The sequence below is a fragment of the Acipenser ruthenus genome, chromosome 5 (assembly GCF_902713425.1).
Source record: "Acipenser ruthenus chromosome 5, fAciRut3.2 maternal haplotype, whole genome shotgun sequence".
NCBI classification, from domain to species: Eukaryota; Metazoa; Chordata; class Actinopteri; order Acipenseriformes; family Acipenseridae; genus Acipenser; species Acipenser ruthenus.
In genome coordinates, this window is record NC_081193.1 from 85,700,324 (window position 1) to 85,761,271 (window position 60,948).

Genomic DNA, 60,948 nt, shown 5'->3' on the forward strand with positions numbered 1-60,948 from the left:
AGGTAATTTTCATTTATCTGGTTGAGTGTTCAACCGCTCCGAACCAAAACATGAAATAAGATGGTGGAAAGAATAGCAAGTATAAGTATGTTTTTGAATAATAAAAAAGCATAGTTACTGCACTCAGCTTCACATATACTGCATGTTACATGTAGTGTAATTCTGGCAAACAGCACATTTTACCAGTAATGTTGTATTACAGTGTATGCCATCAATCAGATAGGGCCTTTAATGTATTATCAATGATCATTAAGCATAAAAGACCCAAAACAGAGTGCTGAAATCCACTTGAGCATAGTAGAAGGCTGAGGTGCAGTTCACATGTTATAAAATAGAGTGCTTCAACCATTAAACATAATTATTGCCTTTTGACATTGAAGGGTAGCCATCAAAATAATAACTCTTCACAGCCTAATAATCAACCTGTAGCAATTCCCATGCTACCTCATGTGGGTGTTAGTCTCACCCACCTGTCCCTTTTATTAGGGTCAGTAGCCTGGCCAGGTTAAAACTTAATTTCCCACAGTTCCTTGCAACCACCCTCTGTTCATCCTCCCTCCCCATTGGCTCATTCAAATATCTACTCCTCCAATCAGAGATCCTTAGAAGTCAGCACCTGTACTAAAGCAGGCTGATTAGGCCTGGAGGGCGACTCCCATTCTCTGAGGAATCCATCATAACCTGCAGCATTATAAATTTAAATCTAGGTGAATCCTTTAGCATCTCGTGATAATTCCAGTGCAGTCATTCTTTTTTGTATCTGGCACTTTGTCTAAACTCTTCTTTTTGTTTTCACTGTTACTTGTTTAAGTTTAGCTGTTTTTCAAGGTCTGTCTAGTGTTTGTTGTTTTGTGTGTTCAATCTCAATTATTTCTTGATCCTCTTGATTTTTTCCAAACAACTGTTCAACATTCAACCCAGCACTACTGGACAGTCTCATCATTTTCAACCTTCTACAATCACCATCATTACTGGACTCTCTGCTGGACTTCCTTATCTGTTGGTGAGATCATTCCTTTTCTGTTTGGATTTTTTCTACTTTAATTTGATACTTTGTTTCCTGTATTTTTTGGTTTTGTTCTGTTGTTACTTTCTATGGTTTTCAATTACATTGCTCTGCTGGACTTGTTAGGCCTAACTGTCATGCACCATCCATTGCCATCCAGAATGCTGTTATTATTGTTACCATCTGTGATCATTTCATTCACCTTTATCTTGCTCTGTCTGTCTGTGCATTGATTTTGTGTTTGTGTGCGTGGGTTTATTTGAGGCTCACAGGACACTACACCCATTTCTCCTTTGTGTTACTTTTTGGCCTTCTGTTTTCCATTTACCATCTTACCTGTACCATATTTATACTTGTCTCTTTTGTCCACCTTTTATTTTTGTTTATATTTCATTTGTTGACATTATTGTAAACAACAATAAACCGGTTGTTTGTGAAATTGACACCCCTGGCGTCCCTGCTTTTGCTGTCTGTCACTCGTGCTGACTTATTTAGTTATAGGAATAGGGCCGGTATTATCTCATTAAGGAGGATAGTGCAACTGCCTCTCAGTTGTGCAGAGTGACTGTTACAAACAGTCACTCTGCACAACTGTCCAGATTGAACTTTTGATGTTAAATTGCAGACTGTAAAGGGAGTTTCTGACAGCTTGTAATCTTAGGTAACTGTAAATAACTGTTTCATCTCAGGAACAAATTTTGTTTCTACAGATGTATCTGCCGTCACACAAAGTAAGGTGCAGAATACACGGTTCATGCAGTATTTCACAAACTACAGTAAGTCACATAAATACTTTAAAACAAGTGACACACAAGGATTGTGGGAAGCCTTTGACCTCTGGTCAAGGTCCATCCTCTGTTTTTGATTAATAGGGATAAGCTGGACACTTCATAATACAGGTACATTAAATACATGTGCTTAAACCAGGGGTACAAATTTGGTGCTATGACGCTAAATTCTAATGCCACTGTATCCCATATAGCACCAGCAACATTAAATTCTGGCGCTAGTAGACATGTTTAATTTGTGTCTTTGGTCTGTCTCCAGATGCAGTGGAATATGAAAGAGGCTTTTTCTGTGATGAAATCCATGAAGAATTTCAGATCATAGTCCAAAAGACTTTAGATCGTGCATGACTAACAGAAATCGAAATGCTGCTATGAGTCTTGCCATGGATGAGAGGCATGTGGCAGAATTTCCTTTTTACAAAATATAAAGCAGGTAAGCATGATTACAAATATGGCTGTGATTAAGTATGGAGTATATTTTGTTAAATATTTACTAACTAAAAGCAAAACGTGTAGAGTGAGGGGGGTGGGGGGTCTTGATTAGGGCAGGGTTTGATAATTTAGCTGCAGTAGGCTATCTGGTGCTAAACTTTCAAAACATTTTAACACAGATTTTCAAAACGATTTGCACCCGACTTGCACTGTAGTTGGCGTTTGCCAATACAGTACTTAATATATGTACTTAGCACACAATTCATTAACCACGTGCATTTGCCAAAGTTATTTTCATATTATTTTGTTGTATGAGTAAGTGTATGTATTAACGTATAATCCGATTTGGATTACATTTTGTGGTAACACTTTACATTATGTGTCTCTTATTACTTACTGTGTATTTACATAGTAGTTACTTGGTAAATACAGTGTAGTAATTACAATGTTATTATGCATAGTTATGATGTACTTAATGTGTAACCCATTTTGTATAATTACCAACTTTTTTCAATTCAAAGTTTCAAGGAAGCCTGATTCTTGTTAATAGGTCATACATTCACTTGAGCCACAGTACAGATTATATGACAATGTTCCCCATATAAAGCAACAGCTGTAGATACCAGAACACATGCTTCTAATTCCAAATATGGTAATTACTGTATGGTTAGGCTTTGGGTTTTTAAAGGTTAGGGTCCAGAGGTTTGAGTTGAGTTTAGGGATGTAAAATTGATTTCCCTGCCAACAGACTGACAGACAAGTTTGTTTGTTTTTTTTTCTCTTCTTGCCAATAAAAATGAAAAATGGGTGAGGTCTGAATATGCTGCTAACTTGAGCAGCTGCAAGTTCAAAATGTAAAGATTCTGCAAGACTTAGGTTGGGTCCCGCTTGCATCATTAGACATGGAAATGTATGTTCCACGGCATAACTACCAGGGATTTATTATTATGTCAGGACTATCTTAGCCTAATAAATTTAACACACCATAAGCTACATTAGCTTTCATTTCAGCCTCTTTACTATACCAAACAATGATACTATCTGTGGTTCAGCTATCATTACAATTCATTGGCCCAGTGACACTAACCTTAAGCATGTGTCCGGAGTGTACAGACGAATGACCCCACTGAATAATAGAAAATAATGATCTTTCCTGAACCATATAGCACTGCCTTAATGATTCTGCTCTGGCTGTGCTTCAGTAGCTCCTTATGCCTAATTAGGAGTGATTGTCATACCTTTCTACTGCAGCGTGCTGCACATGAATAACTGTGGAGGGGAATTATCTTCCCCAAGCAGGTACATTAGGTCGAAATACCAAAACGGCTACCCCTCTTCCTTCTGGTACCTTTTTGTTTACAAATTAACCTGTGTGTATATGTGTGTGTGTGTGTGTGTATGTGTGTATACTGTATATATATATATATATATATATACACACACACACACACACACACAATTAAAAATGTTACAACGCTTTTTATGAAATGCTTAAATTATATTTAGAAAATATTGACAAAAGTTAAAATAGTTATGGCATGTTTTAACACACACTGTTCTAATTGAATAACAATCGTTATGGTCTCTGATGTATATAGCACTCCTTCAAGCTCCGACACATCCCTAAGCATTTTACACAGCAAGCAAATGGAAGAATAACATATGGGTTGCAAGTCAACACTCATGGCAGCCATTATGTGCTCAGCATCAACCCCAGCAGCTGTCAATGGATGGAGTTTTTTTTGTTTTTTTTTCAGTGTCAGTTGTGATGGGATGGACCCCAACCATAATTCCTGATTAATTTTCTCATGAATATAAAACATCACATTCCATTCAACTGCTACACAGTAAACAGGTATATGTTTCTGCCCCGAGTCCATATTCACTGCATTTATACTCTTTGCAGAGGGGTGATTTTGTGTCATGGTTCATCCTTGCAAACCACAAAGTACATGTTATCTACATGTTATCAGATGCAGTTATGTAATCATGTTCTAAGCAATGTGCTTGCTGAACCTGAATCCTCGCACACCAGAATCCAGCATTTATAAGAAACTGAGTTGAAAAACATTTCAGCTACACCTTCATTCATGTTCTCAGTTCAGCTGCATTGTGGTTCTTTTTGATGACCTCGCTGGTTCGTTTTGATGATACCTCCTCTCTAATTATGATTTGCATCACAACTGGCACTGGAAAATAAAATACAAAACTTGCATCCCGTCACAGCTGTTTTACAGTAGGAATTCAAAAAAGCATTAAATTGCCAAGCAATGCAAAACTTGGTATTGAACACACCAAAGGGTGAAATTAATATATACCGAGCATCAAAAGAAACTTATCACTATTATGACACATTTATTTTCGAAAAATAATAAGGTATATAAATGATGGACATTGACAAAATGTTTTTTTTTTTTAATCACTCAATCATTCATCCTTGACCATGACACTCTTGAGTGACTATGACTGAAGCATATGCACTTAATCACCTAATTAGTAAGACAATTGATTGGACACTGGATATGGAATGATTTCGGCTGTTGAATTGCAAGCTTGAATAAAAGCAATAATGAAAATCACAGAAAAAAAAACAAAACAATATGCCACGTCCATCAAGAAAGCAGCGCCTTCGTGCAATCGGCATGCTGGACTAGGGCAGCGTGCTGTGGCTCGCCATCTTGGGTGCTCACAGCCAGCAATTTCAAACCTGACGAGACAGTATAACCAAACACACTGTCAATGATGGGCCACGAACTGGGAGACCAAGAGTCACAACACCTGCCCAAGATCGACAGATCATTTTGCAGCATCTTCGTGATGTCAATTGTCAATCAGCACAAGAAAAAGTCACTGCACCTGCTCTAAAAGGGGCGTCAGTGGATATGATGTGAAGGGGTGTCAGTGGATATGTGGTGCAGAGGGGTGTCAGTGGATATGCTGTGAAGGGGTGTCAGTGGATATGCTGTGAAGGGGTGTCGGTGGATATGCTGTGAAGGGGTGTCAGTGGATATGCTGTGAAGGGGTGTCAGTGGATATGCTGTGAAGGGGTGTCAGTGGATATGCGGTGCAGAGGGGTGTCAGTGGATATGCTGTGAAGGGGTGTCAGTGGATATGCGGTGCAGAGGGGTGTCAGTGGATATGATGTGAAGGGGTGTCAGTGGATATGCTGAGAAGGGGTGTCGGTGGATATGATGTGAAGGGGTGTCAGTGGATATGCGGTGCAGAGGAGTGTCAGTGGATATGCTGTGTGGAGGGCGTCAGTGGATATGATGTGAAGGGGTGTCAGTGGATATGCTGTGAAGGGGTGTCAGTGGATATGCTGTGTGGAGGGCGTCAGTGGATATGATGTGAAGGGGTGTCAGTGGATATGCTGTGAAGGGGTGTCAGTGGATATGCTGTGAAGGGGTGTCAGTGGATATGCTGAGAAGGGGTGTCGGTGGATATGCTGTGAAGGGGTGTCAGTGGATATGCTGTGAAGGGGTGTCAGTGGATATGCTGTGAAGGGGTGTCAGTGGATATGCTGTGAAGGGGTGTCAGTGGATATGCTGTGAAGGGGTGTCAGTGGATATGCTGTGAAGGGGTGTCGGTGGATATGATGTGAAGGGGTGTCAGTGGATATGCTGTGAAGGGGTGTCAGTGGATATGCTGTGAAGGGGTGTCAGTGGATATGCTGTGAAGGGGTGTCGGTGGATATGCTGTGAAGGGGTGTCAGTGGATATGCTGTGAAGGGGTGTCAGTGGATATGCTGTGAATGGGTGTCAGTGGATATGCTGTGAAGGGGTGTCAGTGGATATGCTGTGAAGGGGTGTCAGTGGATATGCTGTGAAGGGGTGTCATGCGGCCTGAAGAGAAAGGCAAGGTGAATGATAAGGTCATCCCACTTGTGTGAATCCAGAATTCCATTATTACCAGGGCAATAGAGGACATACTGTGAAGTGTTCATGATTGTGTGAATTGCCTATGTATATTAATGTATTTTCTTTTGACAGATAATAATACATGTAATGCAGCAGTAGCAGCTGGCTACCAATATGTGTACAATGTGCTTGCTACTGTTTTAGTGATGTAAGCATTTCTAAAATGCCTCCCAAGGTTTTTCAATACTTTTTTTATTATTTATTTATTTATTTATTGTTATTACTTTGTTTTTGTTCGTACAGAAATATATATCGAGATATCCTGGCTGACTTGAAAAGAACATTCATGCCACCATGTGGTGATACTGCAGAAAGAAACTGTGCATAGGATCATTTCAGGATCATTTAACAAAGACTTTTGTGATACTTTTATTTAAAAATGTAGGAAGCAATTTACTAGCAATTAAAAAAATCCATTGATTTCTACTATCATGGAATTCATCAGCTGTATTTATATTAAAATAAAAAACATGTTTTGACAATTACTTATTTCAAGTCTTTTTGAATTAATATAGTATATTAACATAGTATACATGTGTTATATGCTATAGGGGAAAACAAATAGTACCCTGTTTTCCATTAGTTATATTGAATGTATTTTCCAGTTTTTTAACCCCCCTTTTTAAATAAATGTATTTATTTATTTATTTTTAGGATTTCTAAGATTAACATTTAGTTTTTGCAGTTTGGTCCTTAGTTAATCTGACCCATGTGGCATTTGCAAAACTGGCTATTCAGAATATTAAATTTAAAACCATAGTTTTACAAATTAGCCAATGATTTAACAGCTCAGTACTGATGTTATTTCCAAACATTGATAATCATTATATTGTACTCTGCTTGCATTCAGAGCAAAGAGGTATTATTTTAAGCATTTTACACAAATGCAAATGCAGCTTGACAGTGAATGTGTAAGTAACCTTGGAGACATAACAACTACCAGCAACACATTTGAATATAGAAAATACTTTCTCTTAATACTTTTAACCCCTTAGGGTACACAAGGAATTGAGCGGTTGTTCAAACGGTTTCTTCTTAAAATACATTTGAGAGTGACTCAAGTAATGAGGAATCATTGCAAAAATAAGAAAGTTAGCATCATTTTTTTTGTGGGACACAGATGTCCCTTGTAACTAAAAGGGTTACGCTTCAGTCTAGTGTCTTAGAGCGCATACTGCTGACGCTGTTTATTGAATTTGATTTAATAATTTGACCATTAGTGTGATATATATAATAGTGAAAAAATAAAAAAAGTATTTCTATTATTAGGGGAATTGGTTGTTTATTGTATTGCTTGTATTGTAACGCTTGAAATGTTTTTGCTTACGATTGTAAGTCGCCCTGGATAAGGGCGTCTGCTAAGAAATAAATAATAATAATAATAATAATAATAATAATAATAATAATAATAATAATAATAATAATAATAATAATAATAATAATAACCATAATAGAGTATTCAGATTTTTTAACAGACAGCTGGCTTTCTCAAAAACAGTTCTGATCAAACATGTCAGTTCATCGCTGTCAATAGAAAGCCTAATGCTAGATTTCAGTGGTACTTCTGCTGCCTTTAGTGTTTCTATTACTGCAGAGCACTGATACAGTAAAGCAATCCATCTGTTTCATTGTGCCTGCATTTTTATCTTGGCTATTCTACATCTGCTTTAATGCCTTTGTATAACTAATGTTTCTTGCAGTGCAACAAAACTGCACTGAGCTGAGCTGAACATGTTGGATTCAATTTGTGGCACACATTCATAGGTATGCACAGAATCTACAGCAGAGGTAAGAATTATAGAAGCAACCGAAACAAACAACATCAAGCTTTGGATTCCCTATGTAAGTCACAATTCAAACAGTTTTCTAGGGCTCGCATTGCCCTGTATTTAATGCAGTAGATTCAGTTGATATTTGGTCTATCCTGTTTGCAGTCAAGGTGTCATCAGTTTTCACCACCCGAGTCCAGCGCATCCCAGTTACACCACCATGAATCATTGTAGCTGTGGTGCCTTGTTTGTCACACAACTCTGGCCTATCTTCAAACTGATTGCCGTCAAACAGTTTGAACTGCTCTATGAATAGCACTATGATCCATCTAGCTGTCCTTTTTGCTTTATTCCATTTGTCTCACAATGATTTATTCTGTTTAGGTTTGATTTCAGTTGCTTCTCGTCCATTTATATCCTTGGGGTAACCTGAATGATGAAGTTCATGGTCAGCCAAATCAAATATTGCTGTGCAAATCATTCTGAAAATCAGTGCTAAACTGTTGTGAACGTTTAGTACCAGAGGGCCTACTGGTGCTAAATTATCAAACCCTGCCCTAATCAGCCCCCCACCCTCGCTGTTTGAAACAGTTAAACTTCCCACACAACCTTCTCTGCTTTGTATGTGGATGAGTGTGGGTGGGTCAGGTGTGTAGTCCAGCAATGATAAACCATCATCATCTATGTTTTCTACATTTGCCTTACTACATTCTGTTATTCCAAGCATTCTAGTCTATGGTGTTAGATAGATAGATAGATAGATAGATAGATAGATAGATAGATAGATAGATAGATAGATAGACAGACAGATAGATAGACAGACAGATAGATAGATAGATATAGTGATTTGTTAAATGTCGTTATAACATATAGATAAAACAGCTGCTCTTGTCATATTCTGCACTTATTGCAGGCACATTTTAGGAGCCAGCAGAAGAGATCCAATTTTCTCCTGGTAGTCAATCCCTTGGGTAGCTGACAATAATCAGCACCCAGGGGACGAAATGAGATGGCTGGATACTGGAGAGGCCTCAGGAGCTCGATGCAGCATCAAAACTGTTTGTTTTGCTAGATTTTAGAAACAAGCCTGACTATAACTGAATTGGCTTGCTCTTCTAAAAGCTAGATCACATTACAGTACATACAATAGTAATATTATTGTGCGAGGCCAAAGCATGATTTGGCAGAACAATTAATCATCCAGTATAAATGAACCTTACTGCTTCAAAACTGACCAACCATGGGATTTACATTACAAGAGGCTGACTTGTTTTTTGTGAAACTGAAATTTTACTTATGAGTTTCTCTGATTTCACCCTTGCTGTGAAACAGAGAGAACTGTATAGATGGGTATGTTATGGAAATAGAAGCACAGTACTTTGAGTGTTGATCTAAATGTTATCAATTATTTATTTTCCAAATTAGCAATTGTTTTGGGGCCGGGGGGGGAGGGGTGAAACAGACTGAATGTTCCCTTAAGAGAACAGGCAGTTGCCTCTATAAGACTGTTTATCACAATCATAGACAGCATACCAGACAATTGGGACACATTACCTCTCACTGTGCTTTTAACACACTATGGTATATAAGAAAAAGCCTACATTTTATTGTTCTGCTGTGTCAATGTCAGGTACTGAAAGTTATGTGTCCCCTCCCTAATGCACAATTCTATGTTAATATTTCACAACATACAGCAGCACTAAAATACATGACTATATAAGGTATAGGATTGCAATATATTATTCCACATTTTGTTCATGCATTGTTCTGCTTATTACTCCACAATTGAAATTTCGATCCCTTGCTTTCTGGCCCGTCTTAGATACCTAAGTGTTGGTAAGGATTATATAACACTGTCAAAAATGACATAGTTACTACATTTTAATTGGTGTGTGGAATCCTTATGTTCCTGCATACAAGAAAGTGTCCATATGAAAAATAAAAAGCTATGTTGGGCAGTACAGTAAGAGGACAGGATTATTACAGATTGAGAAACAAATATTAATACATTACAGTACTGCATTATTGTTTTAGCGGTGCAGTTACTTGAAAATATAGGGTTTGGACAAAAATAATGGTAACAACTAAGGTATATAGCTCTGTAACAGGGGGAGACTTGTACTGACTTCTGATGTGTTCAAAGTGCTGCAGGAAGAGGGCAGCAGCCCGTCAATATTCGCCTGTCAGTCATGGCAGTGACACGGAGAGGTGGGAGAGTGGGTGTGTGGGCTTTCCCTCTCTCTGAGTGGCTGAAAGGCGGGTCTTGGGGGGGATTGCTGGCCCTATAAAATAACATTCTGCTGTTCCCTCAGGTCTGCCCTTTTGAAAAAAAAGACGTGCGGACGATCTGGTACAGATCCAGGACACAGCCGGGGAGGAAAACCCAAAAGAAAAGAGTCAAAAGAAAGAAAACAGGGTTAGCGGGGAAAACCGTGGGCAGGCCCCATAAGTATTTGTTTTAGCAGACTGATGGAGCAGCGATGGTAGGACGGAGACCCGGATCGTGCGGGTAGCGATCGGGGTGAAGCTGCCGAGTGCAGCACCTTTTGTTTGTTGTTTTTGATTACTGTGTTTTATTTTCCTTTTTCTTTTCTCCTTTTGCTTAGTCTTTTGTTTGAGCACCTGCGAGTGTGCCTGTACAAAGGAACGGTACCGCCTCTGGTATCTCTGTGGCTCTGCATATCATTGCTGATTGGCAGACCACAGACAACAGCACACTCTGCAGGCCTAAAAGTGGAACTGCCCCACCAATAATAAAACTGGGCACCTGTGCTGTGTTTTCAAGTTCACCTGTGTCTCACTTCTACAAGCTCATTTTCCCTTGTACTGGACTGATTAATTTGCTATGCCACTCACTTTTAATCATGAGGGGCAAGATTATGGTTGGCAGGTGCTTCCCTATCCAAGATATTCATGTTTTGGTGGAACAGTCTCAAAAGTTTATGACTGGGTGATTCTAGATTATAAACTTTACACACATTTCCCTAAACTTCACTGAAGGTTATGGCAGCCTTATCACCCTGTTGACAAAGGTATGGCAGGAGTTTCTGTTTGTTTTCTTCAACCGTATATAAATAAGTATTTGCTCATTAAACTCGCAATGCCTCTCAAATTAAAAAAAAAAATTACGGCAAAAGTTGCCTGTAAACCCGTCCGTCAGCACCAGCACATCTGATTTACAACCCATTCACAAACCTGCTCAGCACATCTGATCTACAACCCATTCACAAACCTGCTCAGCACATCTGATCTACAACCCATTCACAAACTTGCTCAGCGTCAGCTGGCCCGTTCTGCCAATTTAATTCTGTCTAATCTCGCCCAGTGACAAAACGACTCCTTATAATAATGTATTGTGACGGTGGGTCCCGAGGCGGGCTGGTGAGATGGGTGGGGCCGGCGTGCTGACTGCTTGTTAACAACCCGGAAGAGCGCACCCCGTGGGTCGGGGGTGTGGTCAGCATGCTGGAGTGAACGGGAGAACGCTTTTCCATCCAGCATGGTTACCCGCGGTCAGACTGGGGCCCCGCCCTCTTTCATCAAGAGTGTTCCGATCCCCAGACTGAGGCACCTGGGCTGGGGGACTTCCATACAGCTGTCATTCTGGAAGCTTCTAGCAGGGTGAGGTGTCCATTCTGGATTGGTTTGAACGTGCACCGCCTCCCTCCCAATCTCCTATAAAAGGAGCTGAGAGCTGGATCCCAGGGTCGGACTGAGAAAAGGAGAACAGAGTGAAGAGAGAAGGAGCTAAAGAGAGAAAGAGCTAAAGAGAAGAGAAAGCCGACTTGTAGAAGCATGAGCTGTGTGCTGACAGCAGCTTTGTTAAAGTGATTATTAAGGCTAAAACAAATAAAAAGTTTAGCCTTGAAACCTTGTCTTGCATCCTTCTTGACACCGCCACAATATTATTGTTCCCATTCTTTTTTCTGTGCACCTCCCAGCACAAAGCCATGAGAAAGACATACTGTATCATTGGTTAATGAAGGGCAGACACGCACGTGTTCACTGTCACTGTCACTGTGTGATTTTTTCCGTCTGATAGCACTGTGCCAACTCAAAAACTTTTAAAAAGAAAGAAGGAAGAGCTGTCTAAAGCAGCAGCAAAGTGTTCAAGGATTGACCTAATATTCAGGTAAGCAATGGGTGCACAACAATTCGGCCCCGACAATCAGGCATACATTGGACAAGTGTTTCCTTAAAAAATTATGAATAATTAAGACACAGAGAAATGTGTTACTAAAATTTCAGCAGGGGGTTAAATAAAAGTCAATTTTCTAACCTGATACCTTTTAGATTCATATTTGCCAAGCAGCAGCTGCATTTTTTTGTAATTACAGCTGCATATATTGTCAAATCTAAGGTCCATCACACTGGGATAACATTTCCCTGACGTAAAACCATTGTGAAAGTCTACTAGACGAACATTTCACCTTTCACAGTCTACTTGAATTTCTCACAGTCTTACTACAGAATTTTTTATTAAGTGTTTAAGTTATGCATGTTGTTTAAAGCTTCATACATGCAGTAAAGTTGCTGTAACTTTGTCTAATTTATTATTATAAATAAAAAAATTCTTAAAATAAAAAAATAAAAAAATCACAATAGAATGTTAGATTACGAGGTGTGAATAGTCGTGTTATTACAATTTAACACCATGGCAATGGTCATTTCCATGTAATCATACATGCATTCTACAAGTTACTACTATGTAAGAGCAGGAAAAAAACGAGTTAACCAGTTACTACAGTACACGGTTACAGTGCCGTGAAAAAGTATTTGCCCCCTGTCTGATTTTCTGCATTTTTGCATATTTTTGACACTAAATGTTATCAGATCTTCAACCAAAACCTAATATTCGATAAAAGGGACCCTGAGTGAACAAATAACACAAAAATGTGATACATATTTCATTTATTTATTAAAGAAAGTTATGCAACACCCAATGCCCCCCTGTGAAAAAGTAATCGCCACCTTAGACTCAATAACTGGTTACGCCACCTTCAGCAGCAATAACTGCAACCAAACGCTTCCTGTAGTTATTGATTAGTCTCTCACAGCGCAGTGGAGGAATTTTGGCCCACTCCTCCATGCAGAACTGCTTCAACTCAGTGACATTTGTGGGTTTTCGAGCATGAACTGCTCGTTCAGGTCCTGCCACAACATCTCAATGGGGTTTAGGTCTGGACTTTGACTAGGCCATTCCAAAACTTTAAATTTCTTGTTCTTCAACCATTCTGATGTAGACTTGCTTGTGTGTTTCGGATCATTGCCTTGCTGCGTGACACAGCTGCACTTCAGCTTCAGCTCACGAACAGATGGCCTGACATTCTCCTGTAGAATTCTCTGATACAGAGTAGAATTCATGGTTCCTTCAATGATGGCAAGGCATCCAGGTCCTGATGCAGCAAAGCATCCCCAAACCATGACACTACCACCACCATGCTTGACTGTTGGTATGAGGTTCTTACTGTGGAATGCAGTGTTTGGTTTTCACCAGACATAACGGGGCCCATGTCGGCCAAAAAGTTCCACGTTTGACTCATCTGTCCATAGAACATTGTTCCAGAACTCTTGAGGATCATATAGGTGCTTTTTGGCAGACTTGAAATGAGCATTCATGTTCTTCTTAGTGAGCAATGGTTTCTGCCTTGCTACTCTGCCATGAATCCCATTTTTGCCCAGTGTCTTTCTGATGGTGGAGTCATGAACACTGACCTTAGCCGAGGCGAGAGAGGCCTGCAGATCCCTGGATGTTGTTCTAAGGTTCTTTGTGACTTCCTGGATGATTTTACGCCTTGCTCTTGGAGACATTTTGGCAGGACAGCCACGCCTGGGAAGATTCACTACTGTCCCAAACTTTCTCCATTTGGACAATATGGCTCTGACTGTGGTTCGGTGGAGCCCCAGAGCCTTAGAAATGGCTTTGTAACCCTTTCCAGACTGATAGGCATCAATAACTTTTTTCCAGAGGTCTTCAGGAATTTCTTCCAAAATGCTCACAATATTTACAGTAGGCTCGCCACTCCAGTCATGGCCGTTGCCTTGGCTCAGCACTTCCGTATCAGCCGCCCTCAATGGTCCATAGCACACGCCTGTAGTTAGAAATCAAATTCAGCGACCACATATAGCTTCTACTTTCGATACTTTTCCAACATTAAGATTCTCAAAGCTATTTTCCACCTCATTTTAATTTATTTTCTGAAGACAACGTTTTCAAGTATAGTTCTAATTTAAGACTGCTTGCAAACACTAAATGAACTGGCTGAGTTGTTGTTTTTATCAAGTTTATTTTTCGGAAACAGTTTTCACATTGCTTTTTCTACCGGACTTTCCCATCCCGTACACTTCCAGTTTTCACTGCTACTGAACTAAAGATGTTTTCATAATGTATCATCTCACATTTGCAATAACTTACACTCAGCAACCTCGGATCCATAATTTTTATTAAAAATAAACAGGACCTGCAATCCTTACTGAGCCATTTCAATTACGTAATTCGCATCATCCCCCAGGCTAGAACCTTCATTTCACGTCTCGCTCCTTTTCTACAGCATCAAGTCAGGAAGCGCAGAAAAGTATATTTGCACAATCCAGAAAGGACATCAAAGGTGTGCATTTATTCATTCAAAACTGTAACTGTCACTATTCTACAAAGACTACATCTCAGCCCCTCAGGACTCGCCCCTTTTCAGACGCCTCATTTCTAGGATTCAGGGGTTTCATGAATCATCAGATTGTGCAAGCTGCAGCCCCAGTCCCATTGCAGGCGTTCTATCCACAACTAAATAAAATAAGTCACACCTTATCATTATAGAACAGTGAAATATAAAGCCTGCGGTTCCATTTATACCATTCACAATTTCTAATAGTTTTTCTGTAAACTACCAAGTTTATTTTCTGCCTGTATCTGATTTGTCTGGCTAATGCTAATCCAGAATGTTCATCTCATCCTAACTGAGCCAGTTAGCATTGTCTATTTTTCATCTTTAATAAAAATCATTCAGACATCAATTTGTTAATAGTTGTCAGCACTGCTATCGAATTAGTTATGGATGGCACGGGTAAACAAAACACTGCAGTGATGAATTATTTGTGGGCCGTATTGTGACATGATGGCTAAGCCCTTCAAAACACTGATTAAACTCATTACAGGAAAATAATCGCCATCTGTTATCTTCAATGACAAAAAGTGACAATCTAGTTACAGTGCCTCAAAAGTGTCAGCTGAATGATATGTGAGCCCTCGGACAATAAATCAATGAGCACCAGCAATAAAACAATATATTTTCATTTTTCATGGCATTCAATTACACAGTGTGTACATCAACTTAAATACTGAACCAACTGGTCAGGTTTATATTGTAAAAAATGTTTTTAAAAATACAGCAAAATGTACCATATTATATTTGCAAATAAAGGTGCTGAGAAAAAGTCCTTATTTGTAAACCATTATTTCAGGAATGTTTTTGTTCAGGACTTTTTTTTTTAATAGCATTTTTATTGATAAATCTAGTTTCCAGTTCATGAATCCTTTTCACAACTGTTTGAGGAGGGTTAGCGGTTCATTTTCACTTTTCAAAGCACTGTTTAATCAAAGAGAATGTTTATGAAAAGATTTTTAAAGTCAAAAGCAAATCAAATGCGGTAACACAAGTTAATACAATGGGTTCTGAGGGGAAATACAGCTGTGTTCATTCCACTTGAAAGGGATTAAAGAAAAATCTCTCTGAATTTGAAACACATTTTCCACATAAATGTGACTGCAGCTTAAATTAATCTAAATGATAAGTATTATTATTTTAATACTGATGGGGATTGTTTCTGTATGTTTTAATAATTCATTGACGTGACTGGGTTATATTAAATTATTTCACTGCATTTAACTCAGCTGGAACCCACAATGAATCTAAATGAAAAATCTATCACTATTTAATTATGTGAGAAAGTAAATGGTGTGAAACTTCATTGCTTAATGTTTTTTTTTTTATGTTATAGTAGACTTTTTAGACTGTGACGCAAAGACTGAGCATCTTATTGCAAGCATAAGTGCAGTAGAGAGTACAGTGCAGTAAATACAGAAACAGTTAAACGTACCGGTAGATACCTTATGTTTTTATTTAATAACATACAGCTGAGTAAGTGACTTCAACTACACTTTAAATACTTAGTAATGTCATTTGTGATTCCACAGAAATTACATTATAAATCCTCAACCTCATGTTTAAATGTAATTTAATTACAAAAGACGCAAGCAACAGCAAACATGTTTCATTTAGTAATTCACATTCCAATGTATTGTAACTACACAGCCATTTGTGTAATAATAGTGTCACTACTGTGTAATTACCGAGTGCGTATAGACAAAAGTCAAGAAGTCATAATTTTGTTGTTAAATTGAACCCTTTTGGTGCAAAATTCTCAGTACTGCTTTTAAACTGCGGGTTTAATCATCCTTGATGCAAAAGAAAATTAATTTGTAATTTAGCAGACGTTTTTATCTAAATCAACTTACAGAGACTAGGGTGTGAACTATGCTTCAGGTACAATAGGAGCTTGTTTGTTTTACGTCTCATCTGAAGGACGGAGCACAAGGTGGTTAAGTGACTTGCTCAGGTTCACACACAGTGGTCAGTGGCAGAGCTGGGATTGAACTGGGAATCTCCTTGTCTTTAACCACTGGACAAGCAAGTCAAAAAGGCTATCATCTGTATATTGCTTGCATGGGTTTTGTACAATGCCTGCATGTAAAATGTAAAGCCATGCAATGTCAGCACTGACCAATCTTATATGATGGGTTTGGTACAACGATTGTTGTTATCCACAGATGTTGTTGTTATCCACAGATGTTGTTGTTCAGGCTATTACTGTATGCTCAGCAACAAAAAAATAAATAATATTTTGTGCAAAATCACAGGTAAATTGCAAAATTGCAGCATGTGGTTATATTGTATTATATACAATGGCTGCGACAACCCGCTAAGCAGGTTGTCAAAGTTTTGATTTGGTCCCAGCCAATATATATATATATATATATATATATATATATATATATATATATATATATATATATATATATATATATAAAACATACATAATCTACTGAAATCATGTAAAATAAATCCTGGTTGAGGGGCTACATTACTGATGTAGAAGATTAATAATTTAGGTCTGTGCAAACAGATGGATGAAGTAAATTAATTTTCTGAATTTGCAGTGACCATCTAGGAATTACACATAGACCACAAAATGGTCTCTACACCACAGATTTTGCATCATTATACTATACAATATCTATCCTGGTTTTAACTGAAGACTTTCTTTTAAAAAAAATAGACCTAAGACCGATAATCTTCATGACCAGCATTAATAATTGATCTTTTATTTTGTTTGTTTTATTAAACCATAGGGACTGCTTCTGAAAAGCTCAAAGTGAGTAATTTGTTTTTTTTCAGAATGACCACTAAAACCAAGCTGCACACTTCTATCTCACTACAGGAGCAGCAGACCCATTGGGAGATAGTATATTAAGCAGATATGAACTATTATGAAGATGTGGATGATATAAGTTAATAAGTTAAGTTAATTCTATCCATCATTAAAAGTGTTGGTGAGCTTCATGAATGACAACATGTGGAGGGGTGGTGAGTAATTCGCTGACACACGGGAGACACGTGTGATCTTGACAACACCTCACAGGTGCCCAGTTTTATTATTAGTGGGGCAGTTCCATGTTTTGGCCCGCAGAGGGCACTGTTGTCTGTGGTCTGCCACAGAGATACCAGAGGCGGTACCATTATACAGTACAGGAGCACTCGCAGGTGCAAGAGGAGCAAAAGGAGAAAAGAACAAGGAAAATAAAACACTGTAATCAAAAAACTACAAATAAAAGGTGCTGCACTCGGCAGCTTCACCCTGACCATCGCTACCCGCATGGTCCGGGTCTCCGTCCTACCCTCGCCGCCCCCTCAGACTGCTAAAACAAATACCGATGGGGTCTGCCCATGGTTTTCCCCGCTAACCCTGTTTTCTTTTTGTTCTTTTTTATTTATTTTGGGGTTTTCCTCCCCGGCCGTGTTCTGGATCGGGACCAGTGCGTCCGTACGTCTGTTCTCTCTCAAAGGGCCTGAGGGAACAGCAGAAAGTTAATTTCATAGGGCCACCAATTCCCCCCAAGACCCACCTCTCAGCCATTCAGAGAGAAGGAAAGCCTGCACACCCACTCTCCCACCTCTCCATGTCAGTACAGGTCTCCCCCTGTTACACAACACCTAACATTTTAAGGATACTTTATCTAGCGTTGCTTATGTGTAATAATACAATGACATACTACTGTATGTTAAGCAGTTACATTACCTCACAGTTTATCCCAATGCAGTACAGTCCTGAACACACATCAGTCCCAGGACTCTCAATTGTGTTGAATCATGTTGACTGGCATCCAGCGTCCACTGTGAGAAGATCTAGCAAGGCGCTGGAGCTTTTTGTAGATTGAAATGGTACAGAAAGTCAGAGCCAGTTTAAAGTGTCCTGCAGGGCTATATAATATCCCTTCTCTGCAGGGAATCAGATAAGATCATCTTCGCATGACAATTCCCAGGCTGCCAGCTGCACGGATTGATTGATAAAGATTAACCTCTCATACAACCCAAAGATAAGATGTCACTCTGCTAGTAAACATTCCAGGGCTCGCTGCAGTGGAGGCTGACAGAGGGATTGTGTGTCCAATTTCAGATTAAGGTAAAAGAAGAATGGACTGGTGGAACTTTGGAATGATTCTGAATTGCTTTTTTTTCAATGCTTGCTATCATCAGGGCAGCAATTACCATAGTTATAAGATATTACCACATCATTTTATATTATTATTTTGCAACATATCCCTAGCCTTAGTCATCTTAATTTAATAATTATTAAGTTATTAGGACAAATCACTTAATAGTTTCTAAGAATCCTATCTCTCAAAGAGATACCACACAAACAATGTGTTCAATTACAAAAAACATGTAAAGGTAATTATCTCTTTCATGCATGAAATATTTTCAAAAAATAAGTAGCTTTGGACATATAATTACTATATTGTTCATTGAAAAATTGTCCCATGATATGTACAATACAATGCGTTCACTGTGCTTTTCCTATACTTAACTACTAAAGATTGCTATGGTTTTACAGCAGTAAACTTATAGAGGGGAAGAACAGTACAAAGTATTTTAAAATCTAATCTACCCCAATTGAAAGAAGCAATACATTTGCCAACACAGTATCATCTGTAATTACAGAGAAGTGGAAACATTTGAGACCCGCATCAACAGCCTACCAGATGCCCAATATCTATACTTTCTATTTTGGTGAGCTGGGTTACACAGCAACCTACTCTTCGTTGTCAATGCCAGGATTGACTGGAAGGCCTCTGATTGGTTTACAACACAGGAAAGCTGTAAGCATGGCTGCTCTTAATCCCTCATTGGGGACACAGCTTTGATTTCAAGAAGGACACAGATTAGAGGTTACTTTGTCTGTGAGTGAATTAGAGTATCCAGGTTCTGTTTGAGCAGGCCTCCCCTTAATGGCAAAAACAGCTGGCCATCATAATTTATTAATACAAATCAAGGTGGCAGACATACTGAAAGTTATGAATATGAAGTATAAATTAGTAATAAAAGTAATTAATAATATTATAACCTTACGATAAAAAACATCAATAACTAAATAATAATTGTATTTATAATGTTATTTGTTTAAACTTAAATTGAATGAGAGCACTGGAGCAGCATTTTAAAATGTTTATCCTTGATTTAGCTTGAAATGATCAGTATGATATTTCAAGCAAATAAAAAAAATGGCAGAATTTCGCTGGGGTATATCCTTTAACAAGGCTATTTTTGTTAAATTCAGTGATTACCTATTCAGTGCCCATATAAATGTACTACCTAACATATTGAATAAGGCACTAAATCAATCAATTTCAATGTATACGAATCAATAAAAAAAATTAGATTCAGAGTCAATTTCTTCCGGCAGATGCTTCTTGATCTTGTACATTAGGCGGGCAAGAAATCATTAAAAGCACTGGATTATTGGGACGAATCGTTAGAAAACAAACAGTTATTATTTGCTCATTTGAAGTGTGTAGAAAGCATGAGGAATCTGCAGGTGCTCATAGTGGACATAAGAATAGAAGAACAGAAAGGGTTGTTTTTTTTTTCAAACAAGAGGATGCCATTTGGCCCATCTAAGCTTGTCCGGTTCCTAGTAGCTGATGTATCTCAGTAGCACCTTTTTTCATGCCTCCCCCATGAAAAAACAGTTTACTGTATATCTCTGAAGCCTCTGTGGCCCATATCATCACCGAATGAATGAATGAATGAACTTTTACAATAGGAAATGGTGAAAAATATTTTTTCAACTGTTTAGGGAGTAAAGGTGATTACTGTATATTATTGAATGGCAAGGATCGCCCTCCTATTCATTTCAGTGGTTTATTTGAAATTGCCTGTGTACCTCACACACATTATTAGTAATGAGGACCACAGCGAGTAAAAGTCATTTAGTTCAGTAACACATTATGAAATCTGTGCCTCTTTATGATATTGAAAATCATTGGAAGGAATTATGGATTCAAAATGTGTGTCTGTGCTTCCTGCGATTCATGGTCTCAAAGCAAAGTTCTCTAAAATAAATGAAAGTATTGTTTAAGAACTGGAAGAGTCCAGACTTCCATTGATGCTGTGGAAGTTTGAAAACGTGTAAGAAATGACCACCATGTGTTATTCACAGCGGCTCAAACAATGTGCAAAAAGAGCAAGGCTCTCCCTGCGACAGAATCACAATCCAGCTGGTACAGTATAGTTGTTACTTGTTACTGTAAGGTTAGATGTCCTTCCCACAGGTTAAATCTGGAGGCCCAGAGCTTCACACAAAGCATCCTGGAATGAGGGTTGAGCTTGTGTGAGTCTGTGTAGAAATAGTGTCACCAAACAAAAAATAATTGATCTGAAACTAAATATTCTGCAGCATTTAATTCTTGAAATCATGTTGGAACAAGTATGTTGGAACAAGGTTACCAAGAGCAGCTTTGCTGGTAGACTGCTATTTCCACTGTCAACACAAGATGGCACTCTACATTTGTAAAAAAAAAAAAAAAAAAAAAAAAAAAAAAACATTTTAAGGGACTCGTGTCAGTTCAGGAGAAAAAAATAACATGCAAAAAAAATAATAATAACAATCAAGAACCATTCTGTTCTAAAATAATTATGGAATCAGCTTTTTACAAAGCAAAAAACGAGTTAGGACAATTAAAAAAGTTTACCATTTGATGAATAATTGTACAGTAGTACATGTTTTACCACTGGCATAACAGTTTTTTTTTAGTTTTTTTTTTTTTTTTATGTAGCAGTCTTAACCATGTTTACTGCACTTAACTGTGTTTTTACAGTAATAATACTTTACTCAAGAGTTATTGAAAATATCAGGTCTCATTGGCTCCAATAAATCTTGCTCTAACATTAGATTTGATCAAAGTTGGACAAACCATGAGCAGTGTAATCAAATCCATATTTGAACTATATCCAAAACAGGGTTACAAAAAATAACACTTTATTTTAAGAAACTAATGCCAGACCCAGCATTTCAATACATTTATAGATATACATCCATGTACATTATGTATGTATGTATTGTGGCAGACTAGGAGGAAGAGGAGAGAAAAAAATGTAGTCCAAGAGAGGCTAAAGGACTACATCCCCCAGAATTCCATGGGAGAGAGCCAGGATGAAGTTCACTTGGCTCTAATTATGAATGAATGCCACCTGCCTGCAATTAGGTATTTAAACAAGGATAAATGTTTGTTCAGGGTAGTCTCCAGTCTGTGTGAGGAGAGAGGCTGTCACTGTGAAGAAGACCTGTGTGGTTTGTCAAAAGGTACCATGTGAACCTTTTTGTTTATGTGTGTTTACAAGTGTTTTGTTTAATCTGTAAACGGCTTAGCCGTCCGATTTTAGTGAAGTTCAAGAAAACAGTTTAGTTAGTACTCGTGTGGGAGCTAAGCTTTTTGGTTTTCAGTTATTTTATTTCTGTAATTAATACAAATTATTTAGCAGAATACAATCACATATTTAAGGACTGTCTAGCCTATACATGCCTAGAAATAGATATTTCTGCGTGTGAAATAAAAATAAAAACAGCAGAAAGAGAAGGGGGTGGTTACTGGTGTTTGGAAGGGGAGAGTCAAGCAAGTTCTGTCTCATCTTTGGAATGCAGAAAAACAAACAATTCATGGAGTTGGCCTTGGAGGAGATATCACATGTTACTAGGACTGAAACTGTTAAGTATGACCAGCTGCATAGTGTTTGGCAAAAAACATACAAAAAAACATCTGCCCCCAGAGCAAGGGGTTCAGCTGCCTTTACACACTTTTACAAATGTTATATTTTGTCCTTTTGCCTGAGGGGGAGTCCTGAGAGATTTTATTTTAGCACTCCACAACATAAAACAGGGCAAAACAGGACAAGTGAGGTTTTTTTATGTATTTAATTTTCTCTTTACAGTCTATATCACTAAATAATAAATTAGAACAGGTTATAAAAATGTATTCTAAAAGACCCTTTGTTTTCAGTTTTCATTTTACATTTAAAAAATCCAGAGAATTTATCAGTGCTGCTTATTATTATTATTATTATTATTATTATTATTATTATTATTATTATTATTATTATTTATTGAAACCAGGTGAAACTCTATGCAATTACTTAATTCTCAAGTTTGATCTAGGGAATGACAGGGGTACCATTGGGGGACATTATTACTTTCTTCTATTCGCTGAGAATGCAAGTACCTGTCATATAGATAGTAGCTACTCTGTTCGCCCAGACTTCACCAATTATGGTAACACTTCATATTAAGGTGTCATTTATAAATACTTTATGAACATTTATAAATATGTTATTAACGTGTTATAAACGAGTAATGCACAAGCTGTAATGTATCAATAAAGCATTATAGAACAACGTATACATCTTAATAGCAGTATCTACAAATGCTTTTTAAATACATCCTATATAATGTTATAGTAAAACAAGATGACATTTATAAAGTGTTTATTGACACATTATAGGTGCTTGTGGCAAAGTGGTAAGTGGTATGTGCAGGTGCAGGGGTAATGCAGTGCAGTAATGAAACACAGAGAGTTATAATCCGGTTTGAAATAGTTTTTATTTGTATCCAGGTCTGGTGACCAAATAATAATCCCCGGCAATACACAGCAATGTGTACTGCATTGAGTAAATAACAACAGGGTTACAGTCCCAAATAATAAACGCGAATATCCGTCCCACAATATACTAACACGGTCACCAGTCCTGGGTACATGCAGTAGTGGTCATGGTAAATGATAACAATTATACAGTGACTGTGGTGTAGTGTTGTTCAGGGTAGTGCTGGCCCAAGGCGACGGCTCCGGATACGTGTTAGCTGTCTAGTGATTTACAAAACAAAAGACAATTACTAACAGCAACAAACTCACAAATCTTTTTATATTTTTGGGTTTCTTCCAGTCCCTCCAATTTCACTCTTGCTAAAAAACCAAGCGAAGGAGTAGATTGCGATTCTCTGTCCCCTTTTATGCTGTCACGCATGACCCCTTGGTAAACGAGTGCAGCTGTTTCTAGTATCTGCAGCTGCTACGTCGTTTCCTTTATGGGTCAATACGTTCCTGCAACGGAGTCTCGCCTTCTTCCAGACTGACCGACTTCCCGGCCCGGGGAAAGAACTGTCAGGCCAGCCTGTCCAAAGACCTCTACTTTCACTGCTTAGCGCCCTCACAGGTCGGGAGGGAGATTTACAACCAAAACTCATTGTATTTCTGTCACAGTGCTTAATAGATGTTGTATAATGTATCAATAAGGCATTATAGAACATGATTGTAACCTAATTTACAAATGTTTTATCCATACTTAATAGATGCACCAAAGCTCTGAAGAGTGGTGGGTCCCATATTGTCATGCACAAGATGTAAAATGCCAGCAGCACACAGCTTGTGCTGTTAGTAAATATGCAACTTAAAGGATGTTAAACTTAACCTTTAGAAAGTATGTTTAGGGTGTAATATGAAGGGAATGTCATGGTCATGGGTTCTCTTTACTTTAAGTATAATGTCACATTGTATGCTTGGAGAAAGCTAATACAAATGCATTGCAGAAGATTAAACAATGCAATTACATTGTTTCACTGAACTCTAGAATGGAATATAATTGTCTTATGAAAGGAGTGAAAAGGGAAAATTCTGTCTTATAAAATGATATGTATTATAGTATGTATGTAATATGTATTATAGAGAGAATGGTGCCATAGACATGCAAGTAAGCCTCAATGATGTATTCAAATGAAATGTTCACTTCCGTTATGTTCTAGCATGGAACTGTTTTGAGTATCAGTAAGATGATTATGATTTGCACCCCCCTAATGAATCTATTAGATAGTTAGAAAACAATCTGCAACACCCTAACTAGTGTCAAACTATTTACATGTATAACATGCCAATACATATGTTATAACTATCTACAGAACAGTTGTAAAGCATTTTACAACCCCCAAAGTGTCAAACGATGTGCTTGTATAATATATCAATAAACAATAACCATAACAGACATGTATAAAATATATCCATAAGGAAACAAAGATACTTTCAAACAGCTTTTTTATCTTAAAAAAAACATGTACACAAGTAACATGCTTTATCACATTATCACCGGATATTAGCATTATCACTAGATATGTAAGTGAAAATAATTTCTATTACATTCATTGAAAATAAATAAATCCTTTAAAGACTTTAAAACTCGCAAATAGAGAGACTAAACTGCTGACACAGGGGTCGATATCAAGACCACATATCTCATTATCTAAGTGCAATACCGTATTATTATTATTATTATTATTGTTATTATTATTATTATTATTATTATTATTATTATTATTATTATTATTATTGTTGTTGTTGTTGTTGTTGTTGTTGTTGTTGTTGTTATTACTACTATTATCAGCTCAGTGGGGTGATTAGACTTTGTTTTACTGATGTGGTCACTATTATTATTTTAAAATCATAAGGGGATCATATTGCTGGCAGGTAATCTCAAAACACCACAAATTAAAAAGACTGTTTTCTTAATTCCAATAGATTAGCAAAGGAAAAAAAAGATTGCTCTAGCGAAGGAAAAAGAAAATAAATACTAGGTCAGTGTGGGTTCATGACATATTAAAGAACAGGAACAACGACACTCCAAGCATTCACTTTTTGGTTTGCATCCCAAAGGGTTGTGTTGTACTCTGGGTGCTCAAACACATACAATATTAACTTCTCTTCCTCCATATTAATTGTTCATTCATTCTCTGCGAGCCCGCTGTCTTCTTCTGATTGGCTGTTAGTAATATACGTCACGAAGTGGCACGGCAAATTTATTTTTATCTCTTGGACCCCGCCCCTGGACATCGCCTTCAGTATGAATGACTTGATTGAAAACAATAGCTTTTCTTTTTTTTTTTATTCAGCGCGGTGCTTGCGCGTCGCATTCAGTGTGAACGCCCCTTAAGTATAGGCCTACCTTCATTTGCCTCCGAGGCGTTAAAGATTGCAGGTTTGATTACTTTCAGAAGAGATAACAATGTATTATGTTATAGATTTATACTGTCAGTGTTCTAATGTTTTATAGATTTGCATAGCATGCCATTTATTATTGGTTGTTTTCAGTACCTTTTAAATGTGGTGTGTATTGCCTTCATTAAAATTTAAAACAACAAGAAGAAAAAAATAAACATTGCTAATGTAATGTGAAGACATTGTTTTGAATACAAGCATTTTTTAAATTGTTTTTCAGTTCATTCCTGACACAAGCATTTCTTTATTTAAGAAAAACAAGTAAGTGCACCAGACTATATCCAATGCTCAATTTGACCACCCTACCGCATAAGATGCATAATTGTATGTGATTACTGTATGGGGCAGATACAGTAAAACGTATTTTATGAAATGCTGCTATAAACTATTCTAGTGTACGTCTCTCAATAATAATAAAATAATGTGTTGATTTTTTTTTTTTGTTGACAGGTGGTGTCCCAACTCCACTATTGTCAAGCGCTAAACATAAAAGAGAAACCGAAGTTTTAAAGATAAAAATAAAATGGCATTAGCTGACCTGGTGTATGAAAGGGATTTCCTTCAAAAACAACTGGATGCCTGTGAGTAATAACTATTAAGTGGCTCTCTATTCCAGGGTACTATTTAGCATGTTCTAGTACTCTAGTACTCTGGGTTCTAAAATGATATTGTATTGTGTCTGTAATTGTGAAAGTTCAGTGCAGTACACCAGTAATCTTCATTGCTCTCGTAAACAGGTCTCATTCTGTACAGCAGATGGTAAGTAATGTGTGAATATGTGAACCTTCTATAAAAAGGCTGTAGAGTTGTCTATAATACATACGCTTTCTGGTCATATAATACATGCATATAAAGACATTTACAGCATGATTCTCAAAATGGGCAAAATAAGAACTAGGTCGCAATGATTTCTAAAAGCTGATTTGGGTCACTATGTATATGGCTTTCAAAGGGTTTAGATTAAATGAGTCGTGCATTCACTTGTGGATGCTTTAAAAATATAAATCAAGTGATGTGGTTACATTAATCAGGTTTTAAAAATAATTTTGCGACCTAGTTCTTTTGCCCCTTTTGAAAACCATTCTGATAATGTCTATTAGACAAGGGATAATTGATGTGATGTACAGAAAGTTGTTTTAAAAGTATATTTTTAAAAGCACCATAAGTGTGAAGTGTGGTTTTTTTGCAGTATTTCTGTATTTTTTTTTTTCAGTCTTCAAAGCTGCTTTTTTATCTGATCTTTACTGTAACAAGTCCAAAAGATATCTGCTAACATTTGTTTGTCTCTTAGTTTCCAAGAAAGCAGGATGTGTCTCTGTGACAGAGATCGAATGATTCTTGGTGTTAGATCTCCCTCCCGACCTGCGTGGGCGCTGTGTAAAGGGAACAGAGTACCCAGGACTAAAGGGCATGACAGTTTATTCCCAGGGTTAGGTGGAAATCGGCCATCTAGAAAGGGGGGCGGAGCTACGGTACACAAACTCAGTGACCCGGACGGGAAACGGCGTGGCATCCGCTGATTGGAGGAGCCAATGCGCTTGTTAACCAAGGGGTCATGAGTGAGGATATAAAAGGGGACGTAGTAAAGTGATCTGTTACTTTTGTAAATGGTTAGCGACAACCTAAAAGGAGAACCTGTGAAAAACGTGAATGTTGTGTTTGTTTGTATTGTCTTATGTAAAATCTGTTTGTTTGTTATTTAGACTACTAACACGATCCTGAGCTGTAGCTGAAGGCCAGCATCAAAAGTGGACACCAGCACTTACCTTGTTTCACTATATTTGCACCACACCATTGCACCTGGATATTGTTGTCTGTCTGTTTCTTCTGCACTGCTGTTTTACCTTCACCTGCACACACTTACCCACTTTGCCACAGTCTCTTTTTGGAATATCTCCTGACCATGCAACTGATGTCCCACTAGCTTATAGATGCTGTATAAAACAAACTACATGCGTCCCAAAATTTGATTAAAAAAAAACTTAAATTGTGTTTTCATTTATCATGTAAGGAAAACAGCTTATTTACAGTATTTATAATGTATGTTGTTTATTTCAGCTAATCAGAAAGAGGGACCAGTTTTGATGAAATCTAAAGATTTGGATGAAACATCTTCCTCCTCGTCTTCACCTTCCTCACCATCTTCCTCCTCTGATTCTCCCAGGCCAAAAAAGAAAAGGAAGATGTCCAAAAAAGCTAAGATAAAGGCACACCAGAATTTAAAAGTTTGCCAGCGAGGTAACAACATAGATAGTCTTAAGGAAATCAATTTCATACAAAATATTTTTGGAGTGTGCTAGACCCCAATACTTAGTTTAAAAAATAATATATCATATTGTCATCTTTTTATGTGTTTCAATAACAAAATAAGCTTTTTTAATTAGAAATATCACTGATTTATCTAGTGTTTTAATAACAAGGAAAAACATTTCATGTGTGCATTGATTTCATTATTTACAGACATGTTCACATCAAATGTGCAGTTCAGTCTGTTTGAGAGCTGTTACGTTGTTAAAGTTGTCTGTATGCACAATAAAAGTGGTTTCTGGGAGACAGTTGAAGGAGTTTAAAATAACTTTTTCTAAAATTTATACTCTGTGTACCTTTAGCCTCATTATTCTTACTGTAGATGAGCCTGTAACCATCAGACGATGCTGGGATTATGCTTGAAAGGTTACTAATATGACAGCTAGGAGTCTATTACAACAGTTTGGAGAAGATGTGATAATTCAAGGAGGCTGTTGTGTTCGCAGTGTAAAGTGGGATGGTAAGAAAAGGATAGACAGACCTTTTGAATGAGAACCCTTTAAATGAGTTTACTGCTAAGGGTCATATTTTCAAAGCATTTACTCCTGTCTTTAGTTAACTGTTTTGAAAGAGGTCAAACAACTAATCATTTTTCAAAACGAAGTTATATAAGTTCTTCTGAAGTTTTGTATCTCCTTTTGTAACATCAACATGTTTTTGTTTTTAAAAATAGGGGATAATTAAAGAATGGAAGAAACACTTTAAAAAAATATGGTCCTGAGACAGATGTAATGCTTTCTAAATGTCACTGAACAATAGGATCTCAGTTAAGGTTAAATTGTAACAGGAAGAGCAAGTGAACTAGAAGTAGTGTAAGGTGAACCCCAGTTTTCCTATTGGTTATTACATTATGTTCCTTGCTATCTAAATTTAGAAAGCAGAGAAATCAGATATACAAACTGCCTTGCCAAAACATGTAGTAATATAAATTAATGGGAGACACCACCTTGTGCTGATTTTAAATTAGGATTAAAAGCATTTATATATATATATATATATATATATATATATATATATATATATATATATATATATATATATATATATATATATATATATATTTGGAATATGTATTTTAAAGGGAACATTTTATCATCCTATTTTACACTTTTTTGTATATTTTATACTACTTATTCTTAACACTGCTTTTTAAAAGTAATAATTAAAATGACTTTTGAACTACTTTTACTGTCTGTAATTTAAAGTGGCATTTTATCGTATCTTTTAATATTTCCCAAATGATTTACAGATTATGTTACCGATTTATCACGAAATGCGCAATGTAAGAAATAAAGATTGATTAAATCAACAGCATCAGCATCACCTGTTATTTAAACTGAACTCAAAATCAAGAAGAAAAAAAACACACATCTCGTGTTATCAGCAAACTTTTTTTACAAGGTCAACAGTGGGGCTTATTTACAGGACTCTAGTCAATCCTAGCTGTATAACTAATCTCTGTGTGAGTTTAGCTAGCCAATCTGCTTTGCCGCTATAGCCTGACGAGACCCTAATTATAGTCTCTCGAAGTAGAACAACATATCACCTGGTTTTTAGTGCCAGTTCTTTCAGAAAAGTTGAATTTAGGTGTAACAAATCTGGGATTTCTTTGAGAAGAACATCATGCCTTTGGTCTGGGTTAACCTGCTGCTGCTGCTTTGGGGGGCACATACCGAATGCCATCAATGCTCAGTGAACGGGATCACAAGGATGTTTTCCTGCCTTGAAACTACAGTGATCGAGATGTCCTGGGACATTCCAAACAACACCACACACGTGTAAGTGCTGTATCTGACTGAATTGTAAAGCTGCTCACTGATGAGAAATTACCTTGGCATGCTAATTGAAAGAGTATACACAGACCAATATTAAGAACTGCTTGTCCCCACTTAAGGAAAATGGAATTTGACTAAATGTATCGCTACTGTTTCAGTTAAAATTCTGGTGAAGCTGATTCTAATTTGAGTCAATAGAAACAAGCCCCTGATATTATTATTATTATTATTATTATTATTATTATTATTATTATTATTATTATTATTATTATTATTATTATTAATTTCTCAGCAGATGCCCTTATCCAGGTGCCAATATCACTTTAATTATACTTGCTCTAAAATCTATTAGCCAAAAAACTGATTTATACCACACCCTCCCCCACAAACATACACAATTTTAATAAAGTTAAAAAGAGGCAGGTTTTCAAAGCTTTATACTCCACAGATACTCCAAAGCGTAAAATACTCAATGTTACAAAATAGCCTTTCAAGTTAAGTACCATGAAGGCAAGATCAGGTGCTGTCTAGCAGAGCAGCTTTAATAGTTCCAGCTTCTAGAAGCATTGTAATTATCTAATGGGCACTACCTGCTGCAAAATATGTGATTTAAGACACGCTGACTTGTTTTCACGGGTCACGCAATGTTAAAACACAACCAAACAATCCCTCAGGTTTAGCCCATTCATTAACTCATGAGGATACAGTACAGGGATCAAGAGAAGATAACTTGGATGCACGGACTCTATGTACTTTGGTGATAAAAAATGTATTTAGATTTTGGTAGATTTCCAAAGCACTCTTTTTGACAGAATGTTCCAATAAATTATTGTTTTTGGCCTTTCACATTGTCTAACTAGTTCTTAAAACACATCTGCAATGCCCACAAATGTGTTCATGTGATTAAATCTCGATAAAATACCCTTTAGAGAATGAATGATTAAGAAACTTGTGCAACTGTTAGTTGCGATGCCAGAACATCCTAAACATCAATATCTCTTTGGAGAATCTGTGCCAAAATATCTCTACATGAGGGTTTAATTTTACATTTTTAAATGTACAGGAATAAACTCAATCTAGATTTAACAAAAATAACTTCCCTCTTATTTTCAGTTCTGCAAAGCTTAGACAGGGCATGCCAAATCTGAAATCAGGGTAACACTTTACATTAAGTGTCTTCAAGTACTGTGTATTTTATTTTGCATGATATATGTAAGCACACAATTGTATCAGAAAAGGGTTAGGGTTAAGGTTAGTTAGAGTTAGGGGGGTTAGGTGTAGAGTTAGGGTTAAGGGGGGTTAGGTTTAGTTAGGATTAAGGGGTTAGGTTTAGGGTTAGGGTTAGGTGTAGAGTTAGGGTTAGGGGGTTTAGATTTTGGGTTAGTTAATTGTATCACGTTGCTTTCCACTCTTGAAACAGACATGGCATAGGGTTAAGAATACTCTGTAGAATTTCAGTTTGAAAAATGTTCAGCTGGAAGTATGCCTTCATCGGTAAAGCAAGCTGCAAGCTGACTGTTGCAAGTGTCTTTTGGCAATAAGGTAGAAGGGTCCTTGGCCTCCTTAACATTTGTCTTTATTCACTTAACGAAGGCTATTGAAAACAGGTCAAGGAAAAGAGTTTGAGGGACATTAGGAGACTAATTAAAGCGTGCATACATAAGATTTATAACCAGAGTTCAAAAGTTTGAACTTACACAGAAGGATTATACAAGAATTATACAGATGTTTGTCCTTCCATTTCAGTTGCACCAGTATAGAGGTTAGCGTTTTGAATTCACAGGTGTGTGTGTTTTTTTTTTTATATATATATATATACTGATGCACAAAAGAAACACAAAAAATCAAAATGCCAAGACGCATGAAAGCTATGCTTGAAAATCAGGGTTATTCCACCAAATATTGATTTCTGAACTCTTCCTAAGTTAAAACATTAGTATTGTGTTTAAAAATGCATATTAACTTATTTTCTTTGCATTATTCGAGGTCTGACAACACTGCATCTTTTTTGTTATTTTGACCAGTTGTCATTTTCTGCAAATACATGCTCTAAATGACAATATTTTTATTTGGAATTTGGGAGAAAAGTTGTCAGTAGTTTATAGAATAAAACGAAAATGTTCATTTTACCCAAACACATACCTATAGAGAGTAAAACCAGAGAAACTGATAATTTTGCAGTGGTCTCAATTTTTCCAGAGCTGTATATATAACTATTGGTACCATACTTAAGAACACTCTGTTCTTAAAAACATGGATTTTCAACCAGGAATCTTAACATTAAACATTCTTTCCAGTTTGTGCATTAGTATTTCATGCACGAAGAGCTGATGAAATACAATTAAAGAGCAGACTAGATGACATTAGGCTACTAACCAATTTGTAATGTAATGCTGGAGCGCTGTACAACAGCCTTTTCTCCTTAGACTGTGTCAAAATAATTAGACTCTTTCAAATAAGCACTTTGTGTGGTCGGCACCAAACTGCTACTGTTACACAACTAGCAAAAAACAACATGCAAGATCTGATGTGTTAATGGCTGTTATGCTGAAGCTTTGTAACATCAATACTTATTTTTCCATTTAGTTAAACCTATCTCACCTACATCAATGTCAGTTATTTTTTTCTTTGAAATTTAAAGGTATCGACACAGTATCAATTCTTCCTGTTTATTCCAAGACAATGGAGCTAGAAAACTGAATGGCTTTTTGTTTGCATTGTCACTCAAGCAATGTCAGGGTTACATTACAGTTCTTTACAGCTAGTAATGCAAGAGGAAGCACTGAGACCCAATAGAACAAAAGAAACCAAATGTAAAGTTAAACAAAAAAGGGGGTCTGTGTGCAGAAATGTAAGCGCTTACATGAGATATAGCTCTCTGATTTGTTATGTACAGTTTAGTTTCAGTTTATTTTATGTTTTAGGGATTTTTCTAACTGTATTTTGAACAATTTGTGCTTTTGTAGATAATTAATTATAAATACAAAAAATACTTCAAAACACAAAGTTCCTTTGTTGTTTTATAAATTGTTCCTCAGAGTTACGCCATGGGACTTTCCATGACCTTTGTCTCCTTAATTTATAACTTTGTGCTTTTATATAACCTTTTATGTGGTTTTAGAATTATTGCAGTTAGAAAAGTGATCCATTGAAACACTTTGAATTGGGACATTTCCAAATTAAAGCATTACAGAACATCTTGTCTTGGCTTTTGTAATAGCTAAAAAGGTAAAAGATCCTGGGGTCAAAACTGAGACAATGACAAAGCACAGTTAGAGGTAATTCTGTTTACCACCTAATGCCATCATACTATATCATGTGGGTAAGATCCCCACTGCATACGACACTGGGAACTTCAGCCTGGGATAAATGTTACATTGTTTAGAAGGAAGGTACAGGAAGGTACATTGTTTAGAAGGATGGTACAGAATCAGAGCTCAACCAGCAGAAGCTATGGGGCTAAAGCAACACAGTATCTGATGCATGTCAGTCTCTCTCAGCTTACCTTTATCTGTTTCCCCCACAAGTACTGTGCATAGCAGCTCTTTCCTCACACATAGTAAAAGGCTTCTAGTAGAATCGTTTGTGAAACAGAATGGGTCATTAGCTTTTCAACAAAGGGTCTATCAAGACAAAGATTACATGGACTGGTGTTTTAAAGTAATGGTACATTTAGGTCCAGTTTGCCTGTTTTTTGTTATTATTATTATTTTATGTAGAGAATATTACCATGTGTAATTGTTCTGTTAGGTAATCGTTGAATTTTAGAGTTCTTAATGACTATAGATAATTACCGATGACCGACAGACAAGGTTCAATAAGGTAAGTGTAGGTTTCCTTGCATTCCCGACCTCCTGGGATGTTTATTTAGTGCATGCTTCCAGACACATCATTAAAACAACTTTCAAACAGATAGAAATTATACCGCCTTCCTATTTCAGTCATTATGAGAAACGTTTGTCTAACAGTAAAGGAAGACCTTGGTCTAACAGTATTATTTCTCTGCCTTTTTTCTTAATTCCAGGACAAATTCCAGAACATTCCCAGACAAGGACTGAACCTGTTTTTCCTAGGGTAAACATTCCCACAATAAATGTGTCAGTTCATTACCTACATCTCTGTACGTTTAGCTGTTTATAGTCTCTCTGTTTATTTAGGTAAGAACATTTGGACGGGAGAGTCATATGATACTTGCAGCTGGGTGTTGACAATCACCTAACAATAGTGACATGGGTTTCAGAAAAAAACATCATGTTTCTGTATCCTACAGATAAACACACATTAATTGTAATGAGAGTGCAAAGCAGGCAGGTTATTCATTGGGAAACAATGAGGCTATTGACCAAACATTAGCAAACAGTCAACTCCACAAACCAGCCAACCTAACATGAACTAGGATGCCACTAGTTACAATCAAGTAGGGAAAATAGTCTGCATTTTAGATTACAGAGGATATTGTATTACTGGGAAATTACAAATTTTGACAGGTAAGCCTTTTAATTTCAGGTATCATTTTAGATTATGAAGCATACACAACTCTTGCTCTTAGATGGAAACTACTGTATAATTACATGGAAATGGACTTGTGAACACCATGTTGTTACGTCATATAACAACATGGTAACACCATTGTATGGATCATTGTCATGTAATTACACACTTGTATAACCAGCAGTTACCATGTAAGAACAGACAGTATTGATAGTTACCCAGTTATTACCATGTCATTACATGCTTATGTATGCCCCATAATAAATTGCAGTTTTCCTGATTTCAATAAATACTGTACAGTAGTGCTACAAAAAAAAGTTATAAAATTAGAAACTTTGTCTTTGTGAGTTTTATTATGTGAACTACATTGACACATTATATAACTAATGGAATAATTGAATTAATAATAAAAGTGTGCAAGTCTAAGATATAAAACTATTTACTTTGCATGAAAATAAGTTACTTCCCCAAGAACATTGACAGAGAGTTCTAAGATGAGTTGCTTCCTCCAGTGATTTGTATATTGCGGATGTCCTCCACAAGTTGTGTTACTGGCAGCTCCTGATGAGATTCCTAATTTAGGTCTGCGTGAGTTCTTGACGTATCTGTGGTGTAAGGTTCAGGGGATAATGTGGTAACCATGCACTCAATAAAATCATCAATGGCCTCAATAGCATCGTCGTTCTGATCATGGTTGACTTCCAGCCTCATGTTACGATCCAGATGAAAGACATCAGCAAAGCTCCTGCCCCTCACATTGCCATTGTCAGTTATGTGCAAGGTTTTGAAATGTAAATTACGCCTGTCCAAACCATTACAGGTGGTCCTCCAAATCTATCATGTTCTTCCAAAGCATAGCCAGAGCTCTCCACATTCTCCAGTGTCTAGTTAGGAGCATACGGTCCAGGTCTCCTAACTTAAGTTCACAAGATTGGATTGTAACCAACTTGATGCAACTTGATCAGGCACAGGAAGTCTGATCTGTCAAAAATGTTATTAGATAAATCATAAATCGTCTTGTCTGGTTCAAGGAATTACTAGACCACGTCTTTTTAGCCTTGTTCCTCAAAACAAAAATATCCCCAGAGACAAAACTGCAGCAATAAAATAAGACTTACAAAGCATTATCATGAACTAATCAGTGATTATAATGACAAACCGGAAATCTTCAGAGTAAGAGCTTCACAGATCCCAGGCACACACTGTACACTTCAGACAACTCTACTAAAAGTTATAAAAATAGTAAGCTTTAAAACACACACACACACATGAATTACACTTAAAAAGAACAAAAAGATATGGACTGTGTTCACTGGCACGTTCTCCTTATTCAAAGCACAAAATACGAAAATGAATGAGAACACAAAAAGGAAACAATGGGTCTTTCTAACCAAGTTTTTCTCAGCACGCTGACTGATTCAGCTGTTGGATAACCTGTTCTGACTTGTAGAAGTTCTTTTGCTTGCAGTCTAGATGGACCGATTAATAATACAGCATCTAGGGGTTGGTCTGAAAGATAGGAATGCTTTCCATGGGCCTGTCAAAAGTCCAAAGAGAACAAGTGGTACAGAGATGGGTTTTCGGGAAACGTATTATTCCTTACAGAAACAGATTTGTATTCAGATAGGCGTGTTCAGAGTACACTCTTGGGCCTGTTAAACATGCTTGGAAAGCAAGACGCTAGATCTTGTCTTCCTCCAGGACCAGTGTCTCTTGGGAAGAAGCTCATCACGGACAATATCCAGCTCCATTCTGAAACCTCACAAACTAAACCTTACACAACCTTTCAGTTAATAATGCAACCTCCCCAACCCTCTCACCCTATATGCACTCACTCACACACATGCACTCACAAAGCACCCTGCCTTGGTGGAAAATCCCCTGAGGTCTTCTTAAATGTAAGTGGGCTTACCCGCTGGCTCATAGGGGGATGTGATCTTATCTCTGTAACTTGCACAAAATGAAACATTCCTCAAAAAGTCACTTGTTTTTTTATTTCACATTTAAGTCCATATATTTAGCTATTCCAGATAGCTATTATTGTATTTAGGATTGGGTAGTTATTTTCTTTTTTTTCTATTCAGCCAGTTTTCCTGTCTGGGCTGTGGTAGTAAATTCACTCACTTTGAATCTTGGATACAGTGCATGTCAGTGCAATATCTAACACTTTATATTATCGTAAACAAGTCCATATAAGGGTAACACACTTGTATCTGAATTAAAATGTATTATAAACTCACAATAATAAAACTGGATGTAATCACAATCACGCCCTAGATGCTGATCCCCTGGAATCAGGGTGTTAGTGCTTAACTAAATTAGGAACATAACCCGCTTGGGAATATCGCAACAGAAAAAAACAAAAAATGAAGTACTTGAGTTTGGGTGCATTTTATGGCATGTTCTTTTCTTTCAGGTTAATTAAGCAGACAAAGTTGAAAGTGTTTCCAAGCGATGCCTTTTCAGGACTCAATGGACTATCCAGCATGTACGTATGTTTCTATTTTTATTTGTATTAGTTAGCTAAGAACGATTTCCAGGATTGCTGAAACAAATATGTTGAAAAGCGTTGTTATCAAGGTTGCTGGCAACAAACCAGTAAATGGGCCTGTGCAGAGATAAGTCACATTGCTTTATCTAGTCCAGGACACACCTGCTGCTGCTTGCTTTTTGCCAGGCCTAGTTTATTGGAATGCAGGTTCATGACTCTGTTGCAAATACAATAAACCGCTCAGTCTGTATATAAACCCTCGGCACATCAAGGATCCTGGGTAACACTTTACATGAAGTGTCCCTAATTACTGTGTATTTACAGAGTACTGTATTTACTAGGTTCTGTCAAGCAATTAAAAAGATGAATTGTGATTAATCTTGAGATTAAAACAATTAATCTCAGTTAATCTTGGTTTTGATCATATATTTAATTGATACAATTACTGCATCCATCTAATTTAAGTTTGTTTTATTACTGATGTAATTCTTCTTCTTTATTATTATTATTCTTTATTTCTTAGCAGACACCCTTATCCAGGGCAACTTACAATTGATACAAGATATCACATTATTTTTTACATACAATTACCCATTTATACAGTTGGGTTTTTTACTCAAGCAATCTAGGTAAAGTACCTTGCTCAAAGGGTACAGCAGCAGTGTCCCCCACCTGGGATTGAACCCACAACCCTCCGATCAAGAGTCCAGAGCCCCTAACCACTACTCCACACTGCTGCTCTTCTTCTTCTTCTTCTTCTTCTTCTTCTTCTTCTTCTTCTTCTTCTTCTTCTTCTTCTTCATAATAATAATAATAATAATAATAATAATAATAATACATAGTTCAGTTAGCAGTCATTAAATTGTAATGGACGAAATTGTATGCAAAATAGTAGTTTCAAATATATAATGAATAATAATCAGGGACTTCAGAGGCTTTTCATACCAGGATACCTTCTAAAATTACAACATTGTCTCTTTAGTTATCTACAGCACATAGTGACCCAAATGCATAAATCAGTATGAACACTTATTATTGTACCAATGTTTATGTTAATAAGCGAGAGTGCCTGTCTGACTACGCATAAACAGAAGCAGCCTACCAAAGCACAAGATTATCAAAGCTACTTCAAATGGTTATTAGCGCAATGTTTATTTAAAAAAAGGAAACACCAACAAATTTAAAAAGTAGTTGACATGTTGTTTATTTCTGCTTTTGTTCATTTTATTGGTTGTGTTTTTTTTGTTTTTTTTTGTGAAAATAGTTTTAATAATCTAGGCAAGGGGTTTTCAACCGGCTGTGCGTGTACAAATAATAAAATGAATAGAAATGCACAGGTAATAAAATTAAAAGAAAATGAACCGCAGATAAAAAAAACACAGAATCTATCATGTCCGTACTGTCCAACTGTACGCATGCGTGATGTCGATTGAGTGGATCTTCCACTCTGATACGAGTGGGTGAAGCAGGGGTCTGGTGATTCTGCCAATGGAGAGCGGTCTGTGCTTCTCATTCACTTTGGTGTTTTCATCTTGTCATATAATTGAATACTAATCAGTGAAGCACAATATTTCTGTATTTATTAGAAGTATAAATGCTCCGGTAAACATAAATAATAATCACAATATACTGTACTTATACTTTGACGGAGTTTGTTTTATTTATTAGGAGCGGCTGCGTTTTTAGTAACAGCAATAGCGGCTGGTTGAAATGGATCCATTTCTAATCTTACTTGCAAAAGAAAAACGAAGAAGAAAGCACAAGAGTACACAAAGTCCAAAGCGGAAGTATACCAAATCCCTCTGGATAATTTTCATGTTAGCTTTAATAAAAACAAGTTTATCAATGTTACTTATTATAGTTTTGTCTTGAAGTTAATGTTTTTGATATTGTAAACATTTTAATTGGCACTGTGGCAAAGTGGTTAGCAGTATGCAGGTGCAGGTGATCAATAAACAGACAAACAATTATAATCCAGGTGCAATGTTGTTTAATGTATTTTTTTAAAGCCAGTGGCCTGATGGCAAACAGCAGTAAACAATAAACAATGTCAATGAGAAGCAATAAAGCGCCGTGTATTGCTTATTTATAATCCACGGGTTGGCCCCGAAATAATAACAGTCCCATTTTATTTCACCCACACGTAACACATACACAAACCCAAACACCCATCCACAGTGTTCTAGTGCTCGTAGTGAAAATACAGTTCAGTGGTGATACAAAGTGCTGTGATGTCTAGGTTCGTGCTGGCCTTTAGTGACAGCTCCTGGATCGTGTTTAGCAATCTAAATAATAACAAACAAGTATAATTTAGCAACGACAATAAACAAAACAAACACTCATGGTATCCCAACACAGTTTCTCCTTTCAGTTAGGTTAATTAACCATTTACAAAGGAACAGATCAGATCACTACGTCCCCTTAAATACCGTCAACCATGACCCCTTGGTTAACAAGCGCATTTGCTCCTCCAATCCGCGGATGCCACACGTTTCCCATCCGGGTCATTGATTTAGTGTACTGTAGCTCCGTCCCCTTTCTAGCTGGCCGACTTCCACCTAACCCTGGGAATGAATTGTCGAGCCAACCAGTCCAGGGTACTCTGTATCCCTTTACACAGTTGCCTCGCAGGTCGGGAGGGAGATCTAACATCAAGAATCATTCGATCTTTGTCACAAGCACACAACATTATGCTGAGATGGGAAGTAAATGGTAATATGATAAACATTTACAGTGCAGACTATTTTGTATTATTTATGACTTTGCTGAATAGAAAGTGAATACGACTGTTTCCAAAGAGATTCTTGACTACTATCGTTTAATTCTGTGCATCCAGAGACATGTAATTAAAAATTTTAAGAATTACTGTTTGGTATGCTGTCCTAAACCAGGAGTTTGTCAGTCTCAAACTGTTGTGACATAAATTATATATTAAATAAATGTGGTAAAAAGAAATGTGTTAATCATAATATTGTGCCTTTTATTGCAATTGCGATACCATTTAGTCAAATGAAAATTGCACTTGAGCTGAAAACTCCAGACAGGAGTACTATTTAAAAAAAAGGTTGAAACCCCCTGATCTAGGCTATTGATGTGTGTCTGTTTGCTCTAGATGAAAAAAAAAACATTCCATATTTTCTCCAGTTCACAAATGTGGCACACATGGGAAAGGAACTGGCATAGCCTAGTCATTGTGCTTTTGCTTTTTAAATAATAATGTATTATTTTGTCTTTTGTATAGATGTTTAGTCTTTGATATGGAACATGATGTATAGTACAAAATGTAAAAAAAACATTTGATATGTATCAATGGTCTAAAAGGGAAACAATGCAATGTCTGACTTATAGCAAAACAATGTACGTGCTGCTGTACTCCATGCCTTTTTAAAAGTGCCATTATTGGGATTATTGAAATGGGCATCCAATTGGGTTCTGCATGATTGTTATATAATTCCACATCCTGAACACATTGTGAGAAACACAGAGCTAGATCCATAACTTCAATCTCAACCTCAATCAGGATTCTAAGGGAAAACTATAGGAATTGAGTCGACAAGTTTCATTTAGAGCCTTCTTCAGGGAACTGCATTGTACTGAAGAACGCACTTTCCAAAGCGTGTGTCTACTTCACTTAGATTCTAATAGTTTTACCATATTTCCCCTTGTCGTTCAAGTTTATCAACAACTGTAGAATAGCGGAAACATACCCAGTTATTTCCAGATACTGTAGTTAGATTTATGTTTGTCCATTAAAGCATGAGGCTTGAGTTACATCAGCCAGCACATGATACTTTCCATGACCCCCTCTGTGCTTCAACATCTCAAAAAACATACCTTTTCAAAGTTACTTCTTAACCTGGCAGATGAAATTTTTTTTTTTTTTTAAAAATGGACATTGTTGCAAAGTTCAGATAAAATTAGCACAAGTTTCAATTTTCTCTCAGTTATTCACTTACTTCAATAATTAACAATAATTACTTTCCTGTGGCTGTTATCTCTGCACTGGCCATTTTGGCTCTGCATGTGTGATATGCTTGTGAATCCGTTCCCATTGCCTCCCACCACAATGGGGATCATACCACAACCTTGACTTGGGATACATGTGTGCATCTTTATCACGCCTGGCAAGAGGCTCACGCTGGTCACTGATAAAGTAACAGTCAACAATTATTATTTCAGCAAAAAGCCTCTCTGCAAATCCAAAAATACATTCAGCAGTCCCTTGTCGAAAATATTGTGCGTGGGTTTCTTTGAACAGTTTGTTACTGGGAAACAGAAAACTCTGGGTTTGAACCTAATCTAATTTGAATCTGCTCTTGTGAGGGTGGATTTATCATGTTTCCACATCCAGTGTTGTCTCAGCAACCTTGATTTGTTATATCTATAGGCTGTATACATGCTGCTCTTACAGTACATTAAACATTGTAGGTACTGTATAACATACACCACTGGAAAATCCACTGAGTACTTTAACCTTTCCTCTGCTTAATGTTAATCGTTTATAGGAGTTGGCATTAGAGATGACCCCATGATTCATGATGTCATTCACTGTGTAATTAAAACAAATATTTACTGTATTTTCACAGCAGAGAGGAACCTGTTATTTACTTATGTGAACACTTTGTATCTGTGACCTGCCATCCTGGAGATGTTCTGGCATGACTGATTTAAGCTTCAACATAACAACCTGGCTTATAATTTTGTTTTGTAAACAAGACAAGGGCCTAAAGCAATTATATATATAAACATTCCTTTTTGGGTCATATTTACAGATTGCCCCTGCAATTATAATGCATATATTTTGTAATCCTTTCACAACAAAATAACACTGCAACTAAAAACCCTGTTTGTTCTGCCAATTAGTTTTATCATAAGCCATTTAGGACCATTTCCTAAATTACCTAGATAAGCACAGATAAGGCCAGTCATTATTGGAGTAGGTTGCATACACAATACTGCATCCCTGCCTATGTGTTACTATATAAACAAGGGTAGGACTTTGTAACGGTGTGTGTTGTGTGATAGAGTGGATTCTAAGCTATCCAACATTCTAGATAAACACCCTCATGGCAACAAGATGGTGTTCTAAGATTTGACATTTAGCTACCCCTGGCCTAAACAGCCTTTCCTTGTGAACTGCAGCACTAACATCTATTTATTGATAGACGAAGTGAATGGAAATGTTAGGGTGCTTAAATCTAATGGCTGGTTTCACAGACCCCATCACTAATCCTGCACTACAGCCCTGTAGCTAATTGGCTCCTATTCACAAACAATTAAGAATGGTTTCATTAAAGACCGTTCTTTTAAACATTTATTTGAAAAGTGAGAGAAAAAAAACACTTCTCTCTAAACCAGCTGGAAAATGTTTTGTGAACTGCAAACAGTCAAAAAGGATGTCTTTTTTTAAATGGTAAAAGGCTTTCTGTGAAAGAACACAAAGAAAGAAAAATCAAGAGCACTTTAAACATTTAGCACAGACTGTAGTTGTTTTGCATGATCGTGCTATGTGCTGTTGATGCAGAGAAAGCTAATTTTAGTTGTTTTTCTGTCTTGGGTGACATATCCATACTTTCAAGATTTATACAGACAACAATGCAAAATAAAAATGAAACAAATTAAATTTAAATGAACAACTCTCCTATGTTAAGGTCAAGTCTGAGAAAATGAAGTCTTTCTCCTTGAACAATGTATGCTCAGAAAACCGAAAACACATTTCTCTGCTTGGTGATGAACATGGGGAAAAAAACATAACAGAACCCCATCAACTTTTCACTTATTTAATTACAGGTGCTTTATGTTGTTTTTATTATTTACCAGTAAAATATATTACACTATATCCCCTAAAAAAACAAACAACTTTTTAGTTGTCATTACCTGATACAGACTGGAAAATAGTTCAGAAATGGTGTAATTAAAACTTAAACAATGAATATTAATGTCATTCTGAAGTAGCTGGTATCTCTTGGTTGAAACATTTAGTCAGAGGTGAAATTGTGCCGGTACTCCGTACCGGGACTTATTTTGATGCCGGTACTGGGTACCGGGACTTATTTAATCTGCTTTTCATCCAACGCAGATGCATTCCATCCACTCACACAGCCCACTAGCGCAATGTTTCTCAAATGCGCTTTCACTAAAGCACAGTTCATGCTGCTTGCATTCTTGTTTCGTCATACTGCTTATGTTTCTGTTAGCTGCTATTGGCCACCATTAACGTCAGTATAATCACTGCATGTTGATTGGCCGAGCTTTCAGTCTGATCAGATTTTATTTTGGCATGCTTCATAAATCTCTGCCCATTTTACTTTGTGTCAGTGCTCATTGGTTGATCAACGAAAGAAGATGTGAAAACAGTGGTATGGAGTAATTATTATTACTATTTTATTATTATTATTATTATTATTATTATTTTTAGTGCGGCAGAGAAGCTATCTGAATTTTTGAACAATCACTGCTGCACATGAATTTGAAGGCAAAAATCCATGTCAGTGTTCGCCATAAATTCCATAGTTGATAAATATTAGAAATAATTATCATAACGCAATTTTCCTTGCACCGATTAACCACCTTGCCAGAATTTCTGCAAAAGTTTCTAAAATGGCAAGTGATGTGTGAGACAGTAGGGATTAACATTCAAAAACAGGATCAAGAAAGTGCTGCTTCAGATTTTAATAAGCGAGTCAGAATCGGGATACAGATGGAGGTGTCATGCAAGATACATGTTAAGCATAGTGATCTACATTTTGTTTTGTTGTTATCTAGTATTTTCTGTTATGAAAACTGTAAATGAAAACCAAAATGGTGAAGTGTTTTTTCTTTGTACAATGCCCCCCTTTTCTAAAGAGTTTATTTAAGTAAAATCTGGAAAAAAGTCAGAACTAAACCACAGTAATGATATTACTTTATGAAAATGTGTTTTTTGCCACTTTGGTTATTTTGCAAAAACCACAATACCAGGGATTAAAAAAAATGTCTACTGTTTCTGCCTGAAAAATATTTTTCTGGCATAGATCATGGTAATTGATCTATACAGAAACACAACAGAGAAGCACATATAATCATTTATTGTAGGATAAGTAATAAGTAAAAAGAAAAGAAAAGAAAAGAAACAGGGATATACCTTCTAATCCAAAGCTACATGATATCATGGCCAGATATTGTTGTAGGTGAGTACCAAGGGTCTGGAAAGCATGGGGATGATTTTAAAGAATATTATGGAGATTAAAATAGCCAAGTCAAGTACATCATTTTTTTAATGCCTCTTACATAAAAAATTAGAGGAGTATTTTAGCCTCTATTGTGTATTGTTTGAGATACCTTTTTGTATCATTTTTTTAGCACAGTTGTTTTTTTATACCATTTTTTTATAACATTACCTTTTTCAGAATATCTTGAAACAAAACTCCCTCTCTACAGCAGTTACCGCATAGTGTAATATTTCTTAATGCTTGTCATTTAAGGTTTAACTTAAGTGTTATATTGCAGTACATGACTGATATAAGCAAAGCAGAGGGTACAAAGCTTTCAGTATTTTCAGCTCCCTTGTTTATGGTGAATTGGTTATATTTTATTTTAAAAGGCTTATTTTGTATTCATAAATGTATCGTGTACAGATATGTATACATTTTAAAAGTATTTATTCATTGGCGCTCAAATTGTCTAAATTTTTTAAATGTTTACACCCGGATACGCACATAAGTACCTGCACTTGTTTGTTGAGAATTTCAGCCCTGCATTTAGTGAATGGTGCACTTGGCGGAACAATGCCTGGAGAATGAGAGAGAGGTTTAGAAGGTATGATTTGGCCACTGTTCCTAGGCTTAGACATTCCTCCAGGCCTGGACGATGCAATGCCACCCCTCCCAGAGGTGGCACAGGGGAAGCAACAGAGCAAACCATGCAGACAACGTTTAAAAGAAAGTACAGTTTTTTGTGTTTTCAAAGTTATGGCTTTCCTATGAAAAGCAGCTTGACAAATCCTCAGCCCACACAACATGAATTTAGCTTTATAATAACGTTTTCCGTTGTGGCTGTTATTATTGGTATGAATGCAGAACAGCTGGTTTGTGGAGCATCAGTTCTTTATATCGCCCCAGAAATACGTTTGTGCAATGATGACTGCCAAGACTGATACAACAGTACACTTTTATTTATCTTACTTTTCAATGTGTTCTGTCCACAGTATGATTTCGGAAAATGGAGCATTGGAAGAGATCGGGGCTAATGTTTTTGCAAATCTTTTACGGCTATATGAAATGTAAGTGAAAACGCTGGCTTATTTTATTTTTTTCAGCTGAAGGCATTGCCACGTGGACAATTCACTATGTAGAAATGTATGATTGAGTCCCTTTCAATTAATTGAACAGAGGCGATATATTAATATGTTGCATGCAAATTGGTAATCCTTTCTAGAATGTTGCATGCGTAGGAATTCTCATTGGAGTCAAGGGGAATATATATATGTGGAGACAGGTAAGTAGTGTAGAGGTTCCCTCTGCTGGAGTGAGTCAGTCCACAGGTAAATGAAGAACCGTTCCCTCTGGTTGAATGGTCCTGTAACACAGGTAAGTGCAGGACAGGCTCCCTCTGGTGGAGTGATCCTGCAAGACAGGTAAGCGCAGAACAGGCTCCATCTGCTGGAGTAATTCTGCAACACAGGTAAGTACAGGATAGGCTCCCTCTGGTGGTGTGATCCTGCAACATAGGTAAGTACAGGACGGGCTCCCTCTGGTGGAGCGATCCTGCAAGACAGGTAAGCGCAGAACAGGCTCCCTCTGTTGGAGTGATTCTGCAACACAGGTAAGTACAGGATGGGCTCCCTCTGGTGGAGCAATCCTGCAAGACAGGTAAGCGCAGAACAGGCTCCCTCTGTTGGAGTGATTCTGCAACACAGGTAAGTACAGGACGGGCTCCCTCTGGTGGAGCGATCCTGCAAGACAGGTAAGCGCAGAACAGGCTCCCTCTGTTGGAGTGATTCTGCAACACAGGTAAGTACAGGACGGGCTCCCTCTGGTGGAGCAATCCTGCAAGACAGGTAAGCGCAGAACAGGCTCCCTCTGCTGGAGTGATTCTGCAACACAGGTAAATGTAGGACGCAGAAGCAGAAGCAGGGTATATATATTAGCAAATCCCTCATGCATAACTAGCAACCTAGTTTATGGTATATTTTGCCAAAAATGTATTGAAAAAAATGTAATAGAAATTAAATTAGACAATGTACAATATAGAAGACTAAAAATAAATAAATGGATAAATAAACTCAGTACCATGATGCCTGAAGATTTAAATTGAAAGGAATAGTAGATCATTTCATCATCAACTACAGTATGTGGTGAATGACATCACAATCACATTAATAGATTTAAATAGAAATAAATGAGTGTAGTTGCCATGACATCCAAAGCCTATAAGTACCTCCTCTGTTTGTTTTCAAACACACTTTCCCTTGACAAAGGTATGTAAACATACCGCAACGTTGGGAAGTTGGCTGTTTTTAACCAAAGCTGTTTAATACCTCATATACACACAAGCACTCTCAGAAATAATTTCACAAAAGTAATAGTGATCGTTTCTTTCAATTCCCATTTGCAAAATCCTGCTGATGTCTGAAGAATGGTTTGAAACCAGCACCTGTTCTTCCAACTGCCCTACCTTTTGAACACAGAAGAATGAAAATATTTTAGCCTTTTTCAGAGCCCTTGCCATAATGGTGACAGGGTAGAACTTCCTGTACCTGGCAATACTCTTCTCCGACTTTCACAGATGAAAAGCATCCTGCTTTACTTGCCTTGCAGTATTATCAGTTTTGTGCTGCAGAATGTCATTGTTCTGATATCGTTTTGTATATATTTTATATATCTGTGTGTATATTAGGAAACTAAAATTAGAATTATCAGCAACACTTTACATTTTGTCTTTAATTACTGTGTATTTACATAGAAGTTACTTAGTAACTACTTGTGTACTTACACATAATTACAATGTTGTTATGCAGAGTTACAATGTACTTAATGTATAAATATTTCTGTGCAAAAAATGTACACATTAAGTGCATTGCAACTATACATAATAACATTGTAATTATGTGAAAGTACACATGGATTTACTAAGTAACTACAATGTAACTCCACAATAATTAGAACCACATTGTAAAGTGTTACCGAATGATCTGTGAAATTGTGGAAGGATAGCATTGTGCTCAAGGCAAGCTAGCAGCAGGAATAGCAGATGAGATGCTCTGATTTTACACTAAAACAAAAGTGGCCTCATACAAACAAAATGCAAAACAATGAATAGTCATCTTAGCGAAGGCTATCGCAGTGTAAAGGAGCAAGGTAACAGGCCCCTGCTGTTTTGGGGTCGCTTGCAGAACTGGAGTGCTTTCTCCCTGCTCCTCCTTTATCAATCAATCAATCAATTTTATTTGTATATAGCGCCTTTTCCTGTACAACATGTCAAAGGCTGTACATAGCATAAAATACATCAGTAATTGTTAATAAAATTACATCAGATACATAAAAAAATACATTAGAAACAACATTTAAAAACAAAGCAATTTTTTAAAAGAGAGTCAATACAAAGCTATTACAATATATAAATACATTAGAAACATCCATGAAGTTATACTAAAAAAGACAGTGAAGAGATGCTTCAACCTCCCAATGTAGCGCAATGAGCTGATGGAACAGCTAACAGCCCAGCTCCTGAGGAGTGTAGCTGATGCCCAGGGACAAATATGAAGGACCAGTTCCCTGGACAGCCTTACATGTGGTCAGGCGAAACTGGCAATACATTAACCAATTTAGCTTGACCACATTCTCACCTGTTTTTCTATCCTTTCCAATTAGGCCAGGCCTCCCAGTCAAACACATTCTCATGTTTGTACAGTATTTTACATCCCGATTCACAATACATACTCTTATTACCAATATTTACATATATATCTATTTGCTTGTGCATGGAGCCTATCAATGAAGGAGCCTGTGAGTGGCTTACTGACCTTATCAACATTATTAATATTGTTGTTGTTGTTGTTCTTCATTTTCTTTTAACAGAAGGATAGAGAAGTCAAAAAACCTTGTCACCATTGACAGAGATGCTTTTCAGAATCTCCCGAATTTAAAATATTTGTAAGTAAAAATAAAACGGTTGAATTAGTAAAGAGACACCTGTTGAATAGTCCTCGTTGAGCTCTATTTTCAAGTACAGCAGTGGGTGATTGAGTCGCGCTGTCCTGTAGTTGATGAGTTGTGTAGTAACAACATGCTTTTCCATTTCACAAGGCCTTGGTCAATCCTCAGTCACTACCAGCTGTATTTTCTTATATTATTTTCAGTTCTTATTTTAGTAAGCGCCAGCACCACCTAGCGAACCCCTACTGTGGATCAAGTTTTCTTTTGAATCACTGGAAGCACAGAGTAGGTGTTCACTAGATGCTACAGACTGCTAAAGGATCATTTTGGCTGATCTATGGCTGGCTACTAGAACTGAATAGCAGCTTCTAAACTCTAGTCAAAGCATGTTGAGAAAAAAGACCACAGGCTAGCAGAACCTTCAGTCCTAAATTAACCTGTTTACTACTAACTTCAAGCAGGCCTATCAATGAATCAGCAGTTTTGGAACAGTTTTGGAACAATGCAGACAGACCACAAACATGATTGATTTAAAAAAAAAATGCAACTCAACATGTTTAGTATGTTTTGTAAATGTATACCTCTAGCAGAATACAGTAATGCTTGAGCAGTGTCATCTCTTGAAACACATTCATGGATTGACAACCAAAAACGTTCCTAACGCTGAAGACAAAAATGCACCAAAACTACCTATTTGGTATTTTTAATTTGCAATACTTTGTTAAATTGAATAGCGTGATTTCCCTGTTTCTTTATGTTTCTTTATTTGAATGTTTCTTTATACTGTAAACTACTGTTGAAAGCTGAGAAAGTACATAGCCTCAGCAACATCACAATGTGGAAGTAACTGCAGTGAAACAGATAATCCCACTTGATTTTGTGTCAGGAATGATTTATTTGAGTACTAGATTTAATTCTGTATTAAGGCCAAGTAACCAGAAGGGGTCTGGTTTCAATCACCAGTTGTGTCATTTATTGCTTTCTCACAGGAACTATTCCTAAGTGCCTAGTAATGGCTTGTACATCTCAGAAACTTTCATTTATCATAGCTGTCTGCGCGCTAGTATAAAAGAGAGAAACTGACCAGTACAACTTCTCACAGAAATACAGTATGTTTTAAATTACTTAATGTTTGATTTGTTTTTCTCCTTTCTCAGAACCATATCAAATACCGGCCTCAATTCTTTACCAGATCTTTCAAAGATTAATTCCAGACAGCCTGGCTTTCTATTGTAAGTTCCATTTCTGCCTGATTATTTTTTCTTTATTATTATTATTCTAAATTATAGAAAACATAGTGTTGTGCTTTTAGAGCACCGCTGCTATAATATATATATATATATATATATATATATATATATATATATATATATATAGTGAGATAGAGGGTTGTGAGAGACAGCAGGGAGGGGGTTAAAACCTCCCTGCGAGGGAAATGCACAGTTTTGATTTGTGTTGCTTTATTGTTTCATTTAGTTTGCTAATTGTTTTATTGTTTAGTTTAATTGTTTTATTATTAATTATCATCCGCACCTGGGCGTTATTGGAAATTAGGCCCAGGTGCGGGGTTTAAAAGGAGAGCAGGCAGTCTGCTTGGGGCTGCTAAGGAGAAGGAGGCAGAAGGGAGTGCTCTGCTTCCTGGCAGTCCCGAGGTAAAAGGTATAGTGCAAACCTGTGTGGTTAAGTTTTGGGACAGGGAAACGGCTTAGCCGTCCTGTGGTAGTTAGGTTCCTGCGTGTGTAGTTAGTGCTCAGAAAGAGCTAGGTGTTTATTTTGTATTTTGTTTTATTGTGTGTTATTAAAAAAATAGCGCGTCAGCGCTGAAAACTCAATTTCTGTGTGCTGGGTCAGATTCTTAAAGGGGCAACGAACCCGAGTGGGTGAGTTCCTTTTACTATATATATATATATATATATATATATATATATATATATATATATATATATATATATTTTAATATATAACTGAGAGGCTGTTTGATGCTGAACAACACATTTAGACATGCTGGTATTGTACAATATCTGAACATCCAGTAGTTCATCATTTGTAGTGCATAGTTATCAAGCTGGGTACCACTGCACTTGTGGAATGCCTTGCTTATTAAAATCATGTACCTATTTTTGAAGGAGGGATGATCATCCACTTAAGAACATAAGAACATAAGAAAGTTTACAAATGAGAGGATGCCATTTGGCACATCTTGTTCGTTTGGTTGTTAGTAGCTTATTGATCCCAGAATCTCATCAAGCAGCTTCTTGAAGGATCCCAGGGTGTCAGCTTCAACAACATTACTGGGGAGTTGGTTCCAGACTCCCACAATTCTCTGTTTTAAAAAGTGCCTTGTATTTTCTGTTGTGAATGCCCCTTTATCTAATCTCCATTTGTGACCCCTGGTCCTTGTTTCTTTTTTTCAGGCCAAAAAAGTCCCTTGGGTCGACATTGTCTATACCTTTTAGGGTTTTGAATGTTTGAATCAGATCACCACGTAGTCTTCTTTGTTCAAGACTGAATAGATTCAGTTATTTTAGCCTGTCTGCATATGACATGCCTTTTAAACCAGGAATAATTATGTTTGCTCTTCTTTGCACTCTTTCTAGAGCAGCAATATTCTTTTTGTAGCGGGGTGCCCAGAACTGAACACAATATTCTAGATGAGGTCTTAATAATGCATTGTAAAGTTTTAACATTACTTCCCTGGATTTAAATTCAACACCTTTCACTATATATTCGAGCATTTTGTTAGCCTTTTTTATAGCTTCCCCACATTGTCTAGATGAAGACATTTCTGAGTCAACATAAACTCCTAGATCTTTTTCATAGATTCCTTCTTCAATTTCAGTACTCCGGGATCCCAAGATATAATTACTGAACAAGGGGTTTGATTGGAGTCAAATTGAAAATGAATGCCCTACCCCAGACATTCCAAGAAAATTCATATAGTTTGGGGTACCAAGCCTACCTGTTCAAAAACAATGTTAACCTGGTTTATTAGTCTTAGTCTGTGTTATTTGATGATGTGTTTTGTCGGTGGCACCTTTTTAATATAAATCTAAAATGTATATTAGGTATAACTCGGGTATAACGTAGCATGTATAACTCAGGTATAACGTAGCATGTTATTTCACCAGAAATGGAGGATTACATCTATACTGTATTTACCATAATCATGTTTTCTTTTTAGGGACCTTCAAGATAATCTAAACATACAAGTGATCCCTACAAATGCATTTCTAGGACTGAGCAATAGCTATATAACTGAACTGTAAGTATCTGACTACACTGCAATAAGTGTGCCATTTAGCTCAATAAAAACCCTTTGACAATTATTACAAAAAAGGTAGCTGGTTATACAACTTAACATACTTGAAGCTATAATTAATTACGGAAATACTGATTTGAGTGGCCAAATGTTCTAACCTCTTCCAGTCTCCCATTGGAACTTGTTTGTATATTTGAACAACAGTCACTCTTATAAGTTTAGACTAATGAGATAATGTGCAAGTTAATTCCATGGTTTAACATCTCATTGGATTTATAATTCTGGATCCACACACAGCATTTTAAAGGACTTCATGAAGGTGTACAGTGAAGCATGGCATTTAAAACAGTGATTAAACTTGCGCTGTCATTTCAGACGCCTGCCAAAGAATGGGATTAATGAGGTACAACGATTTGCATTTAACAACACAAAACTGGAGAAACTGTAAGATCCTTAATTAATACTTTTGGTTTTATACTTTTTAATAACATTTTACATAAAGTTTATGTAACTGCACTGTAATTACAGTGTAATAACACATCGTACAACAAGATGTTTTTAATTACAAATCTTGGCAGCTTCTTTTGTAGTCTGTATTCTGTATTTAAACTGCGTACACATAAATGTCTCTTATTGGATACAATTATGTACTTGCATATATCATGCAAAAATATTTACGTTAAGTACATTGTGACTATGCATAATAACATTGTAATTTTGTGTGAGTACAGATGTGTTTACTATGTACCTACTACTTAAATACACAGTAATTAGAGACACAATGTAACGTGTTACCCTTTTTGTATACATGCTTGTTATTTTACAGAATTCTCATGGGTAATCCTCTTGAAAACGTGCACAGTGAAGCTTTTCTGGCAGCAGAAGGTCTGGTAGTTCTGTAAGTAGACATGGTAATATTGTATAATATTGTATAATGTAATGAGGAGAACTGAACTCACCTGTGTGTCGCTGAGCAATGTTTATTGAACAGATAGATACAGGGAAACACATTAATCTGAGTTTAAAAAAAATTAACATTGCAAGTACTTACATTGAAGACTTTATATCTAAAGTAACATGTTTTCATTGTATTGATTCCTATTGGAACTACATGAAGAAAATCAATCCATATGCTGAGAATCCCATATTCTTTACTACATTGACCCAAACACAAGTTACAAGTAAAAGTTTTATATCATTAACGATATGCATTATTGAAAGACATATACTGATACCTTCTAGAAAATATATCAACGAAACTATTATCAATTTAGTATTTCCATCCTAATATAAATGACTTTTATCTATTAATTTAACTGCTAATTTTACTTGACTTCACAGGGATATTTCCAATACAAAAATCAGCACTATTCCAGAGAATATGCTCATGAATATTAAAAGACTCAGTGCTACCTCTACTTACAATTTAAAAAAGCTGCCAAACTTGGATAGTTTTACTGAACTGATTGAAGCCAACCTGACCTACGCCAGCCACTGCTGTGCCTTTGCAAACTGGAAGAAAAATCAGTGAGTAGCTGAATTGCTTCAGAATGTAATGGTATTTACATAGTAGTTACTTATTACATACATGGGTACTTACACATAATTGCAATGTTATTATGCATAGTTACAATGTTCTTAAGGTGTAAATATTTTTGCACGATATATGTAAGTATACAATTGCATTATAAAATGGTTAGGGTTATGGTTATGGTTAGGGTTAGGGTTAGCATTAGGATTATATCGTGCAAAATGATGTACACTTTAAGTACATTGTAACTATGCATAATAACATTGCAATTATGCATAAGTAAACATATATTTATGAAGTAACTACAATGTAAATACTCAGTAATTAGAGACACACTATAAAGTGTTACCAATAAAACTAAAGACATATCTTAGTCCTAGAGATTAAGATTTATTCATATTTTTATGACTGAGTGTTAAAATAGCATACCTAATAAAACTGTCAAGCTAGAAATAAACAACTCAGACTTTTAATTTAGGGGATTGCTAGTAATCGTAAATTGTGATATCAGCATACTATAGAACACTGCATCTTAATAGAGAGCTGGCCCTGATACACATCTTTTCAAATGGTCTTCAACCTTAAAGGGACTAACAGAAAGAGCTCATAAAGGTGAACTGATCATAAAAGGGGAAGCTTTCAGAGTAGATTTTCTGGACAGTGTCCTAGCCCTTCATATAGGATTGAATGCCTCGCTCAGAAACCCACATTTTTTTTATTTGTTAGATCAGCGAAAGACCCGATGTGCAACATGTCCCAAATCAACTATGACGAACCCAACTGGTATAATGAAAATTGCAAGGAGGTGACTGAAGTCGCTTGCTCTCCCAAGCCGGATGCCTTCAATCCATGTGAAGATATTATGGGATACATATATTTGAGAGTCCTAATCTGGTTTATAAGCATCATGGCCATTACTGGAAACTTTGTTGTCATTGTTGTGCTGCTGACAAGCAGATACAAGCTCACTGTGCCCCGCTACCTAATGTGCAACCTGGCCTTTGCAGACCTGTGCATGGGGATCTACTTGCTATTGATAGCTTCAGTGGACATCCAAACCCAATCCCAGTATTATAACTACGGGATAAGCTGGCAGACTGGGCCCGGGTGCAGCATTGCAGGTTTCTTCACAGTTTTTGCCAGCGAGTTCTCGGTGTACACTTTGACAGTTATCACACTGGAAAGATGGCATACAATCACCTATGCGATGCAGCTGGAGAGAAAGGTTCGTCTACGACATGCCTTGGCCATCATGATTGGCGGTTTGTCCTTCTGTTTCATTATAGCCCTCCTTCCCATCCTTGGGGTCAGCAGCTATATGAAGGTCAGCATCTGCTTGCCGATGGACATCGAGAGTCTGGTCTCTCAGTCTTACATTGTGTTCACACTGCTGCTGAATGTGATAGCGTTCATCGCCGTCTGTGTCTGCTATGTAAGAATCTACCTGACGGTAAGAAACCCGAACTTCATCTCCAGAAACAGCGACACAAGGATTGCCAAGCGCATGGCCATCCTGATCTTCACTGACTTCCTCTGCATGGCACCCATCTCCTTCTTCGCAGTCTCAGCCTCCTTGAAGGTGCCCCTTATCACTGTGACTAATTCCAAAGTCCTGCTGGTGCTCTTTTACCCCATCAACTCCTGCTGCAATCCCTTTCTCTATGCCTTCTTCACCAAAACCTTTAAAAGAGACTTCTTCATTCTCATGAGCAAATTCGGGTGTTGTAAAATGCAGGCCCAGAAATACAGAACCGAGACATCTTCTGCTCACAACTCCCATAATAGAAATGGAACTCCCAAAACTAGCGAAGGCACTCTTTACTCCCTGGTGTCCCTACATCACTCCCATTGACTGTATATACTATATGTACAGTATACAGCTATGGCCAAAAGTTTAGCATCACCTAGAATTTTAGGATTGAGCAATAATTTAAATAAATATATATATACAGATGAACCTGCTTTGTATCATGATTTTCGTGAATGCATAATTCGTGATATAAAGCGGGTCATGATATAAACCGGGTTTCACGTTTGCCTGTGACAGCACACATTACGAGTGCGAGAAAAAAAGAAAGAAAACTAACGGTGAATTAAAGAGCAGTGTTTTAATACTGTACATTTAGTCGTTCTTTACATTTAAACAAATACATGTAGTTTACCACAGGACAAATACGTTTTCTATGATTAACTAGAACGAAACATTTCGTGCCATTATCTAAAAAAGGCATGAATTGTCGTCTGATCAGAGCTATCAATTAGGCGGTGCCTGATTTTTTTCAATGTTATTAAATAAAGGCCAATTACTAAATTCATTCTGTCCAAGAAATTGCCTCAAAATCTTAAGTGACTTTTGTGCTTCAGATGTGTATACAGCTGCTCCAGGTAATTCACCTTCCTCATCGGATGCAGAATCAGCAGCCTGAAGTTGGTTCTGTTTCTTTTGCTGGATATCCCCCACGATGTGCTCATCTCACAATGACTCAATGCATTCAGCATCATTATCCACATTGATGAAAACATTGAACTCATTCTCTGGAAACCCCTCTAGGACCACCGGTTCCACCGGTCCTATTTTGAAAAGCCAGATGAACGGAAGCAGTTAACAATGGTTTCACTTTTACAGTCCCAACCTTCCTTGATCAACAGCATAGTTGTAAACAGGTCTATTTGCTTTGAAAAATCAGCTCAATGTTGTCAAGTTTGATTGGAGGATGAGCAGGACAATTATAGACAATGAGCGCAATACGGCGATGCTGTGCTTTAAAAACATAAGAGAATTAACATAAGAAAGTTTACAAACGAGAGGAGGCCATTCAGCCCATCTTGCTTGTTTGGTTGTTAGTAGCTTATTGATCCCAGAATCTCATCAAGCAGCTTCTTGAAGGATCCCAGGGTGTCAGCTTCAACAACATTACTGGGGAGTTGGTTCCAGACCCTCACAATTCTCTGTGTAAAAAAGTGCATCCTATTTTCTGTTCTGAATGCCCCTTTATCTAATCTCCATTTGTGACCCCTGATCCTTGTTTCTTTTTTCAGGTCAAAGAAGTCTCCTGGGTTGACATTGTCTATACCTTTTAGGATTTTGAATGTTTGAATCAGATCGCCGCGTAGACTTCTTTGTTCAAGACTGAATAGATTCAATTCTTTTAGCCTGTCTGCATACGACATGCCTTTTAAACCCGGGATAATTCTGGTTGCTCTTCTTTGCACTCTTTCTAGAGCAGCAATATCCTTTTTGTAACGAGGTGACCAGAACTGAACACAATATTCTAGGTGAGGTCTTACTAATGCATTGTAGAGTTTTAACATTACTTCCCTTGATTTAAATTCAACACTTCTCACAATATGTCCGAGCAACTTGTTGGCCTTTTTTATAGCTTCCCCACATTGTCTAGATGAAGACATTTCTGAGTCAACATAAACTCCTAGGTCTTTTTCATAGTTCACTTCTTCAATTTCAGTATCTCCCATATGATATTTATAATGCACATTTTTATTGCCTGCATGCAATACTTTACACTTTTCTCTATTAAATTTCATTTGCCATGTGTCTGCCCAATTCTGAATGCTGTCTAGATAATTTTGAATGACCTTTGCTGCTTCAACAGTGTTTGCTACTCCTGCTATTTTTGTGTCGTCTGCAAATTTAACGAGTTTGCTTACTATACCAGAATCTAAATCATTAATGTAGATTAGGAATAGCAGAGGACCTAATACTGATCACTGTGGTACACCACTGGTTACCTCGCTCCATTTTGAGGTTTCTCCTCTAATCAGTACTTTCTGTTTTCTACATGTTAAACACTCCCTAATCCATGTGCATGCATTTCCTTGAATCCCCACTGCGTTCAGTTTGTGAATTAATCTTTGAGAGACGTGTCCCACTGTTTTAGCCAATGCTCGAAAAGATATGATATCACCCACGCATTCGAGTTGTAAGTGTAAGGGATGGGCAGATTACGAACTCCACGGAGACAACAAGGTTGTTTAGATATTCCAATCAACAAAAGAGGCCTCTTTTCACCAGCCATACTGCAACAAACCATGAGCATGACCCGGTCTTTTGCGTCTTTGCCTCCAAAGTGCATGGTTTTATTGAGTCCCGTCTCTTCAACATTCTACACATCATCTGGCTTGTAGCATTGAATAATTGCAGGCAGCTCATTTTCAATCCAGTTGTTCACAGAAGAAACATCTGCATCCTCATTCTCTCAGTGAGCTCTCTTGAACACAATCTCATTGCGTTTCTTCCAGCGATCAAGTCACCCGCTGGTTGCCTTAAAGTCATCACCATTCAGGTCAGCAGCAAACTTTAAATCTTTGGCTTTTAAGATTTCTCCGCTAACAGGCAAGTTTAAGGCTGTGGCAGATTGAAACCATCGAAACAGAGCTTCATCAACATCAGCAGCATGACTGGTGCATTGACGTTTTCGTTTGACATTTGAAGTGGACTGTTGTAAAACACTGTTTTGATTTTTGTAAATTTTGCTGACTGTAGATGGATTAATTGAGAACTTTTTTGCAACCTCAGCAAATGAAAGTTTTGGTGGTCCTTCGCAGAGGCATATTATCTCTGCCTTTTGTTTGCTAGTTAATTCAGTTCACTTGCAAGCCAACATTCTCAATGCTTCCCAGATAGCACAATGACGTTGTATCCCATTAAGACCGCCCACACATTTGACAGACTGCACAAAATGTCAGTTTATCAGCCGAGATGATTATTGGTTGTTAGTTGCTTTGGAAATTAATTATATCCTGGGGTTACTTAGTAGAGCCCTGCCATGTAGCATTTGACAGGCGGCACAAAAAGTGACAATAAGCGGGTGCATGGTGATAGGTTTTTAAAAAATCGAGATAATAAACGGGGTATGATATTAAGCTAGGTGATATAAAATGGGTTTATCTGTATCTGAACATAATTTAGAACTTTTATTTAACATCATGTAATCAATCACAAAAGCCATAATAGTAGTGCAGTATTTTAGGTTAGATTTCAAAATGCCAAATTTAATTTTTGTGTGATAATTTGGTGTTTCATTCAACTTTATGAAGCAAATTAGTTATGATGCAAAACTTTTGTCCAGAGCTGTACATGGAGGTGTGATCTGGCAGGGCTGGAGATGAACCAGATAGCTCAAGAATATCAACCAATTAGAAGAAGACAAAGCGATATTGCTATTTCCTGATTGTTCTCTTTTTTTTAAAACAAGACACGGCACGTTTAAATCATTTCCTATTAGTGATTAGCGGCTTTGCAGTCTTGCTTTTGTATTTGTTTATTTGTTACTTAACACCAATTCAAATAAACAAGCAAAATCTTAATTAATTGCAATCTTAATCAGCAATGTTTGTTCCCACTATTTTGGTTTGGGTAACATGTTATATTGTGTCTATAATTACTGTTTAGTTACATAGTAGTTACTTAGTAAATACTTGTGTACTTACACATAATTGCAATATTATTATGCATAGTTACAATGTACTTAATGTGTAAATTTCTTATTGTGTCAATCTCCATATATGTAAGTACAAAAGGGTTAGGGTTAGGGTAAGGAGGGTTGGGGTTAGGGATGGGGTTAGGTTTAGAGTTAGGGATAGGGCTAGGGTTAGGGGTAGGCTTAGGCTTAGGGTTATGGTCATATGCAAAAAAATTACAGCATCCAATAGTGTATAGTAAAACTTGTCCAACCCGGCAGGTCATGGGACCAGAAAAGTGTGCCAGATAGTACAGAGGTCTAATACTGTACCCATTATTTTCAATAGAGATTTGGTCGCAACCCCAAAATGATGCCAATACAGAATGCCAATATGTAGAGTGGCGAGATTACACAGGTTTTATTGTGTATCAAGCTACTGTCTCTTAAAATAATAAAAGGTACAGAAATATTTATTAAAAATGGTTTTGTTTACACTCGTATAGTCTTTAGCCGTGTTTGGTGTACTTTGGTATGATATTATGCCCATTATTTATTTGATTTATATGTTGTTATTGTTTTTTAAACGGGAGTCATCAAGTGCGTTGTATAAGTGCAACTTTGAAGCTGTCTCAAAAAAGAACCTGAGTTACCTGATGTGGGCCCGACATGGCCTGAAAAGAGTTTTACAAAGTCAGGATGTGATGACTAAAATTGAAATGTATATACTAAATGATTTTAAACAACAAGATAACTATCATTTTTCAGACCTATAAAGGGGTTATGTAACACAGCCAAGATCGTGACATAATATGCAAATGTATTTAACAGTAATGAACATATACTAATTGATATGAAGTATGAGAATAAAGCTTATTTTGTTTGCAATATGTTGTGTTATCCAACGTTTTGGTATCTTCAACATACCTTTGTCGAGGGTATTTGAAAACAAACAGAGAAAGTACTTTTAGGCTTTTGATGCCATGGTAACCACACTTTATTTCTATTTAAATCATTGTCATTTCCTGCATAGTTATAAACCTCCAGGCATCATGGTATTGAGTCTATTTATCCATTTATTTTCCTTTATTATTTTATATTGTACATTATCTAATTTAGTTTCTTCTAAAGCTACACATTTAGGTCATTCATGTTATGTTTATTTTTTGTTGGTTCATTTAAATTTTTTTATTTCTCATCTTTGCTTGTTATTTTTTATATAATCTCTTTAATTTTATACAGAATGTTATAGAATCCCTTAATACTGTGTAACCCTTTTGTATCTTCATTTGCTGTGTAGAAACTATTTACATAGCCAGAACACATGCTCATTTAAAAAATATGTCTGTTATCATATAGACCGGGTATAATAAGTAAGTTCTCAGTTTGCCTGTCTTACTTTTAGGCAGTGTTTACTGTTTGACTTCCTGCTGTAGGTCATTTTCCCTCTAGAAAAAAAGTCAGAAGCATGTCATTTGCTGCAAATCATGTGAGTCAATTGGGGATGAAGCTGATTGGTTAATGAAAGAGGGAACTGAATAGAGGCATGCAAAAAGCTTTTGTTAACTTACAATTGTACCATATATTATTTTTAATGCGGTTCTGTCAAGAACATTTGAAAGTCCTGGAACATTCTCTAGATAAATGACAGCTGGTGATTTTATGTGACACTTGGGAGCAACCCTACTGTACAGTAAAACTTTATATGACTAGATCAAACTATAAGACTAGATCTGGATGATGTTTACATGTCAAATAAATAAACAATAATGCTGTACAAAGAAGTGTTGTGTTTAATTTCCTCTCAGCTTGATCGACTCGTGTCCTGCTAGAATACAGTGGGGGGGGGGGGCGTTCAAATGTGTCGAGCATTTCTTGGTCGCCCAGCAATCTTCAACGTATAGCTATGTTGTGCAGGATGCAACATGCGATAATGATCCTAGCCACAGTTTGGGGGTCGTATTGAAGCACACACCCTGATTTGTCGAGGCACAAAAACCTCATTTTTAGTAAACCAAATTTTCACTGTTTTCCTACACATTATTATTATTTATTTCTTAGCAGATGCCCTTATCCAGGGCGACTTACAATTGTAAGCAAATACATTTCAAGTGTTACAATACAAGTAATACAATAAGAGCAAGAAATACAATAACTTTTGTTCAAGCAAAGTACAAGTGTGACAAACCACAATTCAATAATACTGCTGCTGTACACATCTCCCTCGTAAAGCTTTATCCATGAGGAAGTGCAACTGGTTCTTGATGCAGTGATTTAAAAATAATAATAATTTAGCTTGCTTTGGATGTGGATCAATCACATTTTAAAGCACAATGCATGGGTGAAGACAACGTGGGATTATATTATGGAGAGATGACCCAAGCAGCTGACAGCACACCAGCATGCAAAATGAGACTACATACTAATGATAGGGTAAGCAGAATCAACCATACTTTATTACTGTCTCAGGACTCTCTGTGCTGACAGACTAAATAGGCATGCAAAATATCTCTATAAGTATGTCCCCGTTAGACAGCGCTTCATGTAAAATAACTATAATCAATCACAAGACAAGCAGAGACCCTTCCTGACACTCCCAGGGTAATGAAGATTTTTTTCCCACCAGCAAACATTTGTTTCCCCCTACATGCATGTTGGTTATTTATCCTATTTTAATATAAATGATGCATGTATAATGATAGCGAATGTCAGCAATGTTTGCAGGCTGTAGCTGAGACTGGACCTGTCAGAGGGGACTGGATGGTACAGGTTAGGGTTAGGGTTGGGGTTAGGGAAAGTGGTCTTAAAATTAAGGTTTTAGTTGAAAATGCACTGATATAGACTTAAATGCAAAGACGGGTGACTGTTACAAAAAAAATATGTGGGTACAAATAATTGGAACGGGGGTAACGAATATTCTTTCCCGGGGGAACAAATATTCAGGAGGAACATATATTCTCTGACACCGGCACTCCCAGTTAGC

At 36.9% G+C, this 60,948-nt stretch overlaps 1 protein-coding gene across 1 annotated transcript; it reads left to right on the forward strand.

The window, feature by feature from the left end:
• The first annotated feature begins 29,313 nt into the window (after positions 1-29,313).
• On the forward strand, positions 29,314-58,407 carry LOC117403445 (follicle-stimulating hormone receptor-like). Its single transcript, XM_034005607.3, has 10 exons — positions 29,314-29,644; positions 36,549-36,620; positions 44,809-44,883; positions 47,681-47,755; positions 48,916-48,990; positions 50,940-51,020; positions 51,393-51,461; positions 51,844-51,915; positions 52,359-52,544; positions 53,275-58,407. Exons 1-10 carry the CDS (start codon positions 29,490-29,492, stop codon positions 54,398-54,400), a joined length of 1,986 nt encoding a protein of 661 aa, XP_033861498.3. The 5' UTR covers positions 29,314-29,489; the 3' UTR covers positions 54,401-58,407.
• The last annotated feature ends 2,541 nt before the right edge of the window (positions 58,408-60,948 follow it).

Bases quoted from the DNA above. Each gene is read 5' to 3' on its own strand.
- LOC117403445 (XM_034005607.3), top strand. From the start codon at position 29,490: ATGCCTTTGGTCTGGGTTAACCTGCTGCTGCTGCTTTGGGGGGCACAT. The intron at 36,621-44,808 runs GTACGTATGTTT...TTCTGTCCACAG, and splicing joins CTCAATGGACTATCCAGCAT to TATGATTTCGGAAAATGGAG. The intron at 52,545-53,274 runs GTGAGTAGCTGA...TTTATTTGTTAG, and splicing joins GCAAACTGGAAGAAAAATCA to ATCAGCGAAAGACCCGATGT.